The sequence below is a fragment of the Hermetia illucens genome, chromosome 3 (genome assembly GCF_905115235.1).
Source record: "Hermetia illucens chromosome 3, iHerIll2.2.curated.20191125, whole genome shotgun sequence".
Taxonomy (NCBI): domain Eukaryota; kingdom Metazoa; phylum Arthropoda; class Insecta; order Diptera; family Stratiomyidae; genus Hermetia; species Hermetia illucens.
This window is the reverse complement of record NC_051851.1, coordinates 137525803-137586750: the sequence shown is the minus strand read 5'-3', so window position 1 is coordinate 137586750 and position 60948 is coordinate 137525803. Positions and strand designations below refer to the sequence as shown.

Genomic DNA, 60948 nt, shown 5'->3' with positions numbered 1-60948 from the left:
GAGAACGTGTGTTCTATGAATCCCCTTACATATGCGACTGGCACCCCATAATTGGGAAAGAGGGCTGCAATATTTTTTTCCAGAATATAGTCATGTAAAAAAGTAAGGGTTCACAGTTTTCACGTTTTGAGCACATAGTAAAGTTCGAAAAAAAACAGCAAAAAAGGGTAAAGAAAAAAACTCCAGATTAAACTATTGTACCAGCAATGGAAATGAAAACTTTCTTGATCTTTATCCTTAGAAATTTGATCTGGACTTCTGAAAAAAAAACCACAGCTTAAATAAAAGCGCATGTATTTCTTTCAATGTTTTGTTCATAGTTTGAATTGTCATGATTTATATATTTTAGTTTCAAAAACATCTAGAAATTTGATCTTTCATGGAAATATGCATTTCACTCAAACTCAAAATATATTGGTCATTTAACATTAAAGTATAAACTTAAAATACAGACTCCGCACACAGTAGTTTTTCTATTACCGTAAATGTAACGCACTCATTTTTCAAATCAATTTTAAAAATCTAATGGCAGTAATTACACTTTGGATGGCACTTGACATTATCAACACCACATCTGCAACCGGCCGATGTATCACCTTTCCCACCAGGACCCCAACGAGGACCACGGGTAACCCAGCAGATTTCAGTCTTACACATGGAACATTTCAGCCAATCACATCCCCATTTTTTCATCATGACGACCTGTAAGCCAATTAGAAACAGGACATTCAAAAGCCCTTGGAGATCCTCAAAATAAGGGATGAATACCTGGCACGTTGGACAATTCATTGCCTCTCCATTCTTCAGCATCTGTTCCAGCATCTCTTTGGTTTGCTTTGCATCGGCATTGCTATCGCAATCACTGTTAAGTCTATCCTGATACTGTTTGCAAGTGAGACCGTCGTGAATGACCTGGCAAAAGAAACGATCAGAATAAACATAACATTTTTAAGGACTCCAGAATTACTGAATGCAAACTTTTCTCAGATTAAGGAAAAGAACTTACCCGACAAGTAAGGCAATTTGTGATCGTACAAACAGGACATTTGAACTGGTTCACGTTATCCTCATAAATACACCATCCTCGACAGTTAGGCGTTTTGCAATGGAACGCGTTGTCAATCTGATGTTCTGCCATTCTCATTGATTTGACTAAATGCAATTCATATATTTCCTTACTGACTAACGCTCGAACCTCTCGCTCTTGAAGAACGCTATCACAACTATATTCGGTATCCATGTAAGGACATTTAATTTCTGCATCTTCACTGTACTGGACCGTATGGGCAAGGCATTCCTTACAGAAAGTGTGCAAACAATCGCGTAGTATGACACCTTGCCCAGTCTCGAAATTCATGAAGCAAATAGGACATTCGAATGCTTCGATGTTTGGTACAACATCAGCGTTGTCTAAGCTTAAAAGTTCTAAGTAGTGGTTCTTGTTCTGTTCCGCTTTCTTTGGTGGACTCGGTGCTACCGTCGATTTTCTCCCAGTTTTATTCAGGGCACCTGGTTTAGGAGCTTCTCCTTTCTTCCGGTTGGGATTGAAATTATCGACTCCTCGATATTTGGTTTTTGAGATATTTGGACTATCAGCATTTGGTATGGGTTTGATTTGGTCGGTGACCGTCTTTTTTATATCAATTTTAATATCGACAATATTGAACACATCCGTCGATTTTCGATTTGGACTGGTTTTGTTAAGGTCATTCTTTTTCTCAGCTGGTCTTAACTGAACTACAGGTTTCTTGATTGGTTGCTCTGGTTGTTGTTGGTCTTTTGGTCTGGGCTTTGTACAAGCTAGGCATGCTGTATGCTCTATGGGGTTTATGAGGGTACACAAGTTGCACTGCCAAGTTGTTGGAGGAGCCTGCTTCTCAACAACAGCTTCAGGAAGAGCTGTTGCGCCCAATTCAGTCGTTTCTTGTACTTCATTTTTCGTTGGGCTGTTAGTTTTGCGTACATTTGCCACTTTTGATGGGCTTTCAATCTTCGGGGGAGTTTCGACTTTCTGCTGATTAACCTTGGGAAGTAACGGTTTACTATCAACATTTGACTTTTTAACTTCATAGAAATGGACATCAGGGGCAACAATATAAAGATAGAATGTCGGGGTATGGTCTTTAACACCAAATTCAAGTAGAGTTTTTTCGTCGTCCATTGCAAGATCATCATTGATGGACCATCGCTGAACACCAACTGGAATATCAAAATCGGTAGCAATCTTTTGTTTCAGTTGTAGGATGGTTAGAAGTGGAGTTATTGCAATTTGTATTGGACCTTTTTGCGAGTATTTATCTTCAACGAACATATCAACTCTGAAAGAAAAAATATTTGGAATTCAGCAAATGTTGATAAAATAAGGAAAAGTGTGGATTATAAAACTTTTGATTGTATTAGAGTTACAATTTTACAATTTCGAAATCTAATGAAAATATTTGAGGGAGGATTATCCCTGCTTTCAGTTATTACTTTATATATATTTAGAAAAGCTTGCGAGTCCTCTTCCCGTCCAATTGGACCGAGGGGCGATCAACCTAAGGATGGGCTGAAGGCAACATCCAAAGGTCCACATCACACCGATAATGCGAATCAACGAAAATGTATTGCTGCATCCACGATTATTGCAAACACTTCAAGCAGTGATGCGGTGGTTCTAAGCCGCAGTGACAAATAGATCGTAAATATGATGGAAGACAGTGCGAATCTGGAGTAGAGGGCACCAGACCAGACTGTTACCGTATAGGACTTTGTTACGATGAGAGTCCAGGGTTGCATCACCTTGGCTGTCAATCAACCAAGCTCCCCTAACAGTTTTGCCAGTCGTGAACACCGACTGCGCGAGATAATATATGGAACCGGACGGCACGTGCTAGATCTAACTTAAATACTAGCAGTTCAACGAGCTGAAGGCCGGGGTTCTTGGTTCTTAAATATGATCGCCCTGTCAGGACATAGAGATTTTATCACGTGATTTGACTCTATAGTCAACAAAATTAAACCCACTCGGGGTAAACTACTCTAATAGAGACGTGAAGTATCGATGAGGATTGATACCACCGAACATTTTAATCCCAAGGGATTTAAACTGCCAAACGACCTAATAAGGGAACGGACACAAAAAAACGTAACCCGCGCGGGATAGACAGGGAAGGATTAACCCTGAGCTGATTCTGACATCTACGCGGCGAGTGACTCCCATCTTCCTTTCCTCTTCATGGGGGGCAGATGGTGGCACTGTGGCGGCCCACCCCAACCTAAACGTTCACCACCTGCCGCTTCTAATATAATGGGGAGAAATTTACCCGGCAACCAACCTAGAACTACGAAGTTTGGTACTGTAAGGGATAACATAAAGCACAATTTGGTCAAGTTTAAAGAAAATCCAATCCAATCTAATTGCCTGTTGTGGCAGTTACAACTGGTTGTGGTGTTGGCCCAATTGTTGTTGCTGAGTTTGTGGCAGCGCTTGTTTTGTTATTGTGGACGCCGTTGCTGATTCTGTTTATTCTTATTATTCTTCGGAAGACCAGAGTTGTTTTGTCGTCCACCCCGCTCACCATTCTGGCCCCGACTATTATGTTTGCTCCGATAACCCCAGTGAGCACGACACCCGACAACACTCTACCGATTGGACAGGGACCGTGGCCAGGTCCAACTCATGGCAAATCGAGCATGAATTCAAACAAAAAAAGAACGTTTTTCCTTGCTTTGCACGACTGCTCGCGCCACTCACGAAAGATGATGTCAAGATGTTATCCTCGCAAAAACAACCAGGGAAAACAACCAGTGGAGAAAGGGAAAAACCTGACATTTTGAGCTATTTGATCGTTGTCGTCTCATAAGACAAAAAAAAACATACACCGGTTAGCAGACCGCAGATCGCGTCGGCACACATCGTTCTTATCCCAGGTCCTTAGGTTCAATTGGTAATTGTTTTTAGGGAACCGTTGGCGCAATCCAGTTAATATCCACTGGGGTTATAATCCGGATAAAACGTAGTGTTTATTGTATATTAATACACCACACAAGTTTTTCCCCATTTTTGTACATCAGCACAAATGTTTACTCCTCGAACAAATCGCTTGAACTCCTCTGTTCTTCCATTCGCAAAAATTACATTGGAGTGCAGTGGAGCACGGATATATCAATGCCAACCAAAGACGGTGACGGCAGGAAATGCCGCACCACGAGGCAATAGAAAAAGTATCATAATCTGACTCTTCCTCCATGAAAACAGGATTTGTTGAAGGTTAAAATGCTTGTTATACCATCTACACTTTACCCGGAACCTGGTATACTCCTTACACCAGAAGATTATGTGATTATTAGTTTCCCTAACTTTACAAGTGTTACATATGCCCGAACTTATGTTTCCAAACGTTATAAGAAAGACTGTTTTATGTATATGTGTCATTGGTTTGAAGACGATTCAGTAATTTTTCCTCGGAAGCTGAAAGTACACGCGTGGCCCCGGTTTAATTATAGGTAAAATCGCGTGAATGTTGGCGAAAAAATGCCCTTTCACCCGTGACGCTGCCAAAGTCACCCACTTCTTGTATGAGTGTTCCTGAACGGCCTTCAGACCAATCTTGTGGGATACGAACCCAGAGACTTGCGGGCCTCTACATGGGCGAATTCATTTAATGGGTGCCCCAAATGAGCCGAACACCAGAGAATTTTCAGTGACTTAAAACAGGGATCAGAAGCCAGGGTATGTATTTTGCCCACAAGGTAGTTTGATCGCGGAGTTTGTTTGAGTAATTTGAAAGACAGCAAAAAGTTCAGCCGCCAAAACCGAACTAACATTCAAGGAAAAGCGTGAAACCTGGGTGCCGTCGGAGCCAACCACCGCACAGGCCGAATCATCACGCCTGAAGGTAGAATTCGACGTTACAACCAGAAAACCTCTAGATTTAAGGCGATCGGCCAACCTACCACATGCTGCCGCCATGTAGGCTCTGCTACAGGTTCCTCCAGATAACCTGAACATGACTTGAAATCACGGAAACTTCATTGGGAACTACTGTGTCAAACAGGCTCTGGAACGACCTATAGATCGAGTACAGACCATTGTCCGGTTTCGTACCACCAAATTATAGGTTTTGGGATTCCTTTCCTTTAGTTCAAGAAGTTGGCCGGCAAGAGGGGCCTTCTGTAACGGAGTGGCGGCTCCTAAGCCAAAGCAAAAATCTGATACAAGGGGGTGGCTCTGGTCAGCGCCAGGCATCTTCTCAAAATACAAGTTGAATTAAGCTTGTTTTCAAAGTATCTGGGCGGATTCATGGTGGACGTAACTGTGTACTCTAAAATAGGCCTTACCACTGATCTATAGAGATTGATTGTCTTCTGGGGTGTGAAGCTCCAAGGAAAACCAGTCGCAAAATTAATCAGCCTGCCGGCTTTTAAGGTTTTCCGGATAATAGAGTTCAAATGATCTCTGACCAAACAAGTCCTCGTTATTTCCTTACCTAATAAGGTGATGGACTAGACGTGACTAAGGATGTGATTACTGACTTTAATGAGCAAGGGGAACAGGGACCCTGCTTTTCTCAATAGATTGGGATTTGGTTGTGTTGATTCATCAACAAACAGATTAACCTGTCTTTGCAGAACTTTTGAGATTGATTTCCAATTGTCTCCGGCTACCAATATAAGGAAATCGTCCGCATATTCGAAGATTTCAATACAATCAGAACATTTATTGTGCAGGGATGCTGTATATAGGTTGAACAACATTGGACTTAAAATGTATCCTTGGGGGGTGCCGCTGTCCAGGCCTAGTTGAAGGCGTCGATTGGACATTATCCTTGACACCCATAGACCAACATCGTCAGGAAAACGGAAACGTGACATTATGTCACACAGAGTCGCAAGATCCACCTAGCCGTAGGCATTCTTTACATCTTGCACCACAGACAAAATTTGCCGACCGATCCAGATGTACAACAGAACAAAATTAATGCAAGCAGACGTAGATTTACCTGCAGAATAGACGTAACAGTTGGCAGGCAGGACTATGTATTCATCAATGAAATTATTGGTAGGAAGCTTGAGCATCAAATTTAATACATAATAGGTAACTCGTCAAAAGTTCAAGGTCCTTAAGAGCTTTGCGGATTGGTACCACCCGAATAATGGACCAATCCTCAGGTGTGATCAAATTGCATCAGATGAGGCGAACCCCCGTTGCAAAGCCGAGAGGGCTTCAGACGCCAACCAGCGTACATATTGGCAAGTGATGTTATAAGCACCAGGGGCAGAGCTCGCTTGTGTTTAAGCAAAACGGCAGTAAGCTCTTCTAGAGAGAAAGGCAGAGACTCTGTTGGTTATCTGAGGACATCAAGGAGAGAGGAACGGGGGCTGTGCTGTCCAGCTAGATAATCAAGATATTCCAAATTCATCCTAGGATCCCAAGTTGGGGGCCTGTCACAATGATAGCCATGAAATACCCTTCATGGATTTCCCAGAGGACATAAAATTTTTTGTCGCAAATAAATCAGACCGAATTTTACCCCAACGCTTCCGCTTCGCGTCCGTAACCACCTTCCTCCACTGTCGTTTGGCCTCCTCAAAAAAATTTATAGTGTTTGACCTAGTTCTAAAACGCCCATACGCGATTTGTTTCCTTTTAAAGTAGAACTTAAGCTCTGGGGCCCACCACATCTTTGGCTGGCCAGTGTGGTTACTGCAAACGTCTAGTTATATCAGCAATTTCCGTTTTCAAAAGGTTTGTTCTTGTGGCGCTAAGTTGCTGACCAGCGCCTTTAATCTACTCGAATCAATCTTGAATTTAGGAGAGACATTGAGCACCTGCATAAAGATCCAGATGCGAGTGTGGTGACTATTAGATATTTTGTCCGTAATCGAATTCCACTGCCAACACTGACTGGCAGAATCTGCAAAAGTAATGTCCGAAACCGAGCCCAATTACCATTATTGGGGAAGATGAATGAGGAATTGAGAGCCTCTAGACATCTGCCCTTCCCATTGCTGAGATAATCACCCAGATCGGTGGATCTGCCATTCAGATCCCCCGTGATGAGAACATTGTTATATTTTTCACAAAAGTCAGGAGCCTCCCAACAGCCGTGTTAAAATCCCTGCTGGAGATACTGGGAGGTAGATAAACCGAAACAATCACAAAATCGTTATGACGATATCATAGTCTGAAACATAGCTGACTTGGCGAAAGCGAATGGTTTTACGGAAAGCCAAAATGACACCACCTGTCCTCTCTAAACTTAGCTATAAGGTTAAATCCAGAGATGGTTAAAAATGTAGGTTTCTTGCAGCCCAAGAATATCGAAGCATTGCTATTAGCATAATATTCTATGTTTGATTTATTTGCTCTAAGGATTTGAACTTTATACTGCAGTATTTTCACCACTGCTACAGCGGGAGATTAGGTGATCACTTTTTAAGTCGGTCTGACTTAGTCTCTTCACTATGTCAAAAACTTTGTATTTTAAAACCTCGAAAGCGGGCAGCAAATTATTTCGATGTAACAACTCTTCAGATTATTGCACAGGTTACAAGGACGACCGCCTTCTGCATTTCCATGTATAGTCCAGCCTTTAGCTCGAGCGCTTTCAGTGCTTTCCGTAAATTTTGCGAGGCTAATCCCGTCGCTGAAATTACAACCAGGTCTACTTCTGTAGTCTCCATGTCTGCTTCATATCGTCCGCCAAGCAGCCGTAATTCCGGATTTTTCCTAACTGTTTTTCAACAGTGTTCCGGTCCAACGGTATGACTACATCAATTATGAACTACGCTCGTTCTTCCTTGAGAAGCAGAACTAGATCGGGTCAATTGTTATTATCATAACAATGTGATTCGCGATAATAGTGTAATCCCATAGTAGTTTGACCCTATCATTTTTCTAGATTCTCTATGCAGTATACTTATAATAAGGATGGTAGTTTGGTGGTCAAAGGGTAGTATAGGTCCCAGGGCGAAACGTGGATTGGTACCCACTGAACCAACACCAACAGCTCTACTACCAAACCCTATCTCCACCTTCACATGGTGACCGCTGAGAGCTCTTTCTTAACGAAATTCTTCAGACGGAGAAAGATGAAGGCGAGTTTCCCGCGCCTAAAAACGGGACAAATTGTACCAACTGGTCCTCCAGGGTAGGAGTTGGGTAGGGCTGACAATCTTACACATCACATCATTGTTTCGAAGGCACAACAGGAGCTTCGGACTGGAACGACAACGGAACAGAGATACAGAGGTACAAAGATGGAGCTGCCAAGCAGCCAGCCGATACCCTGTCCCAATATAGGGCTGATGTAACAGCGTTGCAGGAGATGCGTTGGATAGGGATCGGTTTCCTGGAGAAGAGCCACTACACCATATATTATAGAAGCTATCCAGTAAACTATGTGCTCGGAATAGGTTTCTTAGTCAGCCAAAAAAAGAAACCTGCTGTTATTTTCGTTGAAAAGATAAGCGAACGGCTATGCATTATGCGTTTGCGAGGCAAATTTAGAAATATAAACCTCATTAAGTTTCACGCTCCTACAGAAGAGACTGAAGAGTCGGAGAAGGATATCTTCTACGAAACAGTAGAATGAACTCTCGAAGCCTGTCCCAGATAAGATGAAGGAGCCCGTATTCGGGCAATACGTCATAGAAGCCTGGGAGAACCAACAGGTCTGCGAACTCGGAAAGTATAGGGAGCAACCACACCAGGCGCGCAATTTTTACCAACAAGTCAGCAGGATGAAGCCTTATAAACATCGATGTTCATCCTGCCGAGACAAAGAGTGAAATCTGGGGTGAGTATTTTGATGAACTACTGAACAACCAGAACAGTGAGTTGGAGGTCCCGCCAACTGAAGACGACGGACAAACACTGCCACCACCAAGTATAGAAGAAACAATCAGTGTAATTTACCGGCTTGAAAATCATAAGTCGCCAGGAGCCGATAGAATTACAGCCGAATTGGTTAAATATGGGGGCGACCAATTAGATATTCTCCGCTGTCTTGCTAGGCCGGTTAGCCCCATACGCCCAGAACATCATTGACCCATACCAAAGAGGCTCCACTCCAGGCAAATCAGCAACAGATCAGATTTTCTCTCTGCGGCAAGCGAGGGGAAAACTGTTGGAATATGGACATCAGTTGCAGCATCTTTTCATCTCTTTTAAGGCCGCCTATGATAGCATAGCTAGAGTAAAACTATGCACGGCCATGAGAGAATTCGGTATCCCGACGAAATTGATAAGATTGACTAGGCTGACCCTGACCAATGTGCGAGGCCAGATAAAAGCAGCAGGATCACTCTCAAGACCATTCGACATCAACAACGTTCTACGACAAGGAGATGCCCTATCATGCGTACTCTTGGCAGCGATCGAGAGAAGAATCCTCCGAAGAATTTTTGACTCCTACGTGAGGATGGACGATTCCGTAGCCTACAAAAATTTACGAGCGATACCATGACCGTCAGGATGTGAATAAATAAAATCCGTCTCAATAGGTTACGGTGGGCGGGTCACTTAATTCGTATGGATGAGGATGATCCCCCCCGAAAAGACTATAAGGGCAATATCTATGGTAGAAAAAGAAGACGAGGCAAACCCTGCCTGAGATGGGACGATGACGTAGGCCAGAACGCCAAGCAGCTTTTAGGGATACCGAATTGCTGAATCTCGGCGCAAAACCGGGATGTCTGGAGTTCCTTATTAAAGCAAGCCTACACCGGGTACCGGTTGTTACGCCGTTGATGATGATGGTAGTTTGCCACTGAGTTATACTCGTACTTCAACGGAAAGTTTTGATAGAGAATCTTGTAGACGGTGTCATACGCGGTGCTGCTCGACATCCTGGACGTAGATGGTATATGCTGGATGGTCTCCTCTTCAAAGTTGCATAACATATAACTGGAGTTGGTGATTTTTTGTTGGGAGTGAAGCATCCTGAATTGAAGTCAAGAATGCTTCGGTCTCATAGAACAGTACACTAGTCTATGTGTGTGTATGATGCTAATTACATTACCTATCGTTAAAGCAAATGGACGATTGGCAACTGAAGGGGGATCTATCTGGAGAAATTGGGGTCAATTTCGAGTTACTCTAAAACTCAACTATCTGGCACACGTTTTCTCCTTTGATCGAACTACTTTAGTTCTTGAAATAACATTATCTTACATGTTTTCAATCATATCATACTATGCAGAGATGAGAGTGTAGAAAATTTCACTATTTACACCTTCTCGTAGAATAGGTACCTATTATATATCTATAATACTTACATGATACTTTTCTCAAAATCGGCGTCCGTTCGCGAAACAGGCCGGTCCTTCTGCTTAGTAACATGCAATGAAACCTTCATCCTCGCTAAATCAATAGCGATTTGAGCAGCTAATTCATGTTGTCCTTCAGCGATGGCCGTCTCCAAATTACGCATTATCTTACTCAATGCAATAGTGTCTGTAGCACTGATGCCTTTCGGTGGATTTCGTAGGGATGCTTTGAAATCATTTATTCCTTGCTCAGAGGTCAACTGCTGTGAAATCTCCTGCATTTTTGCTCTATCGTTCTCTGTTAGTCTAATATTTTTATCAAATTTCTCTAGAGGACTATTTTCGTAGATGGGGATGTTAGCATAGATATTCAAACCCTGCTTGTCTGTATCTTCAGGAGTAAGAGACTTCTTAACAACTCCAGTGGTTTGCGCAGAAGTTGATACTTTTTTCGGTTTGGCCAGGTCAACATCTGACAGCTTTTTAGGTGCGTCAGAGTTTCGATTTTTCGCGAAAACCTTTTTAATTGCTCCTAATTTTGCTTGATCGTTGGGTGGGGTTGGTTTCATCTCAGTGTTAGGGGAATTAGTAGCTTCGGTGGATGTATTGTTAGTAGTGGAAGCTGTTGTCGTTGTCTGTGATTGGTCTTCTTCAATGGTCGGTGGTTTCTTGTTAGTCGAAGCAGGATATTTTTCAGCAAGAGCTTTTGCATTCATTGCTTGAATCATATCTCGAAGGCGCTTCTTTTCTCGTTCCAGTGAATTATGATCATATATGGGAATAGGTTGGGTAGAGACTGCAGGCTCTTGTGAAACAGAAAACTTGGCTAAGCGTGCTTTTCTAACTTCTTTAACATCAATTTTTGGCTCAATAATAGATGTAGTAGTTTCAACTGTAGATTCCTCTTTTGAAAGTGCTATTGCTTCAGCATTGAGATCAATTTGCGTAGCTTGTCTGGTTTCAGTTTTGCCATTAGATTCAGGAATTGCTTTTTCTTCGATACTTGTTTCTCCTTTCGCAGGCAATTTTTCGGTTTCACTAAGAGTGGCCACTTGTGGATTTTTGACTAGTGTTGTCCGTGCGTAAAAAACAGGAGTTACGGTTGTGACTACTACAGAGCTGTCCAATAGAGGTTTCTTTTTTTCATCAGAGGGAGTCATACCCTCTTTTTCCTCGGGTATTGTACCCGTCGATTTGAATCCACTTGTGAATCCAATAGGCTTCATATTATCCGTTTGATTGACCCTAGCTAGCTTACTTCGTACGCCAAGTTGAGGTGATCCAGTGGGAGGTTTATTTGGTGATGGAGATTTTCGGAAAAGTTGATGCTTTCCGACTGATGATTCAGAGGACGATTTAGCGAGAGGATTATTTCCCGCTTTCGGCATAAAATACTTCAAAACTTTCTCAGTTTTCTTATCCCAGTTAGTGGTCTGTTCGGTTTTATTGACTTGACTATTCAAATTATTATTGAGGTTTTCTTCTTTCGTAGGGATCGCAACAGCCGCCTTGATATTTTGATTAACTTCTTCTATACTAGTTCGCTTCTCATACGGCTTGATATGCTCGCAAACTTCACAAATTATTCGCCAACCGGGATTTTCTAACGTACAGAAACCGCAGGTCCATGACATCCTGATTGGATTTATATCCGAGGAGAGCTTAGGTCTTAGGACTGCTTCTCCTTTCTCGGAAACAGCATTCTCAATATTATCTTTTTGCTGTGAAGATGACACTTCCGTCTTTTCCGTTTCAATATCATTCTGAGAAGTTTCTAGTTTTGTCTCAGTAGCACCGTCCTTACTACTTTGTTTGATGAAATTATCCTTCCGTCCAATGAATGATGTATTTAGAGTAATGCGAGGTCCATTGGCAGATGCTTCAAATTTCGAAATCAAGTCTTTGGTCGATTGTATCACTTCCTCCTGTTCTTCTTCCTTTGCTTCTTCTTTACTCGAGTTAATATTGGATTTGGAACCGAACATTTCCTGCTGCAGTGTTATATGATCAGACTTAGAAAAGAATTTTTCAGTTTCAGACTTCTCGGCTGCCTGAGCGCAAGCATATTCTCGGTTTACTATCTCAGCAGCTTCTCGGTCCAACTCACTAATGTTGGGTATGCCGATTCCTGATCGTCGTTTCTCTTTGTCCTTTTCCGTATGATCCTTTCCACGTAAGAAAAGACTGAGCTTAGAAGAGGCTTCAAAGAGTGATGACCGTGAATGATTCACTTCAGATGATTTTTCCGGCTTAGGGGTTTTTTCTTTTTGCTTACTTTTACGTTTCTCCATAGTTTTCAGAACAATTTCACGCTTGAATGGAACAGAGCTATCCCGGTGACTTGATATTGGCCGTTTATACCATGGTCTTGGGGAAATCGGCGATTGAGGTGGTGCCGCGTTGATTTCAACTTCACTAGAAGATGCAGATTGGGTAACTTTAACGATGTTGTCTAAGACGATTTGTTTTTGCTGTTCAGTAAGCTTTTGGGCTGCAGAAAGATCTTCCTTTTCACGAGAGGGTAGCGGTGTCGAATGTCGCATGATCACTACATCTGAACTTTCTGTTACCCGAGGATTTGGGGTTGAATTTCTGATCAATGCCTTCAAATCCATGTCGTTCACTGAATCGCCTAATTGGAAAGATTGATTCGGAGAATTGGTTGAAAGTGGTGTTGCTGGTGAATTTGGTGGAGGAGGAGCTTTCCGCTTCTTTCGACCCAATGTATTTAGTGATTTGCTTGGACTTTCTTTGCTAGTAGTTCCATTGGTTAAGTGTGATGGCGGTGGCGGAGCTTTTCGTTTTCCTTTAACATGAACATAAGCACCAGACCTTTTATCTTTGGAGCTATCACTGACGGTTCGTCTGGTCCTACGTCTTTGTCGTAAAGTTCTTTGATCTCCTTTCGATTTGTTTCTTAAATGTGGAAGACTTCTATCTCCGAAACGAATATTGTCATAATCTCCTTCAGTTGAAGTGAGCGTGTCAGCATCATATAGACAATACTTCCTTCTGAGAGTTAACTCTGGTTGAGCTGTATTTGCTGTTCTGCATGAAATAGTTTCATCGAACTCTTGAGTGAAAAATGTCCTTCGCTGAAAAATCAACAACAATATTGATAACACTGACAATTTGATAGTACATGCATACTTCATTGATATATGCCCTACTTACAGCTATATCATTGGGTGGTCTGTAATTATTTGGTTTTATAAAAGCAAACCCCGTTGTCGATGTACTGTCTATACTATCACAGCTTGAACTTGGCGATAAATATTCAAGATTAGGACTAGATGATGGGCTGAGCGTATCATGACTATTGTTACGATGATGCTTGGGACGATGAAAGTTACGATCTATGGATTTGGTAGAACATCTCGAATCGACGGATGATTTTTCGGTTTTCTTAAACCACTTTAAAAATGAAAGACCCGAAGTTGAGCCTCGTTGATTTGATTTAATGTGCTGGAAATAACATAATTGATTGTCAAATTTATAATTAAAAAAATTAATAATTGCAGAAATTCACCTCTTTATTATAGAGCGAAGTGCTGGCACCCGCTTTTTCTCTAAATCCATTAGTTTTATTCATAGTCTCGAATCCATAATTCTCAATGTCTTTACTTTCAGCAACTCCATCAAATCTTTGCTGTAAGCAAAAATATAGTCATGAAAAACGAGATAAATTTGATTGTGATATTTAGATTTATCTGAGTTTAGTTTCTAGTCCGGAAACCAAGCTACGAATCTCAAGGGATAAGTATTGTTTCAAGAATTCTCGTGAATATCGAGATGGCAATCATTTTCCGAGGTCTTGGTTTATGGGGAAAGGGGCCTGGGTAAGTTTCGTATTAGCCGGGAAAGTCGTTCGGCATATTAGTGAGCATTATACCCATCATGATCACTAAGCAATCAGGTTCAGGGATAGAAAAGTTTTTGGTTGCATTTACGCTCACTGACTCGGTTTAATAGTCGGATTTTAAGGGATACACGTTTTTCGATACCCTGAAAAAAATTGTTCAAACCCAATACGCTACCAAAGCATGCGATCGCGCCTTACTCAAAGGACGAGTGGTCCCTAGTGAGTGAAGGGATCACTGTTGAAACATTGGAGATCCGGCACTTGCTTTTGTTCAAGAAAACTTTCCCACTTAAAAAGAAGTCCGATAGTGTTGAATGGCGGGACGCATATAGACCCTTACGATATAACTTGGCAGAAGCCGTGCGGGCGAAGCAGAGAAAGGCGGTTAAAAAAGGGTCATATGAAAAAAATTGGCACTACTAGCCAAATTCAATAAACTAAACCCAAACCCCCCAGTATCACATAACCTTATCTGTCTATTAGTCACTATAGGGGAAATAATGGAAAGAGCTATCTACAATATACCCATCCTCCTTTTTTCTTCCGACCAAATCGGCACTTTAGACAGTGTTGAAGTTCATTAGTACCTGAGAACCTTTTCCCATTTTCATTACTTTTTATGTTAAAGAGGTACTTTTCGGAGGTATTACACAGAAACCGGGAGGAAGGTCTATATTGGCCCCCCTATATATTTTCTGACATTCATCAAGGCTGAGAGGTGGCGGCGTTCGATCAACACGTGGTCCATTTGGTTGAAAGTGGTCCCGTCTGGAGAGACCAATGTATGTTTGTGAACCGCTTTCTGCACAAACCAGGTACTTCTAACAACCATTTCGTGTGACCCTGCTAATTGAATAATCCGCACTCCGTTATCATTTGTATTTTCGTGTAAGCTATGGGAGCCAACGTATCGCCTGAATACGGGCTCCTTCATCATGTCTGGGACAGGCTTCGAGGGTTCGTTCTACTGCCTCATAGAAGGTATCCTTCTCCGACTCTGCAGTCTCCTTTGTAGGGGCGTGACCGTTAATGAGGCTTATATTTCTAAACTTGCCTCGCAAACGCAGAGCGCATGGCCGTTCGATTATGTTTTCAAAGCCGATAACAGCAGATTTCATTTTTTGGCTGACTAAGAAACCTGCTCCGAGCACATGGTTTACTGGATGGCCACTATAATATATGGTGTAGTGGCTCTTCTCCAGGAAACCGGCCCCGTCCAAAGCATCTCCTACAACGCTGTTACATCAGCCCTATATTGGGACAGGGTATCGGCTAGCTGCTCAGCAGCTTCATCTCTGTACAGGGAGCGCACGTTCCATGAGAAAATGCGCAAACCGTCATTCCTTTGTCATTGCCGGGTTCGTCGTTGTGTAATTCGTCCAGTCCGGGGCTCCTGTTGTGGCTTCTTAACAAGTTATTTTTCGTGTAGGCTTGTCAGCCCCATACGCCCAGAACATCATTGGTCTATACCAAAGAGGCTTCACTCCAGGCGAATCAACAACAGATCAGATCAGATTATCTCTGCGGCAAGCGATGGAAAAACTGTTGGAATATGGACATCAGTTGCACCATCTATTCATCGACTTTAAAGCCGCCTATGATAGCATAGCCAGGGTAAAACTGTACACGACCACTAGAGAATCCGGTATCCCGACGAAATTGATAAGACTGACTAGACTGACCCTAACCAATGTGCGAGGCCAGATAAAAGCAGCAGGATCACTCTCAAAACCATTCGACATCAACAACGGTCTACGACAAGGGGATGCCCTAACATACGTACTCTTGGCCGCGTTCGAGAGAAGAATCCTCCGAAGAATTTTTGGCCCCTACGTGAGGATGGACGATTCCATAGCCTACATAACGACGAAATCTATGAGCGTCAGGTTGTGGATATTCGGCTCAATAGGTTACGGTGGGCGGGCCACTTAATCCGTATGGATGAGGATGATCCAGCCCGGAAAGTCTATAAGGGCAATATCTATGGTAGAAAAAGTTCCTGCCTGAGATGGAGCGATGGCATAGTTCAGGACGCCAGACAGCTTTTAGGGATATCGAATTGGTTGATCACGGCGCAAAACCGGGATGTCTGGAGTTCCTTATTAAGGCAGGCCTAGACCGGATACCGGTTGTTGCGCCGTTGAAATAATAAATTGGCAAAAGGCCTGCTACATGAAAATTCTATAATCAATTGATAAAAAATTTGATAAATACACAGAATTTGGAGAAAAGAATGAAATGTATGGCCATCTGCTTCTGTTGGTGGATGTGATACTACCCGCTACAGTTGAAATACATCAGCACGAAAAATCTTATGTATGATACGTCCATAGGCGAAGCACTTATAGAGGAAATGTTCCGTGGATCCCGCTTCCTCATTATAGGATGGACACGTATCATCTTGAATAATCCCTATTCGTATGCCTAAGCGGTGGCTTATGGTCAGTCAGAATGCCCAATACTTCTACAAGTCTTGCTGCTTTTTGACAAGATAAACTTTGCCGTATGTTTGGTGCTGACAAGAGAAGTTTGGTGTGCCTAGCAGCATTAAAGTTCTGCCACCTGCCATTGTAGGAAGTTAATTTCTAGGTTTTGGTGGTAACATTGGCCTATGTTTTCTACATCCCTGAACGATTTTCAAAGTGATCGAAAAACTGCCCATCACCCTCAATGCAACTCGTTGCGGATTGCAATGCGTCGCCTTTCAATTTCTCGTTAATCGCCCAGGTGCCCTTATCATCGTATATCGTATAGTCCACTGTGTTCCAATGTTTTTAAGTCATCGGTGTAGAAGACGTCAGTATATCCTGACAGGCATTCTTCTGCTTCGTTCCAGTGTTCTTAAGTTTCAGGATCACTTATTTTTTACCAAATAGATGTATGGAATTGCGAGTTTTCCCAATAACTTTTCATATGGTCTGCGGCAGCCACGTCCATTGTTTCCCCATAGATCTAATCGAATTAGTTTATGAACTGCTCTCATGATAGTTCAATAAATAAATCCAAAGGTGCAAATTAAGTAATGCATTTAGAGCTGCATCGGCTGTCGTGCTCACGGCTTCTGTAATAGCCAGACTTACAGTTCACAGTGAAAAATCGTTTGTTTTCTCTCAACCCACCACACTACGGATAAGTAAGTGAATATCGGTTAGGAACATACATTTACATTATTAGCTGCACAGCCCGTGAGCTGGGAGAGCTCATTTCGTCTTCATCTCTACATGTTTGTTCCAAAGAAACTTCCTATCTAGAATAATAATAACAATCGTTGGCGCAACAATCCAATTGGTTCAGGGACTTGAAGTATGTTAGGGGTTAGCATTGTGATCGCCCGAGATTATTACCCTGATTTGACTCAAGTACTCACAGCTGAGCCGACTGGTATCCGACGTCAAATCATGATACAAATCCCACTGCCACGAATGAGATTTGAACAGCGACCTTCCGCACGATAGCCTTGTACTCTAACCACTCAGCTAACCGGACTGTCTTGAATAATTCCCAGATATTTCACTTCTGCAGAGAGTTGAAAGGTCACCCCTAGAAGGTAAAGACCATTCTGTTTCCTCCTTTTTGTAAATAATACGAACACCCCTATCGGGTGCTCGAATTTCAGAGTTTCGTCATCTATCCATGCGATCTTCCTCCAAAGAGTAAAGATAAGTATGTTTTCCTTTAGTGAGTGCGACTTGACCGTCTTCTCGCGAGTATGACGCTCAACCAGTCGCTAAAGACATTTCAGCGAGAATGATCTTAAGCTGATTTGCCTGAAGTTCTTTGCATTTGGGTAGTCATCTTTTCCAGGTTTAGACGTGAAGACCACCTTAACCTTCTGCTACAGGAAGGCACGTAGCTTAAAGCAAGACATGCTAGAAAAATATAATATATTTCTTAGAAGTCGCTCTTAGTGCTCTGTATCTTCCTTTAGCACCGCTGGATAGATGCTTTCATACCAGATGCTTTGAAATGTTCAAAGAAGAGACAGTAAAGCAGCCATCGTTTTTTCCTTGGTTACCACGCTCTTGTAGTGTCCCAATTTCCTTTGCAACATTTTCGTGGTAAAGGATTTGCAGAAACCGACAATTCTCTCCCTCCCACTTCTGTCATCTATACTCGCGGATGGTGTACTCCCAATAATTTTCACAGATGATCTAAAGGAGTCTTGTTTCGAAAGTTTTAAGAGCCTCTTATATTCATGCTGTGTCTTTCGAAAGGACGACCAGTTTTCATTCTTATTGCTTGTTTTTTTGGTACCGTGATGGTGATAACCGTTTTACTATCTTTGCCGCAATAGTAGAACAAGCCCTTGCAAAGCATCCCAAAAATTCTCCATCCAAAGTTTCCAATTGATCTTCTATCACGAAAGGAGTCCCTAGCCACCAGGGGCTGCACTTTGTTGCCAAAAACTTCATTGCACCTTTGGACAATCTGTTTTCCTAGGATTCTGTCTTTATATTCATTCGAGTGTAATAGCCAAACTACACTTTGAATAAGGATAATCTTAGAGTGAGACTTCGTCTAGCATCCGCATGTCTCTAATTAACTCTGACAACTCTGAAGTGCAGATTGTTATAGCAATTACTTAATTTCTTCTTAGTTCTACGAACTCGTTGGCGGTCATCAGACCAGCTGAAGTGATAAAGTCAAATAGCTTCTCGGCTCTAGGATTGCATTTGCTACTATCCAGTAAATAGGAAGATGCTTTCACACGCAGCAGGTTAATTTGACTAATCTTTATATATGAAAACCGCTACTAACTGAAGGGACTACTGAACCCAGTGTGGGTCTCACCGCCTTCCGCCGAAAGTTTCGCTTTCTTGCGTCCAATTTTTTAAGATATTACTGCACTTGATGATGTAGCACCGCTCATTCCCAAGAAGCTTCGCCTATTTTCGCAGCACTTTTCGCTGTCGGCGGCTGGGAACCTTCCCAAGTTAATATCGGCCGGACTGCATGGATCCGTTTCCACATACTGGTATTAGACCAGTTGCGTTCACATCACCAGCTTCCCTTTCTTCCACTTTTCCTAGTAAAGGCGTAAGGGAAAGTTCTGACAGGTAAAATTTAACCTGTAGCCCCCTCTCTTCTGAAGTTCCCTTTTTCCAAGAAGACTCGGCTGCCCCATTTTTCGGGAAAATTAGGCCGGCGGTAGTCAGGTGTCCAGTCCATCTATCATTTAGGGAGTTGCTCTACTTTCATTTCTGGCTAACTGCGCTGAAGATACTGCGTACAGGCTTTCCACTGAAGTGGAGAGGATGTCTTCCACAGATTTCTGCGTTGAAGAATATGAATCTGATGAACCATCCAAAATTCATGTCACGGGTTCGACTTAATTTCTCAAAGACGCGTCTATGACTCCTTACCACTTGCAGAGTTAAAATCTGTTGCTTCCATCTTTATGCGTTTTGGACACTATTACTATAGTAGCTAACTACTACAGACTACCCCACCGGTTTTTGCACTTTCCGTCCTAAAAACAGCCATAATTTATATCCTCGCGGATTATTTGATCATGACAGAGAGAAAACTGCAATTCCACAACTAATCCAATTTTGTTAAGTTATCGATTTGAAGCCCTAATGGAACCACTAGGAGCAAAGATGAAACGAATCCCTGAAAAGTCCATGGAATCATAGACGTCCCTAATGCTGAGTGAAACACATGGAAACGAACAACAACCTTAGGGAGTTCCCCGTAAGATACCCAGACTGGTGTAGATAGCATTAATACACCCATCTGTAACTCTGGAACTGCTTCGAAGTAAGAGCTTTGCTCACATAACTTGCAAAAATGTACCAATGACAACGGATTGTGAATCATCTAACTAGCAATGTCAAAGAACATGTTTGCTGATCTGGATCTCCTTCATTATGAAACTGACCTTTCGTTATTTTGAACGAAAACTTCTCTGCCTACCATCTAAAAGCATTTACCATACTCCGGTCGGCCTTAGAGAATCAAAATATTCTATAAAGGGATCCTCATTTTATCCAAACGTAGAAATTACTCGTCCTAAGATATTTACTGTATATTAAGACGCTAAAGGACGAAAGCATTTCAGTTTCTGATAAATTGAAGAATGTCCTTTCTGGTGCCATCCATTTAGTATATTTTTGCTTAACATTTCTCAAATCGTTAACGTTCGTGACAAGATAGAGAGTGCTGATTATTTACTTTAGGTTAAATAATGGTAAGATTACTGGTCATTGTTAATAACTTTAAAGCCGGAATAGGCAGTTGGAATGACAACCTGCTTCAGATAGGAATAATTTAGTGGTGTGCCTCGACTTTGCGAGAAGCTAGCCATCTTGCTTTATCGTTCTGCGGTACGCTAGATTTGGTAAATTTCCATGTGCTACTCCTAAATATATAGCAACACAGAGGAAACAAGGGTACAGAATTACCTCAACTTGATATTGTTGTTAAAATAGCGGCATAAAGAAGGAAAATAACCAGAACTTGTAACGAAAAGATACCGAGTTTTGCAAAAGATATTTCTGCCCGTTTGCTGAAGTTTCGACGCCATAAACTTTGAACTAATATCAGTTGGCCGAGACTAATTGGATGGAGGATCATGAAGTCATATTCTCAGACCCGCTTATCTCTGAATCTGTTGATTATTACTGAAATAATATTAAATGCAGACGTAAAAGAGAATCCAACTGGTAAATTACAAGATACCTAATCACAACTGTCTAGAAGTAACAATCGAATTTGCAATTTTTTTTTTAATATCATTCCTACATGCAGTCGTGGTTTTAGGAAGGGAAGTGAAAATGACAATTGAGATCTATTCATTGTTAGCATTATCTGCAATACACAAACGCTAAAAATAAATCTTAATTTGGAATCTATACCAAGCAAACACTTGCGGGGAAGATACCTTGCCTCATAGTTAACTACTGAATCAAAAAAAATGTTATTAATGAAAACCGATCTCGCCTATCATTTGTATACAAATCCTATTTCGATGTCTATCAGAAGCAATTGGAATATTGAACAGGAGATAAGCGCTAGTATACCTTGTTATCAGCGTTATCTTTCAAATAGATGTTCATTACTGGCTTTAACGTTATCATGTCAGTTTGTAAGATAACTTTCGGAGAACAGTATAAAAGAAAGGAAACAATTGTATTTCTTTGATATTCGTTTCTTGCGCTATCATCATGAATTTCTTGGCATTTGTTTGCTTGTGCGTTTTCCTTGTCCTGGCTATCACTGTTCCTAGTGAAGCTGGCCTTTTGGATGATTTCAACCACGCTATTGTAAGTCTTTAATTTCGTCATTTAGAATCCCTGGTGGTTTCAATTAAAATCCTTTTTAATTTCAGGGCACAGCTATTGTCAAAGTTGTCAACACAATTACAAACGGAATTGGTTGGTCTCTTCCTTAAATTTTGATCCTTTGGATTGGAAATTTTGGAAAATGATTGGTCAAGAAGCTGAGAATAAATAAGTTTGCAGAAGTTGATTGTTTTTATCTTTTTTACAAGCACTTACAATCAATAACGTCCTTTGACTGTTTTTATTGACAAAAAGAAGAGAATCCCTTTCTGGAAGGATATAACAGATCGCATCCTTGAAAAAAAGTCTAGGATTCATGATTATGCGGATGTCTTTAGATGCACGCTTCTAGCGGTCTATGGTATCGCTCATAGATTTCGTCGTTATGCAAGCTACAGAATCGTCCATCCTCATGTAGGGGACCAAAAATTCTTCGGAGGATTCTTCTCTCGAACGCGGTCAAGAGTTCACAATTCTTCTTGCTAAGAACCCAAGTTTCCGAGGAATACATGAGGACTTACCTTGTACAGTAAGAGCTTTGACCCTATGGTGAGACGTTTCGAACGGAACAGTTTTTATAAACTGAAATATGCTCTGTTGGCTGACAACAACCGTGCGCGGATTTCATCACCGTAGCTGTTATCGGTTGTGAGTGCGACTCTAGATAGGAGAAATTATCAATGGTTGCAAAGCTGCATTCTCCTATCCTTATTCTTCCTGTTTGACCAGTGCGGTTTGATGTTGTTGGTTGGTTGGTTTTCGGTACTGACGTTGGCATCGTATACTTTGTTTTGCCTTCATTCAGCCCAAGATATCATGCCGCCTGCTCGATCTGGATGAAGGCAGTTTGTACGTCTCGTTCATCGTTCCCATGATGTCGATATCGTCAGCATAGGCCAGTAGTTGGGTGGACTTGAAGAGGATCGTACCTCTTGCATTTACCTAAGCATCACGGATCACTTTCACGAGGGCCAGGTTAAAGAGAACGCATGATAGGGCATCCCCTTGTCGTAGACTGTTGTTGATGTCGAATGGTCTTAAGAGTGATCCTACTGCTTTTATCTGGCCTCGTACATTGGTTAGGGTCAGCTGACTAGGCTGAGGCTGAGGCCAAATATCAATTTTGTCGGGATATCGAATTCTCTCATGGCCGTGTACAGTTTTACCCTGGCTATGCTATCATAGGCGGCTTTAAAGCCGATGAATAGATCGAACGAACGTCCATATTCCAACAGTTTTTGATCGCTTCTCGCAGAGAAAAAATCTGATCTGTTGTTGATTTGCCTGGAGTGAAGTCTCTTTGGTATGGGCCAATGATGTTCTGGGCGTATGGGGCTATCCGGCCTAGCAAAACAGAGGATAATATTTTATAGATGGTACTCAGCAACGTAATACCTCTATAATTGCTGCACTGTGTGATATCTCCCTTTTTATGTATGAGACAGATAATGCCTCGTTGCCAATCGTCAGGCATTGATTCGCTGTCCCATACCTTGAGCACAAGTTGATGATGAAGCCTTATACACCACGATGCTCATGCTGCCGAGACAAACGAGGAAATCTGATTTCCGACAGAATGGGCATATTGGAGCGATGGGTTGAGTACTTTGATGAGCTACTGAACAATCAGAAATTCGGCGAGTTGCAGGTCCCGTCAACTGAAGACGACGGACAAATACTGCCACCACCAAGTATAGGAGAAACAGTCCGTCCAATTCATCGGCTTAAAAATCATAAGTCGCCAGGATCCGATGGAATTACAGCCGAATTGGTTAAATATGGAAACGACCAGTTACACCAAGTGATTCTAGCGTGTATATGGAATGCAATCAGCTGGCGGTTCACTGGTCTGCGTTAAATCGTAATGATAAATGCATACAGTCGCTTTAGGACATTATCGACTCTTCTTCACTTGACTTTTTCATTAGATTATAGAAGGATTTCGGCCTAGCTCTTCAGTTTCAATTGAAGTTGGTTGTTCAAATATGGAAAAGCTGTCGAGTTAGCAGGGGTTCCAATTTTCTTGTATTTTCATTCAAAATTACATCTCCCACACTAGTTCTGAATGTCCTTTTTTGCTTTTGTGAAAAAAAAGCTTTTTTATTGTAAGTGACCTGAGATCATTGAAAGTTGATACGGCCATACACAACGGAAAATTGTGACTAGTATGTCTGAGTACAGGGACTAGCGACTACAGCAGTACTGAAATGACTTTGAATAAATACGAAGTACTTATTAGCGCATGCGTCTTCGTTGTAGGCGCTACCGTAACTTAGCTGTCATATTGAGTAAAAATAAAGATTTTAACTCAGAAAGTGGTGATGAGGCTATATCGGATCCGGCTTTTAGCAAACGTGAATATAAAACTAAAATTCATAAAGAACACTGGGCAGAAATTTCCAGAACCCCACTCAGTTTTCCACACTAATATAAAGTGTGTGTTAGGCGTATGTTAGCTGATGCTTCTGCAGAGCTGCCACTAACTGCACGGGAATGTGTACGGCCGCCTTTTCCCAGGTTCTCTTTTGCTAGTGTAGCTATCAAAAGTCAGTTTCGGGACGGTCTTTTAAATATTGCCATCACTTTAAACTCATTAATAAAAAGGGCACCCAAAGTGGGTATATTTGGACTATTCTGTAAACAGTATCTCTCGCAACGTATTAGCTTTCCACGTTGTTTCCACATTAAATAATGGAATGACATGTCCTGTACTGACCTGAGGAGCTTCCAATCTTTCTCTTGTTAGGAAGAAGAAGAAAAAGGTAATACATTTCGAACGGAAATTTTTCTAATTTGAACAATTTTTTAATTTCAACAAATTCAGCTATTCACATAAAAGGAAATTACATGATGAGGGAGACGCAGGACAGCCGAATTGAGCAAAACTAGAAACGAATCAGGTTTCAAATGTTTTGTGTAGCAATTCCATGATAATGGCCAACGTGTGATGTTTTTAAAATAAATATTTATTATTTGATTCCAACCAACTTCAAATACATTTTAATTTTTAAGACTAGTAAATTATTTACATAACTCCATGCCAATACTGGAAATTGTATGTTTTAGCTCTAACTATTTTTTACATTTGTTTCCTCAATTTAAAATAAGTTAAAGCGCATATTTGTGGAGTGGTGCTCAATATTAATTAATTAAAAAAAAAGATTATAATATTCATACTGATGCTAGTGCAGATGCCTTTCCGAAGGCCAAAGGGTCAACCCTTGTATTTCCGGTAAGACAAAATTCTCTTAGCCAGTGTGTTCGGGTGACTCTTCAGTATGGCTATGTGTTGATTAGCGGAATACTCAATTTCTTCCACTATTGTCCTGCTCTCTAAATCTTTATGGAGATCGACGTTGCGGAAATACCAAGGGGCACGGGATATACATCTCAGAATTTTAAACTAGACCCGTTGAAGCAGATTAATGTTCGATGGTTTGACAGAGCTCCATAGTCTATACAGGCTTAAGTACCGATTTGTAGATCAACAATTTACAATTCACAGAAAGTCGTGATTTTTTGTGAAGCATCCACAAAAAATTTTGAACTTAAGTTTAAGTGGTTGATTTTTCGCCTCTATGTGCCATTTCCAGCTGAGTCTTCTATCGAGGAGTATCGCCAGGTATTTGACACCATGCGATTGGGGTGTAGCGATGTCGTTGATCTTCACTTAAGGACAATTTCCTTTTCGCAAAGTGAAAGTTACTTGCATACACTTCGACTCGTTAACTTTCATCCATCACATTTGAAGCGAGTCTTCTACTTCCCTTAGATGCGATTCCAGGTGCAATGACGCTATTTTTGGGTCTGCATGTGAACTTAAGATTGCAGTGCCGTCAGCGAAGGTAACTTAACCCGCTAACAGGAAAATCGGCCGTGTAGATAAGATACAGTACAGGACCAAGTACACTGCCTTGAGGAACTCCTGCTCTGATCTTACGTTGTTTACTGAGAGTATTTTCGTACTTCCCCTGGAATGGGCGTTTCGTTAAACACGATGTTAAAAGAATATGGAAACAACCAGGGTGTAGTCCTTTGATTTTGTTTATAAGCCCTGCATGCCAAACCTTGTCGAAGATTTGGGTCACATTTAGAAATACTGCTGTATAATATCTTCTGACTTCGAGAGGATTGTTTATTTCTAATACAATCCGGTGGACTTATTCTATTGTCTTATGTTGTTTTCTAAATCCGCAGTGAACACAGTCTAGACAAGGTAATATCATCCGAAGACCATGTTTGCCATATTTGAATTTGGTTTCGTCGCTTGGACCGTAGTCCGTTTCGGTTTAAAAATCGTTGCGAATATTTTATTAAGAAGTGTTAAAATTCAATCGTGTTTAAAACAAATTTTTGTGAAAAATTGAAAATGGTGGTGATAGTTATCAAGAGAGGAGAGGAAGCATCTTGAGATTCTTTCGTTTTCCAAAGAATGAGACAATTTGCGAATAGTGGAGAAAACTTTGTGGAAAGTGTAGGAAGATCGACTTCAAAACCGCTCGTGTGTGCTCAAACCATTTTGTGCAAGACGATTGTAAGTTCCAAGACATTCTTTTCGAAACTGTGGAAAGCAAAGGGCGGTTAAAAGACTACGCTGCTCCGAGTCAGTATTTATGCCAGCAGGGTAATGCAAGCGACCGATCCAAAAGAAAAGTTCAGGAGATAAAAAAAGGTGGTACAATATGCTGTATCATCTTTTGAGACGTAAGATATTATTTAATTTGAAGATGAGATTTAAAAAATAGAAAAGGCTAGACTTTTTCATCCATCAGACGCTACCGCGCCTTCATCTTGTGAGCAGCATGACTGAACAGCAGTAGCTAGGTATTGTCTCCAGCGGCGATGAATTTGCTGAATGAACTGCTCTCGAGGTATTTTATGTGGCGGCGGGCAGTAAACCGATGATATGACAAGTTCTCCTGACCACATCTGCAGGCATAACGAAGTTACTTGAATGAAATCCCTATTGATTATTATTGATATTTATAATGACTAACCCCATGAAAAATTTGCCCAAAGGAAAGTAAAAGCTGCCACGTTAAGTTTACTCCGATCAGAAAATGTGCCCATTTCTTTAAATAGAATCAATTTTCTACAAAGTGACGATGCTAGATATCTAGGCTTTGATCGACATCTCAGAGAAGATACGTTGAAGCTAAAAGAACCCAAGTAAAACTAAAAGTGAAAAGTATCTACTGGCTCATCAATCGGAATTCCATCTTATCATTAGACAACAAGCTACTTTTGGTCAAGCCATTAGTTAAGTCTATCTGGACTTACGGAATTCAATTATGAGGTGAAATGAAAATTTCTAAAATCAAATTGTTTGAACAAACGTAATGGAAGATCCTTCGAATAATAGCAAATACACCTTAGTCACCATCAAATATATTAGGTCTGCTCTTCTACTCCTCTTTTAGATGACGAAATACTTAAGCAAATTAAAAAATATCGAGAAAAACTGAAAGATCATGTTTTGCTGTCCTCATTAACACAAAATAACCTTTATAATTTTACCTTAGAATATCGCTCAAACTAACCTTAGAATAATCAAAAATTCCAATCATAAGGGAGGAATCTCTATATTTTTTAGTTCGTAATATTTGATGACATATTGTTAGTTCTGTGCAAACAGAAGATACAATAGTAAACGAATCGCACGCTAATCGTACCTCAACATTAGTCGTTGATTACTGTGTTACGAATCAAGTAAATGTTGAAACAACATGAGGAGGCTGATTCACCGTGAATTAGGTTGTGGTGATTTCGCGAGAAAAAAGAAGAAATAATCCCCCTTACGCGATTTTCAACCATTACGAATGTCGATGAAATGTGGATTCAAATTAAGCCAACGACCCACAATGCGGCCCTTGGGGTCACCAAGGCTGGTAAGGAGTTCATTAGCTAAGGTGCTTAGCTTTAGAATGGCAATATTCGAATTAAGGTCCGTAAGAGGAAATGTTTGTATCGTAAGTTCCAATTCATAGCAATGCCAACCAAAGGCAAATAAAGCTATCATTGCTCCAGCAGTCCATTACGGTACGGCCAGAGAGATCAGTGGCGACTTTTCAAAAGACAACACCAACAGGTCACAACGAGTCCGTCCGTCCAATGGTGGAAATACTACGAGTAGAATTCCAGACAAAACTTTGTTCGTCCACTACTTCCCTAAACACTCGCATTTCGAGCAATTCTACTTACCACCACCGTAGAAATTGAAGAGGCAGCCAAAAGTAACAGAAAAGCAACAAGACACGACGACATTGGAGCTGAGCTGGGGAAATTGAAGAGCCGGAATCCAAACAGAAGTATAGTCTAGCAGAATGTTTGAATTACCATCCTATCCGGATGTTACTCCATACCATGAAGATTTTAAACGCATTCTTGACAAATGTATTCACAACATCGTTCGAATTATCGTGAACTTAGGTGAATTTGTCAAGAGCTGCGAAAATACTGATCGATGGACGCTATTCCAACCGTATGAAGAAACACCCTGTGAAGTATCGACAACTTTACATTGCATTCCTGGATCTAGAAAAGGGGTTCGATCGTGTATCACCCCAACTTATATGGTATGCATTACGGCAAATGTGACCCTTATATCTAAATCGCTTCTTGTTTATGGTAGTGTTTATCAAAAAAGCGACCAGAACATTAAACGTCCAACGTCCTACACTCATACGCTCATAACAAAGCTAATCTCGAGCACCTTCTTTAAAAGCGGCATAATGGACTCACGCGAATAGATCTTGGACTTCGTCTGAATAAAACAGGCTTTTAGACTAACGGCATTGATGAAACGGGCAATATCACTGGGGGTGGCTGTCACCTACCAAAAACTAAACGATTTATGTATCTCGAATCACTGCTATCAGAAAATGATGAACTGCGCTATGAAATTGTTGCAAGCATCAGCACAATTTGAATGAAAAGGAGTTCTACAACTGGTGACTTCTACTATCGACGCATCAATGGATTTTTCAAATCTGACAGCTAGCGCAGTTTCCCCCTGTCTGCCATCTTTGATTCCGAGTGCTGGTCGACTACCGAAGACAATGAAAGCTACCTCGCGGTAATAGAGACAAATATATTATATTGGAACAATTGTGAACATGCGGTGATCGCATCCAAAACTATGGTATCCGTGACCGAGTGAGGCGTCTTCAATGGCATGAATATGTAATTAGCGCTGATGAGTACTCATTTGCTTAGATTGGTCTGAGTATCGAAATCGAGGAAAATGATCAAACCGTCGACTGAAACAACGATGGTCTGGTATGCTAGATTTGAAATCCACTCGACTCCACCCAGACGAAGACGACTTAATGAACTGGTTCCGCTGAATGGAACAACGGCTAAAGAAGATGAAGGTGAGTTTATCAGGCATTACGTCATGCCAGCGAAACCAGCACTAATAAGGAGAGGATCTTTTCCGCAAAATTCTTTGACACTAGACAACCGACAAGGAGAATGTTTTGAATCTTTCCACTTTACACCTGATACAATCACATGTAACTTGCTTCACTTTGAATCATTGGGAAAACTCAGACAGGCAATCCAAATTAGAGAGTGGAGGGATATTAAGGAAGGGTATAAGCAGTAGCATGGCTTATTTTGAGAATGAAGTGAAGCAATATTTCTTTAATTTATAGAATTGAACTTTTAAAATCATTTTAAGTAGTCAAAACCCCTGTCGTTCGTTGCTTTGTACACCCAAGCGGCACGAATGTTTTGGCTCCGATGTTACAATACCAAAACCATAATAAAATTTTAATATGGTAACTGGCTTCTATTAAAATTATTTAAAAGCCTATCTGGTTGGCTTGTAATAACATACGTGAAATAAATATCTTCTAAATAACAATGCTTCATAATTGATGGTTTGTAATGTAAAGCTAACACCGATCTCAAATGTTCAGATGATTTTTCCCGTGCCTTTCAATGGTCTTATGAAAATTATTTAAATCACAAAATAGCAGACATGTCCGATAAAGGAATTTGTTCGAAATAATTAGACGGTTTTTGCTTTTTCGCTAGTATTAGTATATACCGATATTTCGGAAACCATTTGTTCCCATCATAGTGCTACACGGGCTTGTATCATTCACATAATTTAATCGCCAGAAACACTTGAAGATTACGCTTAGATACCTTCACTTTCCATTGATATGATAGACGCATCACTTTCAATTCAAAAACTACTCAAAACTTCTATTCAATTCTACTTTTAACTTTAAATCACATGCAACCACTTGCCAATTTGCCCCCTTATTCATTTTCTCTTCTTAATTATCTAAAGGCTTGCCTCCTACCTTTCTAGCCGCTCCTACAGAATTTCTTTTCATGGTTACTCATCCTGTTCCTCCTTTCCTTCCTTTAGAATCCCGCAGGGCTTTATCCTAAGTCACTTACTATTCCTATTTTTTATTCCCCTCGTTCTTTATCTGATCGTGTTTACTAGTGCGTTGGTACTTGTTGAACAAGTTGACACTGACACACCCCCTTTTCCTTTCCCGTGTGGACTATTCTTCCCGGCTCCGCACTCTCAATCTCCTTTACTTGTAACAATGTCGAGTCTCCTTTCATATGACTATTCTTTTCAAACTTTGGAATTGCATGTTGGAGAATTATATCCAGTTAAAAAAACGTAGGCCGGATTTCGAAGTTTCCGTCGTGGAGGGCAATTCGCGATACGGAGCTTAAGCTTTTCTATTCTTCGTTTGAAGCGTTGATTAAGCTTCTTACTTGCTCTTCCCTCTGAGGACAATGCGAGTACGTAATTAGAAATTGACTTTACTTTTCCTTAAATTAAATTAAATAAATAAGATATACTTTTGTTAAGGTTGGAGAGCGTTAAGCGTTAAGGCTGTGCGTGGGAATTAATTAACCCTTGGTGGAGAATGCAAGCAATCTTCTTTTTCTTATTGCCCCGTTTCATGTTCAATGAGTCTGTGTCACGGTTTCACTATCATTGCATGCGCTTTGCAAGCGATAAGCCCATATCAACAAGAAAACTTCAAAGTACCTATGACACAACCAGCATTTGTAGCCGAAGAAAGAAGATCAGGGGGCTGACATTCAACCCACTCAGTCATCACACCGCCCGCGTAGAGACTACCGTACTTATAATAAATTTCGAATTGTGAAGTGAAATTGACTTGAGACTTTCCTACCAAGGCCGAAGTGACTCAGCCAACCCTCCCTTTCCCCTGAGAGCACTAGGACCGGATAAGTAGTTCTTTCTTATTCAGACTTGAGTTGGCAATGGATTTTCTGATAAAAGAACCAACAAAACCATGAGGCGACATTGTAACAAGTCAAGAAGTGATGATAACAATAAAAGCTACAAGTTAATATGTTTATAGTTTTAACAATATCTGAAAATTACAATTTTCGAAATGTTTATTACCTTTAACAAATTGGGCAAAACAAATTTGATTTCGGTGATAAACTTTCATTATAATGAGATTACAAATCGACACATTGAATCGCCAAGGAAAATATTATGATTTCAAACAGAAATTTCTCCGCCCTGTCGTGAAAAGTGGATGGAAATTCCATTAAATAAACTCAAGTTAGATACACACAACATAAGTACGTGCTTCACGGATGCCTGCCAGGCATTATTAAGTCGGCCATAGTACATCCACCTCTCTTTGTGCAGATTTATGCATTTCGGGCATTTTGCCAAATGTGTAAGCAACGAGATAAAAAGAATTAACCGAAAAACCAAGAAAAATGCCGACTTGTGAGCCAAGGCAGTGCTGAGCACTTAAGATACTTTCTAGTTTTCATCGTATCTACTTTGTTGTTGTTGAGTGGATGCTCCATTCAAGCAAAATATTTTTCTGTTCTCAGCGTCGGCCTCTCAGCGTCATCATGATTTAAATTTAAATTTATAAATCCCTTCTCAAATTGGACTTACGGCGAGTGATGCATAGCTAGACTCCCATAAAATTGTGTCATTCTTTTGAAAATTTCCGTTTTCAAAGTCAAGTGTAAAATTTGAGAAAGTTTTGATACGCATGTACGTATTGCACGTAGGATATACCACGAGCTACTATGGCACGACGATGTCATTAAAGGCGCTATGAAAATATGACGAGCTAGATTTTCTCATTTCTATTTTAGTATTCAGAGTGAGATGTGTTTGTACATTTCCTCCGGCTTCCTGGGAAATATTAAAATGAAGTTGCATGAAAGAAGTGGAAAGATGAAAGATATGGAAGATAGAGTTAACGTGCGGATATCGAATTACGATTGCGTAGTATGAAGTGTTGAAATCGGTATAGCTTCCCTTCCTTAACTTCAAATTGGGTAGATATCATTAGGCAAACTGGAATGTTGGAGATTTCTTAAAAATTAGATTGTTAACATCCTATTTTTGACATAATTGGTTTGAAGTTAATACTTCAAAGCGTCACCGCATACTAGCAGGATGTACTTTCGTGATCATACACACTTTAATTCCCATTCTCAGAGAGATTGAGTTTTGAGGCTTCATCCTATGAATAATAGTTATATGATACATCAGATATATGGACACCCGTTTTGAGTACGATGGAGGGGTATACTCTCTGTTGTTGCAAAGATAGTAGCAAAAATATTGCTGGCCCCCATAAAAAATCATCTCAAGAGCCTAGCCGATAAAGGGCAAGCTCATTTCCGTTCAGGATTTTCCTCCCTCCCGTGGGATAGTGTGAAAAGCGATCGCCTCTTCTGATTGAAAACTTCAAACTTATATCACCTCATTGTTTACATCATGTCAGTGTGATACTATGGCCTTTGATAATATCAAGGGAACAACTAAGTCGACTTACGGTTGGATTCTGGTGGACCAATTGATTAGAAGGCGACACAAATTGAGGAAGATTGATCATTGCATTGCGGGCTAGGTACGAGTAACACGAAGGAATTCAATATCCCAGAATTTCCAAATAGTTTCAAATTGATGAGCATTGTTCCGTCATCAAAAATGCTCTTATCTCGGAAGCGAATCAACGGACGGAGGGATTTGGAAGCTCCACGTTTGAGCCGACATGGGCACAACCATCGTGATCGGGCCGGGATATGCTCCCGGCTCAGGAATTTTTCTAGAGCATATGATTTCAGAAGGCCATCCCGGATCCGATGGTACCAAATAACCCCCGCTGAGACTTCCCGGCAAGAGTCGCTTAAGTTGAGTCCTATTGCAAAGTCGGGTATATTCGCCCTTCTTGAGTACAACAGTAAGTATACTGGTTATATCACATCCGGTGAAGTTTCGTCTCTTGTCGATGAAATGGCTAGTCAGTTTGACGAGTCGTCGCACTCTCCCTATCTGCATTAATGGACAGAGCATCGAAAGTGTTGATCAATTTACATATCAAAGAAGCACGATTTCCACCGATAGTTGCATCGAACTTGATGCTGCTCGACACAAAAACAGCGTTAGATCCGCCTTTGCTGCCTTATCCAAAATCTGGATATAGTACAGTTATCTGAACATCAAATTTAAGTTCAGACTGTCCTGTACTAATTTTTTTGTGTGTTGCTATATGGGGGAAAAGTAAGTCCCACTGCTACTCAAGAGCCCCAACACTTGTTTGTAACGTGCCATCGGGGTACGTTGGTTTGATACTATTTCAAACAAAGAACTTGGTCGGAGCACAGGCCAGTTACCCGCGGATGATGTGATCAGAAAGGGGAAGTGGCAGTAGATAGGTCACACATTAAGGAAGGACGACAACTCCATTGCTGACTACGGGAAGCAGTGGTATTCACTCTCCTAAGCTGATCAATGGACACTTGGCGCAGAACAGTAGAGGAGGAGCGCGAATGTCTCAGAAAGTCCTGGCAGGAGTTGGAGCGCATTTTAGTGGACCGTGTATGATGGCATGTAGGCGTGGTTGACGCGCTATTATCCACCAAAGGGTGAATGGCAACCATATACGGCAAGGGAAGTTGAAATCCGGACACTGTCATACGAAGTACATAAGTGTTCAGAAAGGGGGTAAGAGGAGTTGTATATGGTTTTTTTTATAACAAAGTAACGTACACATTAACAACTCAAGAAAATGACTATTGAATACTCCTTATAGAGATTTTTAGCATCATATATAGCCTTCACTGGGCAGTGGCATGGATTCCACCAAACGTCGAACATATTCGACTGGAATTGTTTTTCGATTATTCGAGAAGACGATCCATCAAGTCGACATAATCCCGCAGGTTATCAATAAAATTGCAGTCCGAGGATTGTGGAGCTATTTTGAGTAACTTCGGACACTTGAACACTACAACATACGTATTTTTCAGGTCACTGTTTTGGCATATCTTGAATGTTTGACAAGCACCCAATTACTTTGCGATGACATACCGATTTCTTTTTTTTAAATATCGATGTACGCATTCGCATCCATATTCTTCTTCACGAATACCACATTATCCACTTCGTCTGCCCCATAATGAAAACCCCACCACAGCACTTGCCTCGCCATGCTTTTCACGTATAACACAGTATAAAACTTCTGTTAATGAAGTCAATTAAGTAAAACGATTTAAGTTTGCTCAGAACTATCTTTTTGAAGATCAAACGTTTTGGGATGGTGTCTATCCCATCTATCCTATCATTTCTTCTTAATGTTTTTCTCTTTTTAGAGTTTTGTATACCCCAGCAAAGTGACTCTTTTCCTCGTATTTCCAGTACAATCGGGAAATATATTTTATATGCGTTGTTGTAGTTTCTCGTCTCCACGCTAAATGTATTGAACAAATCTTCAGTTAATATTATTATTTATTATATTATATATCATATATGCATATCCTTTTGCCTATGGAGCTGAATAAAACAAAAGGTATTGGGTCATTTGATCAGTGTTTCTCCGGGCAAATAATTTCAGAATAGAAATTTTTGTCGAGGGGGACGCATAGATCCTACACGAGACCAAACTCTTCCTTATAATTTTTATCCCAGGTTCGGATTTTCTTCCTACGGCCTTGTTTGTATAGGTTCGGAGAGAGGATTAGCCTCTCACCCCTGAAACATTAGTGGTCCATTGTACTCAACGGTCACGTCTAGGAAAATATTCCAGATTGGTTGATGTATCCCAGGATCTCTGCTTGTGGATGTGATGCTATCCGCTGCATCTCGAATACATTAGCATAAAAAATATGATATCTACTGCGGGTTGACTCTTGACTCAAAGATGAGCTTTTCTGAGCAAATCCAAGCAGCAGCGAACAAGGCTGCGGCTGGAGTTTCGGCGTTAAGTAGGCTAATGGCAAAAATTGGGGGTCCTACGTCTAGTAGCCGACGCACGTCTCCTGATGAGCTCAACGCAGTCTGTCCTGCTCTACGGCGCAGAGGTATGGGCTGGCGCTCTTAAAAAAGAGGTATATCATAAACACCTCGCGCAAGTACAGTGAAGCCCAAGTAGGCACCTGTCGTGAGACTTAAATCCTACGGTCCTCTTAAGACACGGATTGATTTTGTGACCACAATCAGAGCCCCGCTGAGACAAGCAACAACGGTACCAGTCTATACCAAGTGCATGGCTTAGCATTCATACTGGTGGATGCAAGAATTACCTAAACCTCTACCGAACTATGGAGTACGGCACCCGTGTTGATACGCAACACCACGTCGAGGCCCGAATGTCTCTTTTCGCTTGAGCATACCCACAACCACCATGAAACTTCCACTAGGGGGGCCAACCGCAAATAACCGAGCTGTCCTCACATACAACAGGAGTTCACCCGAAGTATGTCAGTCCATGGGCTTTCCCAGTTCCCATGGTACCAGTATACCCCTGGTAAAGTTTCGTGACAAATTTGACACTTCAAATGAGTCCCCGTGCAGACTCGGGTCTGATCGCCCTATTAGGCCTTTGGAGCATTCGCCTACTGAATCACGGCCGGCAAACCAAAGTGATTACAGCGTCTCCCGATGCCACCACTATGGAGGTTCTCCTCGGCCACTTGGTTTTGGTTTGGCCGATAGGGTTGCCGCCCCATCTTCCTCGCCGCCACCTCTGAGCACCTCCCGCAAGTATAGAGATGGGGAGCTTTACGGGTGGCGTCTGCGTACCGCACTGTCTCTGAACCAGCCGTGATGGTGATCGCGGGAATTATCCCCGTTGCCCTTCTTGCTAGGAAGCATCAGGCCATATAAAAGCGAAAGGGAGATGAGCCAAGGGAGGTGGTTGCTCGCGAAGAACGGCAACACACTCTAGACGAGTGGCAGCCCTCTTGGCAAAATGAAACTAGAGGCAGATGGACTGCGCGGCTCATCGGCAACTTAATTGCGTGGCTAAATCGGAAGCATGGTGAGACTGACTATTTCCTTACCCAATTTTTAAGGGGGCGTGAACGCCCACCACACTCCAGACAACATTGTGGAAGAGATGCTGAGGACTGCTGATAGGTGGAACCGTGTTGCTCATTACGTTCGGGCCCTTCTCGTTGCTAAGAAGATAGAACTCGACCGGTGGAGGAGTCGGATGGCAGGGGGTTCCTTGAACTGACAGTTCCCTTCCTCCTCTCCCCACCCGTTGGTGAAAGGAATTCCCTGCTTTGAAGGCTCCGCAAGGCGGGAGAGTTCGGGGACTAGCCCGAAGTAATGTGGCAAGCGGATCCAGGCTAGCTCTCTGACGATGGGGAGGTGTTTAGTTGGTAGTCCGACGACGTACCGAATCGAGAGTCCAACACTGTGTGCGTAAATGCATTCACCTACACTACCTCCCAAAAAAAACGAAAAAAAAAATCTCCTATTCTGACCAAATAAATGTCCAGCTAGTGAGTTAATACTAATCAGAATGCCCACAATAACTCTCCATGTACTTCAGCTGCACTGAACGACCGTTTATATTGTCCCAAAGGAAAAGCCTATTTATTTTCATCTCAGAGGTGGACTTTTACTCCAGAACCTTGTCTTTTTTTTGAGAAATCGCTATTGAAAAACTCCGTATACCCTGCCGCCCATTCTTTTGATCTGTACTAGATTTCTCTGCGCTTGAGGCAAATTCTACTTATATCTCCTACCAACCAGATGTATGGCGATCTGAGAATCAGAAGGCATTAAAAAAATTGAATTCAGTTTACCTCTTCAAAGCGAAAACTTTAACACTTTAACCCAGCATACTACGGATGTGAATATCGGCCTGATGCTAGCAACATTTATCCATATTACCAAATGAGCTCTGAGTCCCAATATCGAGACAAATGTGCGGCTGCATCGCACATAAGTTACATGTTTGTTGCAAAGAAGCTTCTAAGTAAGATAACTCTCTTTTTCGGGAAGTTGGAGGGTTATTCTCTTATTTTTCAAAGTCAAAAACCTTCCGATTTCTTACTTTTTGTGAATAATACGGTCGTTGTTTTATTTGGTTTCACTGGAAGCACCAACTGTCAATCAAATCAGCGTCGCGTTCCGAGGTCTCGAACAACAGCTAGCACAGCTACGTTATCCGCATAATCTTGAACGGGTGTTGACAGTTCCTGCAGTACAACCAATTGGCATATTCCATAGAAGTGCCGACAGTACACCTCCTTGGGGGCAGTATTAGCGTAGCGTAAATCCATTAAATAAAGTATCATTAACACCATGCAGCATAATAAACTTTTTAGAAAAGCAGACAATCAAAAGACCCTTCAATGTTGGTGATTACCCCAATCGCATTCTCGCCTTTCAGAGCTGCTTCATCGATCTTGGAAGCCAAGAAATAGAAAGCAAACTCACAGGACTCTCCATGCTGGTAAGCATGCTCGTTTTCATTTAGCATCACGAATGTGATGCTTCCCCAACATCTCTAGACATTCCAGCTTTCCTTACAACACTTGTGTGTTGATTGTTTATAGAAACCGCCACTTCTCCCCCGGTCAATTCAATCGCCTTCTCTTCCAGATGATGTGCTTCCAAGAAAGTTTGCGCTAACTCCACGGCCTCCCCTGAAGCTTAGAAGATATTGTGTTGAAAAGTGAAAAACTTGGATGAAGTTGCGTTCTACAACTGGCGTTAATGAACGTCTCAGAAAAGTGGTTCCGAGAGCGGGCCGACAATCAAAGAAAATGAGCGGCACCTGACGGTAATGGAGTCGAAGATGTTATGTTGCATCATTGAGGTAACCCGTCGTGATCCCATCCGAAATGAATTCATCCGCTATCGATATTTGGTTGCACCCATCATGGGAAAATCATAGCAGTATATTCTAGAGGTGTATTTGATGATATGGTTACTAGCTAAGATCGGTCTGAGCATTGAAGTTGATGGGAAACGACCAAAATGTCGGCCGAAGTAACGATGGCCTGATACGTTAGTTGGTGATGTGAGAGCCTCTCGACTCAACCCGCACCATTCGATCTAGACGGGCCGACTTCGTTACCAAACAGAACAAAGGCTAAACAGGAAGACAAACTTCAAACTAGGGAAAATATGATTCTGAATGTTATCAATGAAACCTTTCTATTTATTGTCGAGAAATGGCAAATTAAGATAAATCTTAAGGAAATTTAGCAAATCTAATTTAGTTTCGCCAGTTTCCTACCTAAAGCAACAAAAATTTTTTATCAATGAGCTTTGAGTCAGGAACTAACTGTAAGCAAATAGAAGAACTTCCTGTAAACTTTCATTGCAAGGGACTACTTCTTCATATACGTTCTGCATCAGTACGTTGTAGATTAAGGACTCCAATGACATTCTAAACAATTTGCCAGTTCATGCAAATATTATTTCATGTTCTCGTTTCCCTCCTGGACTTTTCAAAATATTGTATTTTTTTAAATACTTTTCCGAAACATTGACACGTATGTAACCTCCTCTAAAATTATTTCCACTAAAACTAGGCGGAAATGAGTTGTAAAATATCTACATACTATATCAGAAATTAATACGATTCTAATTGTTTACATTTTACAAAACGAGCCATAAAATTAAAGATTAGTTCGTGGTTGTTGCCACCCCATGTCCGGCTGATTTCTCTCCTGTATCCCTCAACCGGCGGCATTCATTCGATCAACAGCAGGTGTAGCTTAACGAATAAAGCGATCACTTGAAATTGGTACATCTAAGCGGAATGCAAATTTATTCCAGAAATAACATACAAAATGTTCCGGAAAATCGCTATAAAGCCATGGCCTCATTTCCAATACAACATCACAATTAACCTGGCGCTTTTCTCTAAAAATAAATCCGTTCTGCTACTTTCCGCGTATTTATTCCCAACTGCTTGAGTAGGTACAGTGGATGCTTGCCTGGATATTGATCAATTTCCAAAAAATGTTCTTCATTGAATTACTTTTGGAATAAAAGATCGGAAAATTTATGTACGAGTATGTGTTGCATGTGCGAGATGGGAAAATTTCTGTGAAGAATTGTTTAGACAAGAAGACAGACGGACAGACGATATTTTCGTCTGTGAGTTTAATGACACAAGGAGGAATCATTCAACTCTGAATCAGGCGACATTATGGACAATTTTAGAAAAGTGGAAAGCGAAGATTAATGTCTAAGGAAGGATGCTCTTTTAATTAGTTCCACTGAAATGTGAGGAGAATTAATGTTAGAAAATATCTGAATAGTCAATTTTTATGAAAAAGCTATGGGAATGATCATCCGGTAGAGTTGTAGTTCCGTACAACGGAGAGTGTGGACGATATTTGGAAGGTCTTTGTTGGGAGAAATTCAAGAGGTATGTTCGCGATACGAATGTCAGATCTGACACATTAAAAAGGGCAAAAAGTAGGAAGGGGTATCAATCAGTAGATTAATCCGGATAATTATTTGATTCAGTAATCGAGGTTTCTGCAATCGATGTTGCATATGGTCATATAATCGATGTCATTTCCACCGCGTGCGTATATCAATTGCCAGTTATCCCTTTTCAGTTCATTGTGCAGCTTCAAGCCAGTCTACAGTTCGGTTCCAGTTCTAAAGCTCTGTTCATACTATCCAGCAGATAGCGTGTCCAGCACTGAACGTATCAGACATAAAAGAAGTATTTTATACATTTACTATGAGAGTATTCACACTATCCTGCAGCAGACATTCCGCATCGCACGAAGCGTGTTACATTTCTGAAATATGTGGCAGAATATGTCACTGCGAATCACTAGTAACTGGGACAGGAAGGCGGGGCAGCGCATAAATCAACCCGAATGTCGTTCTTCGCCTGAGAACAGTAATTAAGAATTGGAGCACTAAGCTATCAGTATCCTTGCAAACATCAGGAGAGATACAAATCGGTCGTGTCATCTTCCAAGACGACTCTCTGTGGTTTTGTTTGGCTTTGAATCCCCATCTTCTACATAAAAGCAAATACCGGGTTCTAGTCAAACATAGCATATTGTCGAAATTGTATGCCAAAAACATTCATATTCAGTTCAGCAGGGATATCGGCATGCAGTTGTGGTTGGAGACATGTCGCACTTGGCCCCAGCCGCAAAAGGAGTCGGAACGGCTGGTTTGAATGTAAGCTAGCAACGGAACGGAAGAATGCCACATATCGAGTAATGTTGCATTCTCAAAGAACGCGGGCACGCGCAGAGACTTATCACGAACTCCGTCGAGCGGAGAAGCGATTTCACAGACGGAAAAACGAAGCCTGGAAGAACCAAAAAGTCTGTGAACTAGAAAAGTACAGGGAGCAACCGCACCAGGCGCGGAAGTTTTACCAACAAGTCAGCACGATGAAGCCTTATACACCTCGATGCTCATCCTACCGAGACAAAGAGGGAAATCTGATTTCCGACAGAATGGGCATATTGGAGGGATGGGTTGAGTACTTTGATGAGCTACTGAACAACCAGAATATCGACGAGTTGGAGGTCCCGCCAACTGAAGACGACGGACAAATACTGTCACCACCAAGTTTAGGAGAAACAATCCGTGCAATTCATCGGCTAAAAAATCACAAGTTGCCAGGGTCCGATGGAATTACAGCCGAATTGGTTAAATATGGAGGCGACTAATTACACCAAGTGGTATGGGACACCGAATCAATGCTTGACGATTGGCAACGAGGCATTATCTGTCTCATACATAAAAAGGGAGATATCACACAGTGCAGCAATTATAGAGGTATCACGTTGCTGAATACCATCTATAAGATGTTCTCCGCTATCTTGCTAGTCCGGATAGCCCCATACGCCCAGAACATCATTGGCCCATACCAAAGAGGCTTCACTCCAGGCAAATCAGCAACAGCGATGGAAAAACTGTTGGAATATGGACAACAGTTGCACCAGCTATTCATCGACTTTAAAGCTGCCTATGATAGCATATTCGGTATCCCGATGAAACTAATAAGACTGACTAGGCTGACCCTGACCAATATGCGAGGCCAGATAAAAGCAGCAGGATCACTCTCAAGACAATTCGACATCAACAACGGTCTACGAAAAGGGGATGCCCTATTATGCGTCCTCTTTAACCTGGCCCTCGAGAAAGTGATCCGTGATGCTGATGTAAATGCAAGAGGTACGATCCTCTTTAAGTCCACCCAACTACTGGCCTATGCTGACGATATCGACATCATGGGAAGAACCACCTGAGACGTACAAACTGCCTTCATCCAGATCGAGTAGGCGGCGCGAGATCTTGGGCTGCACATCAATGAAGGCAAGACAAAATATATGGTGGCAACGTCAGCACCGAAGACGAACCAACCAACAACATCAAACCGCACTGATCAAACAGGAAGAATAAGCATAGGAGAATACAACTTTGAGACCGTTGAAAATTTCTCCTATCTAGGGTCGAAAATCACAACCGATAACAGCTACGATGATGAAATCCGCGCACGGTTGTTGTCAGCCAACAGAGCCTATTTCAACTTACAAACACTGTTCCGCTCGAAACGTCTCACCATAGGTTCCCTTAACAAAATAATAGGGTCGAAGCTCTTACTGTACAAGACAATGATCTTGCCAGTCCTTATGTATTCCTTGGAAACGGTTCTTAGCAAGAAAAATTGCGAATTCTTGGCCGCGTTCGAGAGAAGAATCCTCCGAAGAATTTTTGGCCCCTTACATGCGGATGGACGATTCCGTAGCCTACACAATGACGAAATCTATGAGCGATACCATGACCCTCCGGTTGTGGATAAAATCCGGCTCAATAGGTTTCGATGGGTGGGTCACTTAATCCGTACGGATGAGGATGATCCCACCCGGAAAGTCTATGGTAGAAAAAGAAGACGAAGCAGACCCTGCCTAAGATGGAGCGATGGCGTAGGCCAAGACGCCAGACAGCTTTTAGGGATATCGAATTGGTGGACCTTGGCGCAAAACTGAGATGTCTGGAGTTCCTTATTAAGGCAGGCCTAGATCGGATACCGGTTGTTGCGCCGTTGATGATGATTCATATCTCGGACGAAATTTAGCTTCGACGATGAATTGATAGCACTACTAGGATCTGTCCGTTGCTAGCAAGATCATAAAAGGAAAATCTTGAATCCGAGCCCAGGGTGAAAATTATGCCCACTCCCCCACTCCCCCCCTTCAATTGCAAAATCAATCTAATTGTGTTAAAGTATCTATCTCATGCTCCTCAAAAATACCCCGGTCCCAATAGAAACTACCTCACTTCTATCGTCCTCCTCTGCGGCCCTGGCTAGTACAACTAGCTATTTCCAATTTAGAGTGACAAGAATCAACTCAGCGCCGGAAAATGTTATTCCGAATATCCAATGCGGGTCACAAAATTCAATTGATAACGCGTAATCTGTTTCACCAGTGAAAATTTTAGAGTTATTGGGAATATTCTTCTCAATCTATTACAAGGTCATTAAAATTACTTGTTTTGCTGGATTCGAACTCACTAAAGTCTACTAAATGCATTTCTGGATTAATTCTGCTCTGGTTCAGAAACAGTCAACCATCTTGCAAACAGATATGTATGTTACATCGCTCATATGCAGGTATCATAAACAGCGACCGAAAGCCGCGAAACATTTGTGAAACTCTGTGACATTTCAACTTAAAGCTATTAGTATTCTGCCCCATAAAATGATTTATTGGGAAATGTCCACAATATTATATTCTCTGGTCACGATTTTTGTAAATATAATAAATGAATATTATGGTACCAAGAAAATCCTTTAAACTGAATGAACATATGGTGGAAAGTTTGGAAATTTGAATGCTGGATATCACAGCAGAAAGCTCTGGTAATAGTAAATGTCCTAAATACAAAGTTGCTAATTTTCTAAGATAGTAGGGTTTTATTACATCTACATTGGAAGGATGGAAGGTTGAATTGGTTCCTATTAATTTGAGCTATACACTCAATGGTTTGAAGATTAATCGATTTGAAATCCAACTCCTTAAAATGGTAGTCTACAACTAAATTGCTACTGTGGAATTGTAATCTTAGTTTAATGAAAAAAATATTTGAAAAAGTTGTAGGGCACGAACTTCAGTTTAAAAACGTTTCTAAGCATCGTGTTACGCAGAGACTTCATTGCAATCAACTGTGGCTGAAAAATTGAACGAATACAATCATAATCATAATCACAACTAATCTGCATATAATAAACCTGTTGCCGCGTGTATAATTCGCAGTCATTATAAACAAAAGCTTACATACGCTATGAATTGTTTGCCTGCGATATTCGCTCATTGCATTCATAATAATTTTAATAAATTCGTCGCAAGTCGCCAGCGCGGTACGCTAAGAAAGACACCAACTCATGAGGCACTTCTCTGTACGTATAAAAATAACTGGTGAGCTATGATACGCATGCAGACACATCCGAAAACTGTCCTTCCTCAAAAAATCTAAGATAATAAAAATACAAAGTGAATTAGTGTTGAAATACTTGGCTAAGTAGTGTGACTAATCTTTGATATGCTTAAATCGTGCGCAATCATCTTTGCAGGGGACCCATGATTATTGTTCAGTTGTCTCTCTTAAGACTCATCAATTAGCCATAAGCATGATATTTGAGCCTGTTAACATGCCCTCCATTAAGTGGAACACGCTTAAATCGGTTCACACTCTATAGATCTTCACAGCACGCACCACTCGAACACCGTGTGTAGCATGTGATCGCTTTCGTTTTCGTTTTCGTTCTAACCTTTATGCAGTTGAGTAACTCCTTCTGTGCGAGAACTGAGCACCACTTTTCACTTGCAGGCAGTCTAGCCGACAACAAAGGTTCGCGCACCACCTGAACTACTGCAGTTGCACCGAAGCACTACTTCAACGGAGGTTGCATTAGCACCTGTGTAACAAGTTATTGCACTATCACTCGTGGATTTGGAGAGGTGATCTGCAGGCGTTAATCAGTCCTCGTCACTTCCGCGTAGGTGCTTTAACTTCGAGTCATCCTCATTTTTTCACCAATATGATCCGTCAGCCACTCACACCCTACATACTAAGTATTGCAAAAATGCACCGATCTATGGATATATGGATCATATGAGAATTTCACGCCCGGAAAACTAGCGAAACTGATCGATGGGATGGGATGGGATGAGATCCAGAACTGAAACTGCGACTACTTGAACCCGAGATGTATGTGCATGGCATTCACGAGGTTGTGTTAGCCAAGACCAAGATCTTCGGTGCGAGATCTGCGCAAGATCTAAGATAAATTCTATTCTCTCTCTGGGGTGATGAACGAGCCGACGAATGTGTCCACAGACCTACATAGGAATATACGAACATTTCGTCGAACAGATATTGTTGCCATCAGATCCATACGTAATACACTCATCTCCACATTTCCTTTAATAATCATGGTCTCCGTCGTCTCTTGAAAGTTTCATTCTCCATGCACGAAACAATTTGCCAAGTTTGATCTTTAGCGCGACAAAAGTTCTTTGAAAGTGCATGTTTCACTTGAAGCAGGGATGGATTTAAGCTGAAGCAGTTGCTTTGATTTTGAGTAGTTTTCATTACTATTAGTACAAAAATATTAACATTTCAACACTCGTCTGACTGGAACTCAACTAGGACTTCTCCGGAATGGTTTTCTGGTCTGTCCATCTGTCTGTTTTTTTGTAGAGTTGGACAGGATCGAAATCCACAGTGTGGAAGGTTATCCCACTAAAACCACTATGCCCCGCGGAACTATCTAGAGATATTATATCGTGGGGTGGGTTAAAGCCCTAGCGGCTTACATCTACAATGAGAATTGTTCCCTCCCTGCCGTAAGCGCTCTTACCTTCGATGTTCCTACTAAATACAGCTTATGGTGTCACTAACTGCATTCCACACTTCTTGGGATTCGAGCATTTGCGGAATGATCATCTCCACTTATAAGGGTTTTGTCAAGCGAAGCTCAAGCTATGCATTTTAGAAACACGAAGAATATGTGCTTCAAGTCCTCGTATTCGTATAGACAGAGAAGAGAGAATTGTCACCATGCCCAGTTAGAAACTGAGTCAGTGATAGTGGACATCCCCATGGCTGCGCAGGATCCAAAGTTGGATATTTAGAGTCAGCCTGTGCGTCCACCTCGTCTTGTGGGAATTATCTCAACATTTTTGCCACACCCTGATTGTGCGCGTTCTCTCTTCCCGTCGTCGATGGCCACTGCGTGCTTTCCAGTTGTATAATCTTCGAATCCCTTCAGCTATCAATGGATACCATTTCCACTACTATGAAAGCTGCTTCGTCTGACGTTCTTATAGATGCGCTAGCGACCTTTAATACGATCACACGATATACTGAAGGTTTTTGACCAAACTAGTGCTGTGTAAAGCAAACTGGATAAAACACTCTAGCTAGCAACAGCCTCCTTGGTGGTTTAGATGTTCCAATATTATCATCCTGCCAAATAACGCAGCTACAACTTCCTTTACTTTCTCGCCCACGTAGCTCAAGTGTTCCTTGAAGATCAATCGATGATCCAGCATAACGCCGAAGTATATGATGAAAGGCTTGGAATCTATCACATGCTGTTCCGCACGAAACCGTAGAATTTGCGACTGCTGATCAATACAACCTTAATTTTGTGTTCCGCCAATATTAGTCCATGTAATACTAACCAATCCTTGATCAGCCTAACTCAAGGTATTTGTCTACTACAACAATTGCGATGTTGTCTGCATACCCGACATGGGTAGCTTGTGACGGGAGTTTGATGCGCATTACTTGGGTAATAAAAACTTGTTTCTTTTTCGTTGGTGTGCTAACAAGTTGATGAAGGGAACAAGTGGTTCCCGAAATATCGGTATTTGCAAGAATAAGTATTCACACCAACGAAAAAGAAACAACAAGTTTTTATTATTTTAGATTAATTAATTAATCATTGGAAACACCGCATAATTTCACTCAGACATTACTTGGAGCCATACATCGCGTTGCAGGGTAGTGGGCCCAGCACTGTTCCTTGAGTCACTCCACCGGTTACCAAATATTCAGCTGGGTCTATGTTGTTATAGAAAAACTTTCTATCCACGAAATAATTCCTGTTCTTCTTCTTTTTCTTTAGGCTTTGTCCCGTTCACAGACTGGCTTAAGGACCTTACTATGTGCTGTCATTGCGGTGAGTTAAAAACGTTGATCACATCGATGGTGATGATATCACACTACTTTTTGGTGTCGCCCTGCCAACTTATACCTGCAATTGCTTCCTCTACCAGAATGGCAACTGCGTTGGTAGCATCCACCGTTGTTTTTTAGATTCAAATGGATGTGGTGGCAAACGATGAACTTTTGTATAAAACTAAGAAAAATAACTGAAATTTTGTACAATTGTAAAAAAAACTCCCACGCGTAACAGTATTTGTAATTTGAAGAATATTTTAATTGCTTAAGAACATGGTATATAACAAATTAGGTTAATGATCTTAAATTTGTAAATTACTGTTTATGATTTTCTTATTTAGATACTTGTGACCTTTGCAAATGTCGTGAAGCTCTTCGATTAATTTTACAGCTCGGTCACAACCAGAGAAAGTTCCTTTGCCCAGTTAGTAGAATGTTCTCAGATTAGCTAAAGCCTATGAACGCCGTAGGCGGGGAGCCATTGAATAGACGATTTACGGGGATAGTACAATGTCCCTAACAATGGCCTGAGTGCCCGGAGCTGCGGCTCCTCCCAGTAAATTAAACTAAACTAATTAGTGGTAAAGGACGCAAAGCCGTTGCGCAATTTAATTTAGTAATAACAGCATGTAATTTATGTGTCCTCTGAATAGTGCTAATTGGAAAATCCTGTTTTTCCCCAGCAGTTGCTGTAAAGTCACAAGAAAGTTTAGGAGGAAATTTTCCATTTTAGAAAAAGAAAATAAGCAATCGTTGCAGTTGCAGCTTTTTCCATTTAATCAAAGCTGATTTTTTTTTGCTTCTGGTAGATTACCATCCTTTATAGAGTTCAAAAATAAACTGAAAGTCATCTCTCCCACCCGAATTTCTTGATAATGGTATATTTTCTATGCCAGAATAGTTTCAATTCGGCATCCCTAAAAGCTGTCTGACGTCCTGACCTACGCCATCGCTCTATCTCAGGCAAGATCTGCCCCGTCTTCTTTTTCTACCACAGATATTGCCCTTATATACTTTGCGGGCTGGATCATCCTCATCCATACGGATCAAGTGACCCGCCCACCGTAACCTATTCAGACGGGTTTTATTCACATCCTGACGGTCATGGTATCGCTCGTAAATTTTTGTAGGCTACGGAATCGTCCATCCTCACGTAGGAGTCAAAAATTCTTCGGAGGATTCTTCTCTCGATCGCTGCCAAGAGTACGCATGATAGGGCATCTCCTTGTCATCGACCGTTGTTGATGTCGAATGGTCTTGAGAGTGATCCTGCTGCTTTTATCTGGCTTCGCACATTGGTCAGGGTCAGCCTAGTTAATCTTATCAATTCCGTCGGGATACCGAATTCTCTCATGGCCGTGCACAGTTTTACCCTGGCTATGCTATCATAGGCGGCTTTAAAGTCGACGAAAAATTGTGTAACTGATGTCCATATTCCAACCGTTTTTCCATCGCTTGGCGCAGAGAGAAAATCTGTTGAGCCGGATTTTATCCACAACCAGACGGTCGTGGTATCGCTCATAGATTTCGTCGTTATGTAGGCTATGGAATCGTCCATCCTCATGTAGGAAGCGAACAATTTTTCGGAGGATTCTTCTCTCGAACGCGGTCAAGAATTTGCAATTTTTCTTGCTAAGAACTCAAGCCTCCGGGGAACACATGAGAACTGGCAATATCATGTCTTTCACAGTAAGAGCTTTGACCCTATGGTGAGACGTTTCGAGCGAAACAGCTTTTGTAAGCTGAAATAGGCTCTATTGGCAGCTGTTATCGGTAATAATTTCCGATCCTAGATAGGAGAAATTTTCAACGGTCTCAAGGTTGTAATCTCCTATCTTTATTGCTTTCCTTTGACCAGTGCGATTCGATGTTGTTCGTTTTTAACGTTTTGTGTAAAACAAAACCTTATTAAAATCGGTTTACTGTCTGTCTGTCCGTCACACGTATTTTTCTCGGAGACTAGCAACGAAGTGCAAATTTGGTGGAAAGGTGGAAACTGTGAACGTTCACGCATACAGTGAATTACATACTTTTCATCATCAACGGCGTAACAACCGGTATCCGGTCTAGGCCTGCCTTAATAAGAAACTCCAGACATCCCGGTTTTGCGCCGAAGTCCACCAATTCGATATCGAATTACATCCTTTTACGTCGAGTTTAAGGGGAGGTCCTCATATATGCAAAAGGGGGAGTACATTTTTTTTTCACCGAATATAGTCATGCAGGGTATCAAATGAAAGGTCTCGAAAAGCACTTTCCGAAACTGGTCTTAGTTTTGACATTTGTTGGAAGGGGGCGGCCGAAAGTGATCATTTATTTAACGGGGCCATTCTCTGAAACCGCCCAACCGAAAAATTGGAAAAAAATCAGCAGGCTAACACTATATGGTGGCTGGGCTCCGAAATACCTTTCATACCGATATCCCTTTAAATAAAGTTAATAATAGTATATTACTATAATTTTCAGTAATTGGCTTCAGAAACCCCCTTAAGTTCATCCTACCACCACGCAGCACCGTGCAGTAATGTAGGCTATAATATAGATCTTGATTTTATCAATTTTAGTGGAAATCACACCATTATTAACAAAGTTATAATAGGTCAAATTTGTCACTTCTTTGGAAATTCAAGATTTTGAATGTCAATATCACCTGAAAGTGAATATTCTCACATAATATATGCTTATATTACGTGTTACGTACTAATGGGACAAACTTACACTCAAATGTCTCTATAAATGAAATACACGGAACCTTTCATACCTGAAGCGCCTAGCTTCCGGTTTCCCGACTTGTTTGGTTTTGGCAGTTTCTCGCGCCCGCTCGATCTGGATGAAGGTAGACTGTATATGTTGTTCTTCCGATAATGTCAATATCGTCAGTGTAGGCCAAGAGTTGAGTAGATTGAAGAGGATGGTGTCTTTCGCATTTACGTCTGCATCGCGAATCACTTTCTCCAGGGCCAGGTTAAAGAGGACGCATGATAGGGCATCTCTTTGTCTTAGACCGTTGTTGATGTTGAATGGTTTCGAAAGGGATCCCGCTACTGTTATCTAGCTTCACACATTGGTCAGGATCGGCCTAGTCACTCTTATCAACTTAGCTGGGATACTGAATTGGCATGGCCGTGTACAGTTTTACTCTGGCTATGCTATCATATGCGGTCTTAAAGTCGATGAAAAGAGGGGCAACAGATGTCCAGATTCTAACAGTTTCAAATCGACTAACGATGCTTCTATTTAAAGGTATTTTGGAACCATGGAAGGCGCCTCGTAGTTGTTTTCGAACCTCTTGTTCATAGTTCCCCCGCCAATTTTGAACTAGATTGCTTGTTCTTAAATGACATGTTTTGACTAAGAAGGAGAGAAATGATAAATAGCTATCACTTCATTCATTGGTTTCATTTCCTTTCACTTTATAGTTTCTGGTTGTTTGAATAAGTACATAATGGCAGATGTATTAATTAATTTTATACAGACAATTTGATACCAATAACGTCATTTCCTGGGCACAAATCCAATAAATAAAAACATATAAATGACTGCATTTTTTGCTATTCGCATTGCTATGAAAAACCCTTGTAAATGAAATAATATTTCGTGCGGGAGATTTTTGTTTAAATGAACAGAAATAACATTAAAAATGTAATAAATAGACAAAAGTTCATCAACTGTCATGTGTTCTTCGTAAGAAAAGTTGCGAACCTTTGGTCACATTCGAGAGAAGAATCCTCCAAAAACTTTTCGGCCCCCTACATGAAAATGGACGGTTGCGGTGGGCGGGTTACTTAATCCGTGGGGGGTGAGGGGGTGAGGATAGTCCAGCCCGGAAAGTCTGCAAGTGCAATATCTATGGTAGAAAAATAAGATGAAGCAGACCCTGTCTGAGATGAAGCGATAGCGTAGGCCAGGACGCCAGACAGTTTTTATGGATATCAAATTGGTGGACTTCGGCGCAAAGCGGGGATGTCTAGAGTTCCTTATATAGGCAGGCCTAGACCGGAACCGGGTGTTGCGCCGTATATGATGATGATGAATCATCTCCTGTTAGCTAGATCTTTCTTTTTTGCCTGCTCAACCCCATTGTAAGTTATTCCACTATTTCATCTTGATAATTTATACTGCGAAGATGAGCATCTTTCCGAGGTTTCTTCTTCCCGCGGAATAAGATTTGGGCTTATCTAGTGCCTTGGCGATTGTTGGTTGTTTTGCTGGCCAATCACTTTACTTGGCTCACTAAGTAACTAGTGATTATTTTTCTATTTATGAGGATCCTTCGCCACACAGAAGCCTATATAACTTGCTGGTTGATCGCGTCCTTGATGCGTTTAGCCTTTTAGAACTTAGCCATGGTACAACTCTTCGTGGGGTTCTTTCCAACAGACTTCACACAAATGAAGTTTCTGTTTAAAAAATTTTTGTGCAAGCCCAAGGTTGGATACTTCTTGCATTGTGATATGAGATTAAAGGTTCGATCTTCGAATTCTCAAAAGAAAGCATGAACACTGGTATTCTTCGTTATTGTAATACTTGCTCACCATTTGCTTTAGCGCTTTTTCTTGTTTTAGCGTCAATGGCTAAGAACCCTCTACTTTCAAGATCCCCCACTCTTTGGGATCACTAAATGATGTATGTACGTGCCTCGTAAACACCTTAATTAGGCTAGACGCTTTATTATCATATGTACGCTATTAAATTTTCTTAACGGAGGCTTCTTTTGTCAATAGTTGATAACAGTTACTATCAGATACGTATATCCTCCATATGCTTTCACAGGAACAGATATACAGAGCTTCTGTTATCGGTTTAATTAGCTCTTCTAGTCCAGCAAAAGTTTTAACACTAGAAATCATTCTAGGAGGGGGCGCTGGCTACATCGAAGTACTGCCGTTATTATTCATTTTGCTTTCGGCCAGACTACCCTGCCGTAAGGGCGGGAGAATCGTTAGCCCATTTTTCAGTGAGAAACTCAAGACTTCCTTCCGCTTTGCGCTTTTTAGCAGAATTTCTGTTTGCTACTTTGATCCATTTCGTTTCGATTTCTAGAACTTCCTCATCTGTTTGGTAAGTTGTCTTCGATATATTATTTATGGGTTTAGGATTTGAAAGTATCGTGTTGATTTTGTTTTCGAGCGTTCTAATTTTTTTTTTTTTGTAACGAGCTGGCGATTTACTCTAGTTAAGTTTTTTCTTACTATCCATTATAGTACATAACTATGAACGACAGGCTCCACCTGAAACAGGTAAATGGAACTCTTTCTACGTTTAGTAATGTTCTTGTAGTTTCTGGCTCCTATTAGTAACAGGCAATAGTTAGTCCCTCCTCAGGATCCCTGGGATCGACATCCGAAAAGGGTGGATTTTCCAGTACAATTGGTCTGCCATCTGGAGTAAGTAGTTATGTACATCTCAAATTTGGGCGATTGTCATGTGTGTTGGGTTTCCACTCATTTTTAAAATCAGGCTTGACACCGGCTTCAACCGAGTCCCACATGACCCTCTTTTCTGGTGCTCGCCGTCATTATTAGTACACAATGTCGGATTCAAGTACTCCACTGAGACACTTGCTATCATTTGGGCTCCTGTATTATTTGGGGAAGGAGAATGGGAAAATAGGATGAGGAAGGACGCATACAATGTTAGGGGCAAGATGAACTTGCTATATTGATAGCAAACTTGATGGGCCGTATCATAATCCACAACCCATGAAGCGCCTGTTCGCATGCAGCTTTGCGTTTGCAGTTCAAAACGAAAACAGACTGAGTGTTCCAATTATTTAAAAAGATGCAAAAGTTTTCGCTACTTTCAGACAGATAAACAAACAAAAAAAAACAGACACACGGAAGAAGAGGCAGACAGAAAAATAAACAGATTTGCTTTTTCACAAAACCTTTAAAATATTAGCGAACCAAGTTTGAAGCTTAATTTTTTTCATGGAAGACGCAACTTAGAAATGGCAAATATTCAGTTGAAAATTCAAATTATATCTTTTATACAATTCAAAATCTTTAGTTCAATGCTATCTATGCTAGTATATAATTTAGGAATCTACTATATTTCACAAAACTAATGGAAGCTTTTCCAGAATTATGTTTGATTATCCTCACAATTGTCTTATTTATTTGGATTCTCTTCAGTTTATTGTAGATATTGCATTGACTCCCCACGAACTCTTACTAAATAAACACTCCATCATTTTAGATAAAACGATTATTAGATTTCTTTTTTACTTAAATGCGACTCTGCTCGATGCCAATTTGGTGCTAAATTTAAACTGTCCGAGATGTGATGATAAATCAAGAGTATCAGTAAACATCTCGATGCGGAAAAAAAAATCGCGTGCTCGTTTCAGCGAAAAGGAAAATCGTGGAAAAAATTGTGTTAGACAATTTTCCCTCGGTGAAATGGATGATGCAAGAGTAAAGCTTTTTGATGTGCTTTTCAAGGAATATTTAGATACTTTAAGTTTTGGATTAAATAACTCTAATCGTCTTTCAAATCGTTTCTCTATGTTTACATTCATTCAGCACAAGGTCTGTTTAGGAAACTGAAAAACTTAGCAAATGGGGATTAGAATAATATTCGATTAGAGATTCTTTTATTCATGTATCATGAAAGCTTAGAAATTGGTTAAAAGCGATGTGTCGAAAGGTATCTGTTCATGTTTCATCTGAGGGATTCCTCGTAAGTTGGCTTTATTATTGTTTTCGTCAGAATGTTCAAAGTAGGAAAAATCTTTGTATAATACATATTGTTTTGTAAATGCCATAATGGCGAAATTGGTAAAATATGAGCTTATTGCTTATTGATAGTATGCAGAATCATATTTATAGCTTTTAACTAGGTCTAACCTTGAGTACTTTTATTTAAAAGCGAGTACAAAGCCCATTTAAGATTGATGCCTCAAGTGACGATAGAGAAGGAAGATTTCTATAATTCCATTGTAGTCTCTAATCCTTTTAAAATAAATTTTTGCAATGCCTGGAGGTTTAACTGGTGCTGGTACCGCATACTTTTCATTTACCTTCCCTCCCCGCCAGGTTTTGTGTAAAACAGGACCTCATTAAAATCGGTTTACGGACAGATAGACAGTCCGTCTGCCTACCTGTTTGTCTGTCCGCTTGTTGGTCGTACCTATTGACACGAAATTTGGTGAAAAGGTGGGAACTGTTAACCCCTATGCATGCAGTGAGTAAGATTATTCTACCTTGAGATTAAGGGGATTCCCATACATGCGAAAAATGGGCGTACATTTTTTTGTAACCGAATCAAACGAAAGATCTCGATGGTTCCTAGGCTCCGAAATATATGCTCAAATAAGCATAATAATAGTACATTACTATATTTCTATGAAATTAACTGAAAACCCTCTTAAGTTGACTATATAATCATAGTAATATGTATAAGCTATGATATATATAACAGAATGATACTATCCAGTTTGGTGAAAATCTTACTATTACGAAAAAGTCATAGTAGCTCGAAGTTGTCTTTTTTGTACAAATATACTGTAACCTAAAACAGCGGAAGCCAGTCTGCTCTGCGTCGATCAAATTTTCGAGCCTTTCTTTGATGAGTTCTAGGATGATTTTTTTTTTATAATATCTTTGCGACAGCAGGAAGCTCGCCAATAGCCCTCCAGTTGACGCACTAAAAACGCACTCATGACGAAATCTTAACAGCCACTCCCTTCTTCCACTCAGATTCCCTCTATTTACGGAAGTAAACGGGGACTGTGGGAACTGAACGGAAAAGTTTCACCAATGGCCTTATTTCGTTTAATCGAGCTGATGGCGAAAATAATATCTCTGCTGCTTGGAGAAGCAGTCCGTATCCAAAAGTTTAAAGTTTGTGTCGTTTGCGCAGCATGAAAGTTCCCCAACCCAAGACGGCAGAGGCTAGTATTGAATTTGGGCGGCCAACGATCTGAAAAGAAAGAAGAAATTATCGCACTTACGCGATTACAAACCGTTACAGATATGGAAGAACCGCGGAATCAAATTAAAGGAACGATCCATAGAGGGGTCTTTGAAACCCTCGGGGTCACTAACGGAAAATGCGGTACATCAATCGAGATACTTGGCTTTGGAATGACAATGTCCAAATGAATGTCCGTGAAAAGAAACGCCTTTATCACAAGTTTCTTGACGGCAAATTGGCAAATTTATAAGAATGCCAACCGGGAAGCAAGGAAAGTGATCGCTGTCACCCGAGCGGTCCATTATGAAAATCTTTATGATAAACTGGACACTCGGGATGACGAGAGAGATTTGCATAGACTTGCCAAAGGCCGAAATGAAAGCACACAGGATATCGAACACTGTTGCGTTGATAACAAGAACGGTACTTTGCTTACCGACCGTCGAGCCGCGACGGATAGATGGCGAGGGTATTTCGAACAGATTTCAACTGAAGAATTTGTTCATCCTCCACTTCCGCAATCATTGCCGACATTTTGGGCAGTTCCACCTGTCAGCGCAACTGGTGCTCAGAGGTGGCGGGGAGGAAGACAACCCTGTTGGCCGAACCAAAACCAAGTGGCCGAGGAGAACCTCCATAGTGGTGGCACCGGGAGACGCTGTACTCACTTTGGTTTGCCGGCCGTGATGCAGTAGGCGAATGCTCTAAAGGCCTAATTAGGGCGATCAGACCCGAGTTTGCACGGGGACTCATCTGAAGTGGCAAATTGGTCACGAAACCTTACCAGGGGTATACTGGTACCATGGGAACCGGGAAAGCCCCTGGACTCTCATACTTCGGGTGAACTCCCGTTGTATGTGAGTACATCTCGGTTATTTGCGGTTAGCCCCCCTAGTGGGAGTTTCATGGTGGTTATGGTTGTGCTCAAGCGAGAAGAGACCTTAGGGCCTCGGCGTGGTGTTGCATTTCAACACGGGTGCCGTACTCCTTATTTCGGTAGAGATTTAGGTAATTCTTGCATCCACCAGTATGAATGCTAAACCATGCACTTGGTATAGACTGGTACCGTTGTTGCTTGTCTCAGCGGGGCTCTGATTGTGGTCACAAAATCAATCCGTGTCTGAATAGGACCGTAGGATTAAGTCGCCCAGACAGGTGCTCACGTTAAACCCTCAAGGACTTAACTGTCAGCGCAACTGAAGTCGAGGAAGCAATAAAACAAATGAAATCGGGGAAAGTCACAGGACTTGACGATATCGCATCTGAGCTCTGGAAAGCGAAAAGCTGAGAACCAACATTGTGGCTCAGTGAATTCTTTAATCGGGTTATTGAGGAAGGTAGAACACCATCTGACTGACAAGAAATTACCCCAGTTCCAAGATGGAAAAAGAAAGCTAGTCCAGCAGAATTTTCAAATTACCATCCGATTCGGTTACTTTCCCATACCATGAAGATTTTTGAAAGATTTCTTGACAACCGTATTGGCGAAATCGTGAATCATGCCGGATTTGTCAAGAACTGCGGAACTACTGATGCAATACATGCTGCGCGGTTACTCATGGAGAAATACTGTGAGACGCTTGGCCCTCTTTACATTGCATTTCTATATCTGGAGCAAGCGTTTGACCGAGTGCCACACGAACTCGTCTGATATGCTCTACGACAACACTTAGTGCCAGAAGAACTCATGCGCTGAGTTCAATTGGTCTACCACGATCCAAAAATAAAGTCCGAAGTGTGGCGGGTGTATCAAAACCACTTCGTGTCTCTGTTGGTGTTCACCAAGGAAGCGCTCTATCACCACTGCTCTTTGTTCTTGTTATGGACATGCTCAAGGTCATCCTTCTCTGGGTTCCTGGTCATAGGAATATAGAGGTGTAAGAGGAGGCTGACGGACTGACCAGACGGAATCTGCTCGCGACTTGATCTATTTAGTAGCCGCGGATTTCAGATGGCGAAGGCTCACCACCTCTATCAAGTCAAGAAGGATTTGGCCCGGATATAACTAAACTCGGTCGCGAGAGCTCATGTGCTAGACGCGTGCAAATGTATTATAGCAATTTGCGCAAATGCTACGGAGAAGAGGGAGAAACCCTCAGGGATTTCCTTTGCGATCGCCCAGCTCTACCTAGAGCCGGGCTATGGACACTAGGTAAACTGTGCTTTGAGGACATCAGAGAGGTCTCTAGGTGCAGATTGGGAGAGCTGCTTTCTTTCGTGAATGCTACAGGCTGGCTCTGAAGATCTAAGCCGGCTATCTGCTTCGTTGCTCTTACTACGGTAGTCATGGTCTTGAGAGTTCTTGGGGCTCCTCGGAGCAGCTACTGATACCTACCCTACCTACTTGAATTCAAATTCCCTAACAATGAGCTCTTAGCTGCTTCGCACTTTGAATTTTTATAATTTATTGCATTAGCTTGCTTTGTCACAGGTTTCTTTTTCTAAAAAAAAAGTAGGATGCAATTATGTAACGGACTGATGACGCACAAGAATGGTACGCATTGAAGTTGGACAATCCCCAGTAAAATAAAAACAAAATGCCTCGATTAAGGTAAAGAGATAATAATACGAGGTTGCTGTCATTAGTGAACCGTACAGAAATCTCGACGGTGGTGTATGGGTGACAGATTCAACTGGTGGAGCGGCGATACGGGCCTGCGGTCGTCAAGCCATACAATATAGCATGCGTCAGGCGGCAAGTGGCTTTGTGTGGGCGAAAATAAGTGGTATATTCGTATACAGCTGCTACGCTCCACCGCGCTTCACACTTCCTGAGTTTGAAGACCTGTTAGACAATTTTATTCAGGACGCAAGGGGACGAGTTTCAAAGGTGATAGCCGGTGACTTTAATGCGTGGGCTATCGAGTGGGGCAGCAAAGAGATTAACGCAAGGGCGCGGTGCTTATTAGAAGCATTTGCCCAGTTAGATGTAATTCTGGCCAACGAAGGCAATGTAAACACTTATCGGAAAGAGGGAACTGGTTCAATTGTAGATTTGACGTTCGTCAGCTCTGCGCTGACACGTGACATGTCCTGGCAAATTAGCGAGGACTTCACGTACAGCGACCACCACACTAAGGACGGAGTCACAAGGCAAGAGACCCGCACCCCAGAAGCTGAAATCCAACAGAACACCAGGATGGTCTGTAAAAACGATGGATGAGCAAACATTCATGGAAGTGTGGCTAGACCTGCCTAGTAAAGCAGGCACCCCCACGGATAGAGCTGTCCATGTTACACAAAGCATCTCTAAGGCATGTGATTCGTCGATGCCTAGGAGATGCTCATTCCCCACTAGAAGACACAATTATTGGTGGAATAGTGAACTTGCCAGCCTTCGATCGATCTGCCACACAGCCAGACGAACGACTCAGAGGGCAATAGGTAGGATCGATCAAGGGCAAAAGGAGCATGCCTATAGGGAAGCTCGCAAGAACCTCAAGCTCGCCATCCAGCGGAGTAAGAGAGAATATTTTAAGGAGCTCTCTTTTGAAGCGGACATAAATCTGTGGGGTAGAGAGAGAGAGGCCGATCATCTCCGCAGATCACGTGCCCTATGCTCTTGTTGAAAATAATCCAGGGGTTATTTCCCCAACAAGAGGCGGGTTCTGACACTTTTCAGCGTCCCCTGAATGTGACGTCGATTCCACCAGTCACCAGGGACGAGCTTCTAAAGGTCTGCAGTCGAATAAGGCCGCATAAGGCCCTCAAACTTGCCGTCAAGTGCAGACCGGATATGTTCGCGGAGCTGTTCGAAACGTGCATGTCCGAGGGTATCTTTCCTGCACCGTGGAAGTGCCAGAAGCTGGTGCTGCTGCCTAAGGCTGGCAAACCGCCAGGGGAACCGTCCTCCTATAGACCCATATGTCTTCTAGACACTATAGGGAAAGTGTTCGAACGGGTTATTTATAATAGACTACTCCCAGTCGTCGAGAGCCAAGGGGGCCTTTCAAATAGGCAGTCTGGGTTCCGTAAAGCCAGATCAACCATTGATGCCATCAAAATAGTTACTGGCTTGGCCGAAAATGCAATTCACGGAAGGGGTTGTACTAGCAAATTTTGTGTGGTGGTGACCCTGGATGTGAGGAATGCATTGAACTCGGCCAATTGGAACCTTATTCGAAATTCTCTGGCGACGATTGGTGTTCCCATCTACCTCGCCGCTATTATCGATAGGTACTTCCATGAGCGAACACTCTGGTATAATACCGATGATGGACCCAAGGAGTACGTTGTCTCCGCGTGTGTCCCACAGGGCACAGTACTGCGCCCACTACTATGGAACATCATGTATAATGATGTGCTTAATCTTCCCGTTCTGGAGGAGGCCACGGTGGTGGGTTACGCCGATGATATAACATTGATTGTGGTCGCAAAGTATCTCGAGGATGCTGAGTTGTACTCAAGCGAATCAATCGGTGTTGTTAAGGCTTGGTTAGAGAGTTCTGGACTGGCACTCGCGGAGGAAAAGACGGAAGCGGTCCTCATCACTAAGCGCAGCAAAAGAAATTACGCCTGCATTAGAATCGGGAATGGTATTATCACTTCCGGACGGAAAACACGATTTTAAGCAGCACATAGAGGATACTTGCAAAAAAGCATCCACAACGAGTATGGCTCTGGCAAGAATGACGCCGAACGTGGGAGGACCGCGGCATACTTGCAGGCTGCTCATAGCCAGGGTGGTGAGTTCTATCATACTGTATGCAGTCCCAGTTTGGGGAAACGCGCTGCAGGTTTTAGGCAATGCATATAAACTGAGTACGGTTTACAGAAAAACAGCCTTAAGGGTGTGTTCTGCCTTCAAGACCGTCTCAGACGACGCAGCGTTCGTCATCTCGGGAATGATGCCGATTGACATCCAGGCAACCGAAATGATGAACATTTATAACACCAGGTCCATCTCTCCCAGGTGAAAAAGTCGAAAGGGAGAGATCCATAAGTAGAAAGGAGGAACCTAGGGAAAACTCTAGGTGAAGTGCTATCACCGGAAAATTTTGTCCGGTGAGTGGTAGCTTGCCAGGAAGACTGGAATGCGATCAGTTCCATGATCGCAGTAATCCAGGATAAACTCCGAAAAGTAGAACAAGTGAGGAAGTGAGAAGGTTACGAACCCCGCGGGAAGGAGACCTAGCTAAATTAAGCTAACTTCGCCCCGTGATGTAATACCCACAGTTAGATACTAGAGACAGCTACCTCACTCCCCCTTGCCCCTCAAGGGGGGAAATCAGTGCGAGTACACACGATTTCAAATTGTTTTGCCCTTGAGCATGAGCGAGATGTACCGAAAACCCGATCAGCTGTGTTTGACATACCGCCCGGACTTGCAAATGTATTGGGGAGATTGGCAAGTTTTTGCTTATGTATAAGCGAATACGTGAAACAACTTTTTGCTATATGGGTGAGCACGCCGTACTACCAGAATAGCAAAAGCTCACCGATCTCTCTCTTACCAATACGATTTGACGAAGATTATGCCTTTTCCTTGTTTAGCGTCTCTGATGTGTACAGATAAGCTTCTGCAAGCACATTTGCAAGTGGGGTCATTTTTGTAAGGGTACTGCCTATTGTAGATCTACAGTGGTAATACCTAAAGGTGGTTCAACCGGGTAGAGGGGGAGAGGTGGGGGTGATTTTAGTGGGTCAAAATCGCACACTCTGGCGTGCCCAGGCCAAAGTCTTTTGAAGATTTCCAACTCCTTAAAGAAAAAAAAAACGTAAAGCAAACCGTCCTTCCCAGATAAAACTTGCCGGTCTTTTAGTCCATACGAGGGCGGTCCGATAAGTACTTAGCCTACCAAAAAAAAACGAAAATTTTTGAAAAGTGGCGATTTATTTCTCGACATAGTCTCCTTTTAACTCGACACACTTCTTCCAGCGATGCTCCCACTTCTTTAACCCGTCTGAAAAATACGTTTTCTCGAGGTCTGCAAAGTGGGCTTCCGTGGCGGCTATAACCTCCTCATTCGACTCAAATTTCTGCCCGGCGAGTGACTTTTTCAAGTTAGGAAATAAATAATAGTCGCACGGGGCCAAATCAGCAGTTCGTAGCCCAATTCGACCAATTTGGCCGTGGCGACGGCGGAAGTGTGAGCCGGTGCGTTATCGTGGTGGAAGAGCACTTTTTTCTTCACCAAATGCGGCCGTTTTTTCCGCAATTCGGCGTCAAATCGGCTCAATAATTCGGCATAGTACAGCCCTGTGATCGCTTTGTCCTTCTCCAGGTAGTCGATGTAGATCACACCTTGTGAATCCCAGAAAACGGCGGCCATCACCTTTCCTGCCGATTGCACAGTCTTTGCCTTCTTGGGAGCACGTTTGCCGGGTAAAGTCCACTGTTTCGACTGTTCCTTGGTCTCTGGAGTGTACCAGTGGATCCATGTTTCGTCGACGGTCACGAAACGACGAAGAAACTCCTTCGAATTGCGCTTAAACAGCGTCAAACACTGCTCTGAAGTGGTTTCACGGTTGCGCTTGTTGTCCGGAGTGAGCAAACGCGGCAGCCATCTCGCCGACAGCTTTCTCATGCCCAAAATTTCGTGCAGGATATGACCCACGCGGTCTTTTGAGATGCCTACTGTCTCGGCTATCTCGCGTACCTTCAATCGGCGGTCTGCCAATACAAGGTCATGGATTTTTGTAACGTTCTTCTCCGCAGTAGCCGTTTTCGGGGCACCGGGGCGTGCTCATCAAAAACTGACGTGCGACCACGTTGAAATTCATTAAACCAATTTTTGACGGTCGCCATCGAAGGAGAAGCGTCACCGTACACAGCATCCAAGCGTTCTTTGATTTCGCTGCGCGATTTCCCTTCCAAAAACAAGAATCGAATCACCGACCGATATTGTTCTTTTTCCATTTTTCTAAAATTCGCCCGCACGCCCGCTTCTACACGCGCTAAAAACAAAACTACAAGTCCTATTCGACTAAAATTTTGACAGTAGCCGTCTAAGAGAATGTTCTACACGACAGTAAATACTTCTTGCGATAGTAGCGCCATCGGGCGGAGAGGCTAAGTACTTATCGGACCGCCCTCGTAGAATAAAGTCAAGTATATATGTAGAGTAAATACTCCGTATCAGTTTACTCAATGTGGATTAGATTAAAATTAAAGGTAAAAGTTACCCAGTTTGTGAATGGTTTACTTTATATATTTC

General features: G+C 41.8%; 1 protein-coding gene and 1 long non-coding RNA gene across 2 annotated transcripts; one reads left to right on the top strand and one right to left on the bottom strand.

The window, feature by feature from the left end:
* Positions 1 to 277: 277 nt before the first annotated feature.
* Positions 278 to 43925, bottom strand: LOC119651784. The gene is made up of 7 exons (XM_038055543.1): positions 43455 to 43925; positions 13784 to 13903; positions 13429 to 13719; positions 10264 to 13349; positions 1007 to 2318; positions 769 to 912; positions 278 to 702 (listed from the first exon to the last, which is right to left on the bottom strand). Exons 2-7 carry the CDS (start codon positions 13844 to 13846, stop codon positions 523 to 525), a joined length of 5076 nt encoding a protein of 1691 aa, XP_037911471.1. The 5' UTR covers positions 13847 to 13903; positions 43455 to 43925; the 3' UTR covers positions 278 to 522.
* Positions 20995 to 21581, top strand: LOC119651785. The gene is made up of 2 exons (XR_005249490.1): positions 20995 to 21381; positions 21447 to 21581. It is a non-coding gene; the product is annotated as an uncharacterized LOC119651785 (long non-coding RNA).
* Positions 43926 to 60948: the final 17023 nt, after the last annotated feature.

What these genes read in the sequence shown, in the direction of transcription:
- LOC119651784 (XM_038055543.1), bottom strand. Translation starts at nt 13,846, where the DNA reads ATGAATAAAACTAATGGATTTAGAGAAAAAGCGGGTGCCAGCACTTCG. An exon ending in GACCACCCAATGATATAGCT is followed by an intron (nt 13,350 to 13,428) that starts GTAAGTAGGGCA and finishes TTGATTTTTCAG; the next exon opens with CGAAGGACATTTTTCACTCA. An exon ending in CAAATTGCCTTACTTGTCGG is followed by an intron (nt 913 to 1,006) that starts GTAAGTTCTTTT and finishes TTCTTTTGCCAG; the next exon opens with GTCATTCACGACGGTCTCAC.